The 72,089-nt window shown below is 45.8% G+C and overlaps 1 protein-coding gene across 1 annotated transcript; it reads right to left on the bottom strand.

The window, feature by feature from the left end:
• Positions 1-30,803: 30,803 nt before the first annotated feature.
• On the bottom strand, positions 30,804-66,394 carry LOC146194813 (monocarboxylate transporter 14-like). The gene is made up of 6 exons (XM_084596130.1): positions 66,320-66,394; positions 47,734-47,804; positions 44,875-45,109; positions 42,605-42,748; positions 37,036-38,028; positions 30,804-31,146 (listed from the first exon to the last, which is right to left on the bottom strand). Exons 3-6 carry the CDS (start codon positions 45,104-45,106, stop codon positions 30,998-31,000), a joined length of 1,518 nt encoding a protein of 505 aa, XP_084452256.1. The 5' UTR covers positions 45,107-45,109; positions 47,734-47,804; positions 66,320-66,394; the 3' UTR covers positions 30,804-30,997.
• Between the last annotated feature and the right edge of the window lie 5,695 nt (positions 66,395-72,089).

The following is a 72,089-nucleotide window of genomic DNA, read 5'->3' as shown; positions in this document are numbered from 1 at the left end:
ACCGTGGCATATACATTTACCTAAGTCAGCAAATATTGAAGGCGCTAGAAATGAAAAGCAAAGAATTTGACGTATTCTCAGCTCTGGCCCGCCATTTCATTATTGCTTGCACTAATGACACATTGTAACTGACGAATTTATCCGGCTATTATATAGAACTTCCAGGGCGATTAAGGAAAACGCTTAGCTGGCTCTGTTTAAAAAGTGAACTATTATGCAACCATGAATAAGCACCGAAGCCGTTCAATCTTGCTTTCAAACAGGAAGGCCCTGATGAAGAGCGACATGTGGTGCGACGACAGAATTGGGAATGCGACATCAGCCACGCCAAGGGCAGCATAATCAGTTACTGGGACTTTGTGCGCGAGCACGAGTGACGATATAATCGTCACGTTTTATGAGCATCCTCGGACGCATTGTCGTCGCCCCTGTTGCAGGCCATATGTCATATCGATATGGCCGGAAACCGGTAATTATGGTCGCGGGGAGCGCTACAACGCTCTCCACAGCCGACTTCTTTGCTGCCACAAAACAGTCGTTCGCGCTTTTTCTCGTGGCTCGATTCTTCGTCGCAGGGTCTGCCAGCATAAAAACCCTGATGCTGTTTGCCTCGTTTTCGAGGTAGCTGGTAACGACTGGCGCCCCCAGTACTGCATGTAGGCAGCACAAATCGGAACTATTGTGCCGCTACCGTTTCTGGAGCTAGTGAACTTCTTCCCTGCCATCACGGGAGCTGGGGCAGGCAGTGCTATTGCTGCCAACCGGGCTGCTGCTCATCTGGTCAAACCTGCTGGAAGAGTCGCCCGTCTGGTTTATAAACCGTCGTTCTTTCGCAGAGAGCCGCTAGTGGTCTTCAGCGCAGCAAACATAAACAGCAGGGAAGTAAGGCCAGGCAAGCATTTAAGCGACTAAAGAAGCACACCAGGGCGAATGAATCGAGACAGCCCAAGAAGCATTTCACCGTTTCCACTCATACTTCAGCGGAAGGGGCTCTACAGGAAGCCATGATCCACCGCCGGGCGCTCTCGGTCACCATCATCTGGCTCACCCTCAATTTCGTCTACTGCGCCGTACCTTGTTGGCAGTGAAGAGAACCGATACAACTAGGCAGTGCACTTCTGCATACAGATGCTCATCCTCCTAAGGCTGTTCTGGTTGACTACCAAAAGAGGCCAATGCGAAAAGCTAACTGCTGTTCTTTGCACCGTGTTTTTGGATTTCCGCACTTACACCACTGCCAATATCTACGCGATGTATACAACTGCTTATAGGTGTCCACAATATCGCCTTTTGTCTGTGCACAGTGCCATGGACTTGTCCTTCAGTTACATGGCTGAGGTGTTTCCCAATAGCATTCGCAGCACAGGAATCTGTCTTTCATTTAGTGCTGGACGCCTCGGAGGCCTGCTCATTACCCTCCTGTTCATATTCAAAAGCGTCACTGACTATGTCACCATCAAAGAAACTTTGGGCGTGCTCTTGGTTGATACGGCTGTTATGGTTCAGGTTTTGCCAGAAGTTTTATGATGAAAAAGGAACTAATTCTCTGTCCCCTGCTGCGCTTAGTCGAGAAGAACCAATACAAGCCCTGAAAGCATCCTTGGCAGCTACGCCTACATCACCAAACAGAGCCGCTGCCGTCATCAACACAAACAGTCCAAACCAGCGTCAAATTACGTTCCGTGAAAGGCCAAGTGGAGCAAAAACTGCCGATGGAACGGCCTGCAAGTGTTGCTGCATTATCTACCCAAAAGTAATTCATCGACACGTTTTTGACCGATTTTGACCATCCTTAGAAGACCGAGAAACGCCGTTCTGAGAACATATACCAAACTTGTATTATTTAACTTTAAACTGATTGCTTGAACTGTAAGTTTTTTACAGCTTAGTGATAGTTTTCTACACAAAATACATTGTATTCGAAGCACGACTTAGTGAGTGGATCCAGCATTCGTGATGAATTCCTCATTGTGTAGTCAGGCACGCGACTACTCGTAAACGAAGCTGCAATCTGCGCTAGAAGGTGTAACTATCGTGATTTAGTAGTTCTGCCGGAAAATTACTTCGCAACACGTTTTCCTTCTTGCCACAAAGATAATGAGAGGCTGCAGGATTTTGATGACTCTCTGAACGTATCCATGCTGAATGCGCTGCAAAGATTGAAATTATTTCCACCTGATAATTTGTATATAAGAAAGGATTTCCTTGTTTGGTACACTTTTTGTATAGTACGTGCGTTATTTTCTTTATTCAGAGAAAACTGGCGCCCGTTCTCAATTTTTTGATATATCGGTTGAGCACTCATTAAAAACACTCAGTGCACGTGGACCTTGACGTCTGTGGCTATATTAACGCTTCATAACGGGAACAGCGCATAGGCTGCCAGCGGATCGAGTATAATAGGAGCGTTCACATGACAACGCCCACAACTTAGTCGGCGTGTCGGGCATATGGCTCATACGCTTTAAAGCCGGAATGCAGTTATCGCGCATTCCTGCGTGGCAGATGCCGCAATAGCGGACCGATCCAGCTTCCACCTGCTTTTAACCATCCCCACCATCACAGATATGTTTTTGCAGACGTAAAGATCCTTGTACTAAAAGCTTCAGTTCACAGCGCTGCTATATGCCCCGCCACTTCTTACCTTGGCTTTATTAAACATTATAATGTGATCGGTGAAGTCGAAAGATCTAGAACGTATGCGAAGCCTTCGTAATTTTGAGGGCACACCCCATGCCTGCGGAAGCAATGTCAGTACCGTTCATAGGTCTTGAAGAGATCGGCTGGACACATTGGTGGTTTTTATATGAAGGGCAATTAGCACTACGGAGGTAGCTATAAACGACGTAGAATCACTTACGGCCGGCAATCATTTAGTAGCCCTTGCAGAGAAGACGATCAACAAGAGCACAGTGATTGACTAAAATCGCCTGACTAAAATCTAAGCTCACCTGATGTGCCGAAGCGTGCGGCCATTTGGATAAAGGACCGATGACTCATGCCAGCCATGTGTGTTTGCCTTGTTCGGAAGTTATGTGTCTGAGACTATAAAAATTTTTGCGGAACTCCTATCCGGCTGCATCAGCACACCACTTGTCACCGGCGAGCGGGATAAAACGTCAGTTACTTGCACTCAGAAATTATTCATTTAGATGGCGTGGATTCGAAATGACTAAATGGCAAGCTGTGCTGAGGAGTCTTTCATTGCAGACAGCCAGCAAAGAGTGTGCTGGCCCTTAGCAATATTTAATGAGCGCCCATGCTAGTCTAAACACAATGACGAATGCCAAATATTCATTTCGGTGAACGATTAATTTAAGCCTTGGTTAAAATTCCCACTTCCGCAAGTAATTGTCTATTCTGATTGTTGTTGATAATTGCATCGTGGTTTTTACAATTGCATCGTTCCCCCCCCCCCCTCCTTTGCAGGGCCTTTAGGTGTAACCTGAATAAATAAATTACGTATTCTTCAACGTCGGATTTTGTTGGGTCTAGAACAACAGCGACGTCGGCATCCCAGGTGCCTCTGCGAACATTCTTCGGCGCAGCATTGTCAAAGTGGCATAATACTGCACACGACGTAAGTATGTTTTCAATGTTGTAAACGAAGTGTCGAAATCTGGAGGTCAGGCAGAAAGGTTAGTCATGCGTCCTAGGCATGAATAGCCGAAGGGGCTTTGATGCTCGAAGGGGCTTTGATGCTCCAAAAATTCCGAATGAAGCGCCAGAGATACGTACATTTAGGCAACATAGTTTTTTTCTTTAGAAACCAATTCCGGGAGTGCATCCAAAACTAGGAGTTTTATCGAGTCATGAAGGATGCCTTCTTTTTACAGAGAATTCCTAAAATTTTCTCTTCTCCGTCGATCCTAAATGAACGGTTGCATTCACGCGCCGAGCAGCATTGGTAAGACTTTATGACCATCTCCAGCTTAATGAGGTCAGTAGAGAAGCTTGAGGAAAACTCCACAATGTTATTCAAGAAGCACTGACGAGTGGGTCATTGCAAAATCAATGTTCATGATACGTTCAAGGCTGCCGGATGATTATGCAGGCCATGACCACTATTCGTGGAAAGGAAGGGAGCGGAACGTAGACAAGCCGACTACCACCACAGCTTTTTCCAGCCCCGCCGCAAAGGAAGTAGATCTGGAGTAAAAGGTTGACTGCATTAAGAACAAAAGCCTTATGTTAAAACAGCGCTAGAGCAAGGACAGAGATAAAGAGACAAATACACATGGCGTTGTCTCTTTCTATTTGTCTGTCTGCTAGCGCTCTTTCAACCTAAGGCTCAGCAAACTCGCCCAACAAGCCATTTTACCAGGTAACAGGCACGCTACTTTAATTTACAAAATACGGTAATTAACTTTTCTATTTTTATTTTCAAGGGTATGTTGTGTTTTCTGAATTGGAGTTGGTTGTCCAATTAGTATTGTTGACAAAGAAATTCCTAAAGAAAAATCTAGCTGACGTTACTACGCGTACAAATGTCATCCTGATAGGTGACAAAATTGTTATCATGCTATCATTTGTTATCAGAGACCGCATTTGGTGGGAAAACACGATGTCTCATGCAGCTTAGGTGCCTGCTTCCTTGCTTCAGCCCGGGGAACCAAATCTAGTTGTCTAGTTGTTCTCTTTAGATCTTGCCGCGCCTGTGCTGTGGTGAATGACACATGCCTGAACCTCTAATAAACCTGTTACAGTGGCTAGAGGAGCACCTCAAGCGCCACCCATGCGGAAAAACAGTTGCAGAGCAAGCAGCCGCGCGAAGCAACCGTAGACTCGTCTTACGCGCCCGTGCTTTTAAAGGTGGATTCACACGGCGGACCAAATCGCGAATCGCTCTCACGATTCGCTGTGACGTGGCCCTACGTCAGTGATTTCCGCTGCTTCGCTTCAGTCCGCGAGCAGCAATTCGCGACAAGGTCGAGAGTCCTTTTCACAATTCGGATCCTTCACGGACAAGACATTTTTTTATTTATTTATTTCTCTCGCGGAACGCTTTTCAGCTATGCTCCCGGTGCCCAAGCATAGACAACATAACATACATTGCACTAAAACGCTGTAGGAAAGCGAGAAGCGGCTTCTGACGACTGACGGCAGTCGTTTCTATTTTGGAGTCGAACTAGCCTGTTTTTGCCTTCATTCGCAGTACATGGTTTTCACAGAATTTACAGTGACAGGCTCTTGCACTGCGCGATACCGAATGCGTGAGTTTTGTGACTGCACAGAGCAGTCGCTTGAATGTATTCATCGCTTTCCTCAAGCGTTTTGGCATTTGGCACGTACCGGGAGCATAGGGGCAGTCCGAATGGTCGTCTTCCAAGGGTTGAAAGCAGTATTTTCATGCAGCTCTCATAGAGTAAGCGCGATCGTTTGCACTGCAGAGAACTGCCTGCGTAGTATACCACATCGAGCGAAACAGTCACCACAATACTTTGGCAAAACGGCGCAGCAGCAGTAGCTGTAGGCCGCCGCAACCCGCGCATTCACCCACCGTCCATGCATCGTCCATGGTAGGCTACCCTCGATAACAGCGCGCCAGAACAAGGCTCTCCTCTCGCGCAGTGCCTGGGAGAAAGAGTAAGTCCGCTCTGTCGTCTGCTATTCTCTCCCACCGTGTGAATGCTCGCCGCGGACGGACGGACCTCGGATCAGAGGTCACGTGACCGATCGCTTCGCTATTCGGTCCGTCGTGTGAATCCACCTTAAGATTCATTTATGCGCCCGTCCGTTTAAGATGAATCTATCAGCACATGCAACATTCAGAACAAGAGCCTGCAGTGCGTCCTTGCGCGATGAATGGAGGCTTACAATTATAGCCACCACCGAATGAAATTGTTCGCCGCAACGTTGGTCGCACTCCCTCGAACTCACCACGGTCCAGCAGGCAAGCAGACGTCCGCGCAAAAATGTCGTCTCGGCGGTCGCAAAATAATACGACGCTACGGTACAACTCCTGCGCCTCCTGTTCCGTTATTTTTAGCAAGTGCCCCTCTTGGCATATATGACGGTTTTTTTTTCTGTAAGAATATTGGTTGAGACGAGCGTCTTTGATATAATGCACTAGATATCGCCTCAGTAACAAGATCTACAAGAATAGTCGCTCTCACGGAACTGCTTATCCGAACGCACTTTATTTGATTGGAAACACTTTATCGTGCGACAAACGGTCTAAGATAATATCTTCAAGGACACAGGCGCTAATGCCAAACAATACAAAGCACTACCACTTTTTAGAGTGATGTTAGCTCTGTTGACACTCATTGCACGCCCACAGCGCTTGAAAAATACAGAACAATAGACTTTGAACGCTCGCTCATTTACTTCGGAAATGTTTCGGGCTTTTTTGTCCCGACATCGCAGAGGCCGACAAAGACCAGATTTTTCTCTTCGCTAACTCCTGCTTTTTGCATGGACGCCGCAACTTCGCATTACACTCTTTCGACAGGTGATTGCTCTGCAGTTTTAGACATAATAAAACAGATAACTTTAAATATGTGATCAGAGTTAGGGTCTTCAGTGCCCTAGCATTTTTAAAAATATCAAAATCTCCTGTGTTATCCTTCATCAACGCGCTAATAAAGAAAAACGAAAATAGCGATGAAAACTTTATGTGTTTATGCATTTCCTCTTCTTTGTGTATCGGCACGGCTATGCCAACAAGGGTTATAATATGATCGCAGGTTCCTGTAGTCGACCCCCTATCTTCACCTCAAGGAAAACGACACGGGCTCACATTTATAGCCTTGTGCAGGTTTTTTTACCCAGTTCTGCCGCATCAACGACTGCAGTAAATGGATCAGCAATCGCCACGTGTTTTCTGGCTGCACCATCGCCTTCGGAGCCTCTTCTTTTTGATTGTCCATTCCCGCGTGACATCAAGCCTGGAACGCTACCTAGCCACCACGTGACCTTGTCCGAATCGCCTTTAAAAGAACGTCAACAGGAATTTGTCTTCAGTGGGCACGGCGGAACCAGCGTAGGCACGTGGTCTCACAAGCTTCTCTTCTGCCTTGTGCAGGTTTTTTTACCCAGTTCTGCCGCATCAACGACTGCAGTAAATGGATCAGCAATCGAGACGTGTTTTCTGGCTGCACCGTCACCTTCGGAGCCTCTTCTTTTTGATTGTCCATTCCCGCGTGACATCAAGCCTGGAACGCCACCTAGCCACCACGTGACTTTGTCCGAATCACCTTTAAAAGAACGTCAACAGGAATTTGTCTTCAGTGGGCACGGCGGAACCAGCGTAGGCATGTGGTCTCACAAGCTTCTCTTCTGCCTTGTGCAGGTTAGTACCGGTTACTGTTTTGTTAAAACTGATTGCCGCTGTCTTCTGGTCCTGCCGTGCCCACAGCAGTTCGTTGAAATTGCCTACAATGCTTTCTGTATGTGCAAAGTGCTCCTATGTGGAGACGTTGAAACTAATCCCGGTCCGGAGACTAACGAAATGCTGAAAGAATTACTTGAAGGGCAAAAAGGCCTAACCACTGAAGGGACTGCTTTGAGAGAGCAACAGAGCAATATGGAAAAACTCATGAATGATATGAGACTAAGGTTTACAGCCTTGGAGAAGCAGAGAAACAGGATTGACACTCTAGAAGAAACAATATATGAACTCCAGGCGAAAATAACTGATTTAGAAGACAGGAGCCCCCGCTCAAACCTTATTGTTTTTGGAGTAAAAGGGGAACGCGGGGAATCTGAGGCTGACTTGAAAAAGGTTCCAACTGAAGTTTTTGTAGAAAAGCTTAAAGTATCTTGCAGTTCTGTGGGCAGAATACACAGGCTGGGCAAAAAGGCAACAAACCGCCCTGTAATTGTGTTCTTCCAGGACTGCAATAAACTAAAAGGCAGTAATATTTCAATACAGAACGATTATTCACGAAACACACTTAGGAAGCGTAAATTACTGTGGGACAGCGCAAAAACAGAAAGGGATTGTTATAGCGGCGTGTGCCGCAGATGTACATGGACTTCCAAGCAACCAAGAAAATCCCTTTTATTTCAACATGCAGTCACTTATATACACAGAGCGACCCTGGTGCCTCTGGCGGCCGGTGATCACAAACTCGAACCGAAACTAAATATACAACATATTCCCTTCCTTATAAAAACGGCTACATTGGTTAGTAATTTAGTAGTGGTAGTACGTTAGTGCTCGTTTACCGAATTATATTTACAATAACGACAACGTGCTTGTCCTAGCACTTAATACAAAAGTATATAGAAAACAAAACAAACAAACAAACAAAACAGGATACACTTCAATAATGTCCACATCTTTCAAACTCAACAACATTTGTGCGGAGAGTGACAAATTTATGTTCACTGCAGCACAACGAGTCCTTCTGCACTTAGTGTCCATAGCGGTCTGGGGGTCGCCTGTTCCTTGGTGGCTGTACCCTACGCTGTGGTCCCGATGCTTCAGAGAACCCACTGGCTGCAGGCGAAGTCTCTTCCGGTTCACAGCAGATCACTGGTGGCATAGGGTGCTGCTTAGCAGCAGCCACAGCTGAAGACCCGGTTGGCGCTTCTGAAACGGGTCCGTCCATGGTAGGCGGTGAGCTGCTTTCCGTAGCGGTATCATTTGTACCATTCCTTTCACCCCACCCACAAAGGGATGCACAAGCTTGTGGCATCCTCGACAATTTTGAAGCGTTCCACGTTTTTCCATCATCAAGGTGAAAAGACGATTGCCCCTGCTTTCTTATCACTTTCCTTGGGCTGCTAAAAGCGAAGTCACCTTTAAATGCATTTGTAGGTCTCCGTACCCGTACAAGGTCACCAACATCCACTTTCGTTTCCCTTGCGGCCCTGCGAGCGTCTGTGTAGAGTTTACTGGATTGTTGCTTTTGCTTCACCCGTTCGCGTAGGCGGTGGAGCTCTGCACTAGGGTCAGTCGAAAATATGGCTGACGGGTACCCAACCACATCAAGCCGAGTTCTTGGCAAACGTCCATGCAGGAGAAGTGCTGGGGCAACTGCAGTTGTGGCATGTGGCGTGCAACGATAAACGCCCAAGTATTCTGTTACCGTCTGGCGTAAGGGACGCTGCTCGAGTGTAGCTACTTGAACAAAACTTTTAAAAACTCTGTTAAACCGTTCTACTTGACCGTTTGCTTGGGGGTAGTATACGGACGAATGCCGCAAGCGGATGCCGCGATCCTGCAGAAAAGCTTGGAACTCTCGAGATGAAAACTGTGGCCCGTTATCGCAAACGATTTCTTCTGGGTAACCTTCACGTGCGAACACTGACACCAAGAAGCTTGTGACTGTGCGTGCTGTGGCTTGGTTGCAAAGATATACCTCGGGCCACTTAGAAAAGTAGTCGACCAGCGTGATTGCATATTGGCAATCGTGTGGCGCTCTCTCAAATGGGCCAACAATATCCATTCCCAGCTTTAGCCACGGTTCCTTTGGTAAGGGGACCGGGTTCAATGGTGCAGCCCTAACCTTCGAGCTTTTGTCCGCTGCCTGACATATACTACATGTTTGGATATCGACTTGCCTGTCCATGGCTGGCCACCAAAACTTTTCTCGCAGACGTGCTTTGGTTCGTACAATTCCAGGGTGAGCTTCATGAGCAGCGGTAATTATCCGCGGTGTAAGTGATGCGGGGACCACAAGGCGTTCGCCACGCAAAATCAAATTGTCCACCACTGAAAGCTCATCGCGAAGTTTGAAGAAAGGTTGAAGCTCACCCGGCAAGGATTTGTGCGTAGGCCACGACGATTCACGGTGTACGACGGGTGTAAAATATGCGCTGACCTTCTATCCCGAGACTGTGAAGAAGTAGTGCCTTGCGACGATCCGGTGTGCAGTCGGAGGCACCCGAAGCAAGGAGGTAGTTCTCGAAGATGCGGAACCATTGCGGCCACGCAACAGCAGGTTGGCCAGTCGCGGGCAGGAACGGGGGCGGTGGCGCGAGTCCCGAAACACTCATGGCGCCGAAGAGTAAGCGGCGAATGTCACGCCCCCCGAAATCATCCCATCCTCGTCGCCAATGTTGTAGCGGCGTGTGCCGCAGATGTACACGGACTGCCAAGCAACCAAGAAAATCCCCTTTATTTCAACATGCAGTCACTTATATACACAGAGCGACCCTGGTGCCTCTGGCGGCCGGTGATCACAAACTCGAACCGAAACTAAATATACAACAGGGATGAAGGGAAAAAAGTTAGCTTGAGAAATGACAAGCTGCGAATCGAAAAAACTCTTTACAGGTGGGATGACAGCGATAGCAGCAGAGTTCACCTCGGTGATAAAAACACTTATCAAAGCAGACTGACTTTCATAACCTCGTGTTAAGGAACTTCGCTTACTTAATATTAATGCATTTAGTGTTGTAAATAAATCGGAGGCTTTGGAAGCTATCTTGTTGATTCACAATCCACACGCCGTAGTTATAACCGAGACATGGCTGCGAGTTGATATTGATGATGAAACTGCTTTCCCCCGCTCTTATCAAGTTTTTCGCCGTGATAGAGCAACACGTGGAGGGGGAGTTGCCTGTCGAAACATAGTCAAAATACATCAGGCTAACTTCACAAGCGCTTTGCTGCAGGCTAAACAAAATTACTTTCAGTATAGCCTGCCAAACTTCCTTCGTGACTCACCACATAAGTTCTGGAAATTTTTATCGAAAAAGAAAAAAGCAATTACGCGCATTTCATGTCAAGGTGTGCAGCTTGCTGATAAATCGCAAATCTCTTAGGAATTCAATAAGTATTTTCAGAGTGCGTTTTCCCATCATGGTTTATTTGTTCAACCCAGTACCGTGTCTCCCAACTCGACCGCCGACATTGTTTCTTCATCTGGCGTATTCTCCATGCTACTCAACCTCAAAACTAAAGCGTCCGCTGGACCTGACGGGATACCAAATATTTTTTTTTGCGTCGTTATGCAGAAGCCATTACAGAGTTCCTGGTTGTTATTTTCCGCAAATCATTTGAAACAGGAGACATTCCTTCCGACTGGAGGAAAGCGCGGATTGTGTCCGTGCTGAAAAAGGGTGATCCTGCCTTGATTGCTAATTATCGTCCCATATCAATAACTTCCACATGTTGCAAACTTGCTGAGCATATCATAGCTAACTACATAACTACATTTCGAAACGATAACAAGGAGCTTACCCCCATCAGCACGGGTTTCGAAAAGGCTTTTCCTCTGTCACTCAGCTAACTTCTGTCATTCATACTTTTGCAAGTGTACTAAATAGCGCTGGTCAAATGGATGTTATTTTTTTAGACTTCACCAAAGCCTTTGATGTTATTTCTCATGCCAAACTAGTTTACAAACTTGAACTTATTGGTCTTCCTAATTTCACAATTCGTTGGATTTCCTCATACCTTTCTCACCGCACACAATTTGTTTGTATTGATGATTGCTATTCAAACCACCTGCCGGTCAATTCAGGCGTCCCATAGGGAAGCGTCCTCGGACCTCTGCTCTTTTTGATATATATCAATGGCATTACTGACGTTATAACTACCCCTGTTCAAATTAGATTATTTGCAGATGACTGCGTTTTATTTCACCATATTACTTGCCAAGATGATCAAGTTTTACTAAACTCCAATCATCAGAACATACATACATGATGTAATAAATGGGACATGAAGCTAAATTTACAGAAAACAGTATACATGAAGATAACTAACAAAAAGGCTTCCTTCTCATTTCCTTACAATATTTCATCTCACCTTCTGACCGAAGTCAGCGAGTACAAGTATCTAGGAGTTACAATAACGAAAAACCTTAGCGGGAATAAACATGTATCAAACGTACACTCAGCCTTTCGTAAACTCTGCTTTCTTAGACATAAACTAAAACTTGCCCCACCTGAACTTAATAAAATAACCTACTTTTCAATAATAAGGCATCACTACAATATGCGTGCACCGTCTGGGATCCCTACACTCAACGTAACATCGAGGCCCTTTGAAATGATTCAGCGCAAAGCCGTCCGTTTTATTTTTTCAAAGTATCATGTAACTGACTCACCAACGACCCTCATGAGAACTCACGGTATTGAAACATTACAGCTGCGCCGGAAAATTCAAAGACTGAAACTAGTTTTCTTACTAAAAACCCATAAACTGTTTATGAATGCAGACCCCTTCCTTAAACCTAACACTACGCGCCAAACACGAAATCATCATGCACAATCATTAACCCCTTACAGTGCTAGGATTAACGCCTTTAAATACTCATTTTTTCACGCACCATTGAGGAGGGGAACAGGTGTCCGCCAGATCTTTTAACCAGAGCTGATTCTTTTGACTCAATGTTTTCTTAACAGCATTTAATTTGAGAGCCATTTATTTTTACGTTTATTTTTTGTATTTTCATCTGAGCCTTGTATTTATTGTTGTATTTTGTGTTACAACTTGTATTTAACATTTTTCAATTTTGTTAATCCTGTTCTTTTTGCATATATTATGTATTCGCCCCTCCTGCTTGGGCCTACTGTAGGCCTGCAGTATGTTCTAAATAAATCCCAAAAGGCTTCGGTGAAACAACAATGGCGGCAGCAGAAGCCACTGGGATCCCATACTAATGCCTCCACCTAGTGTCTGTGAGGGAAAGGGCACTAAGCCGACCCCAGAGCAACCTCCATGTAACTCTCTATTATTGCGAAAGCAATACTACTTTCACTTTCAGCTCCTCGCGTTGCCAGGCCGCGGTAGCTACCATTGACCTTTAGCTTGATCTCTACTGTGATGTGATACCATCTGCCGCAAAAACCAGGGGCCCAACTTGTGCAGTCGCGAGGCGAGGCCGCGCATGGTGGCTGCTGCCTAACTCCTGCGCCCGCCGCGCGCGGCGCACCTAGTGGTGTGACGTCACGTCATCTGCTATAATCAGATTGAATAAAGTTGAGTCAAAGTACATACAATGTGTCTTTCATTTGCAAAACCAAAAATGGCCGAATCTTCAAATTGCCCCTTAAACGTACATTAGAAGCACCGGTTCGAGTACAGCCTTACACACCTAGAGTAAGGCCGACCTCGCTTAGTGTTCAGCCGAGCGCACTTGGAACTGCAGGTTTGACACATCCTCATGCACGTAGTAGAGGTGGGTTGAACAAGATTGTCGGCACTTCGGTTGCTACTTCTGTAGACGGTGTAGCCTTGCCTTCTATAGGAGGTGAACCCACCAGGGGCAGTAGAGTTACTAAAATGTTTCTATCGTGCTCTCTACTGGTGTAAAAAATGCCGTTGCAGCCGGTGGCCGAGCAGCAGTTATGCATTCTGCATTAACCTCGCCTACAACCAAGTATATCATTGCAGCCATGGCGGGGCTTGTGATTGGACTTGTGGTTATTTAGCCTGCATTATACCAACTCCAACCTGCCTAACAAACTAGAATGCAACACAAAAATTGGGCATGAAAATTATAAGCAATGGTCTCAGAATGTAACAACCAGTTTGAAGCTCTCCAAAGGGATGATGACGAGTGGCGGGAACTATGAGAGCCGCATGAAATCGCTGAGCAGCAGACATAGCGACCAAGTGCGTAAAAAACACCGATGCCAGCAGCTTAAAAAACAGCGTAGCATATCGCAATCTTCAATCGACGACAAGACAGATGTGACAATAGGATTACCTGCCTCTTGGCAGAGGTTGCAAAACTTCGGCCGCATCGTGTACTGCTTGCACACCGAAGGCTTGCTGGAGAATCTAGCGCGGCAAATGGAAATGCTGCATCACCACCGACTATGTCCATCCAAGCTTCTTCACTCAGTGCTACCAGAGTGTCTTCTGCAATCTCAGATACTTCTACAGCATCCTTGCTCCGTTTCATGATGACAGAGATGTCCAACCCGGGCCCACATCGGATCTTTTGCAATGCTTGGGCCTCTAACAAAGAACGGTTTCTACAAGCTTTTCTGGTGTGTTCCAATGCAACTGCAGAGGCATCTCCACTAAATTGGGGGAGCTCAAAATCCGCCTTCACTTGCACAAGCTTAAGGTGGGGGCCCTGTTACTTCAGGAGCCCAACGCCTTGAAAACAATTCCTAGCTTTTGTGGTTACGCGTCCCCATTGATGATTGGCCGTCGCATGCGCAGGGCTTCCCCTCGAGGAAAGGCGGCGGTGTATGTTCAGACATGTTTCTTTCACGTGTGCCTCCCTCTGAAAAACTGGTGCAACTCGTACAAGGATGTTGTTCTAGTTGCTGTTAAATTGACAACGGCGACCGTTGTGGTAATCATCCTCATCATCCTCCCACCTAACTTTCTCTAGTTGCTGTTAAATTGACAATGGCAACCGTTGTGGTAATCATCCTCATCATCCTCCCACCTAAATTTCTGCCGCCCCCTGCTACGCTTTCCATCCCTTGGAATCCAGTTTGTTACCTTAAGCAAGCATCGGTACCCTCTCTTTGCACTACATGTCCTGCCCATGCCCATTTCTTCTTCTTCGTTTCCACTGGAATGTCTGTAACTTGAGTTATTGCTCTCACTCAGTCTGCACGCTTCCTATCTCTTAAAGTTATCCCCTACCTTTTTTTCGTTCCATAGCCCTCTGCGTTGTCCTCAACTTAAATAGAACCCTCTTGGTTAGCCTCCACGTTTCAGCCGCATAGATGAGTACAGGTAGGAATCAAGTGTTGTATACTTTCCTCTTGAGCGATACCGGTAAGCTGCTGATCAAATTCTGCGAGTACTCGCCAAATGCGCTCCATCCAAATCTTATTCTTCTTGTTATTTCCTTTTCATGGTCCGGATCTGCGGTTACTAGCTTTCCTAAGTGGACATATTCGCCTACTACTTCCAGTGCTTCGCTACATTACGTAAACTGCTGTTCGTTCCCGAGGCTGTTGAGCAATACCTTAGTCTTCTGCATATTAATTTGCAAGCCTACATTTTTATTTTTCTATCTAGGTCTTCAATCATTATTTGCAGTTCATCCCCGAGTTAGTAAGGCAAAGTCATCAGCAAATCGCAGATTACTGAGATATTCTCCATTTCCCCTTATCCCTAACTGCTCCCATATCTCTCTGAATACTCTCTGAATACTTCCCCAAGAAAGCTGTGAATACTACTGGGGAGATCGTGTCTCCTTGCCTAACACCTTATATGAATTTTGTTACTTTCTTTACGCAGAACTATATATACCTTCCAGCACTTTCACGTACGACTCGTCTATCCCCTGATTTCGCAATGCCTGCCTCACCGCCGACATTTCTACTTAGTCAAATGCTTTTTCGTAATCGATAAATGCTATGTATAAGGGCTGGTTATATTCCGATCATTTTTCCATCACTTGCATGATGGTATGGATATGATGGATAGTAGAGTACCGTTTCCTAAAACCTGCTTGATCCTTTGCTTGATTGCAGTCTAAGGTTGTCCTGATTCTATTAGCGATTTCCTTAGTAAATACCTTATATGTAACAGACACTAAGCTGATCAGTTCGTAATTTTTAAGGTCCTCAGCATCCTTTTTCTTATGAATGAGGATAATGTTTGCATTCTTCCATGGTTCCGGTACCGTCGATGACACCAAGCACTGTGTATACAGTGTGTCCCTTTTTTCTAGCACTATGTCTCCCCCCCCCCCCCCGGCCTTCAATAAATTTGTAGTTATCTGATCGTCTCCAGCTGATTTTCCCCTTTTCATAGTTTCTAATGCTTTCTTGGCCTCCTTCTTCGTCACTAGTGGAACGTCTGACCATTTTTGCCTACCGTCCATCTCATTATGGTCCTGACTACTTTGGGTACTGTAGAGATCTGTGTAGAACTCCTCGGCTACTTTGACTATCTTGTTCATATAGACAAGATAGTCACTACCAACGTTGTGGTAGTGTCGTGTTACGTCAGGCCAGCAGGTGGTTCTCCCTCGCGTATTAATCTAGGCTGGCTGTTGAATGCGCATAGGAAATACCCAAGTTGCCAGATCCTAGTCGGAGGCGATTTCAATGCTCCATACCAAGATTGGGGGTATCCTTCTTCAATTCCTCGTAGTAGGCGTGTGCGGGACGCCTTCGTTAATGCGGTATTTAGTCTTCTAAACAATCCCGGCGCAGCAACGCGGACTGTTTGCAACCACCGCACTGCCACATGTGCTCTTTATCTGACGTGGTGGTCTGGCTCTGGGTACTCCCTCGTGGCTACGTGAACCTGCTTGCTGGAAGAGTGACCATCACCCAATTATTATTTATGTTCATTCATCACAGCCCGACGGTTACGCCGTAAATGCACGGTGGTCAACTGGGATGGTTTCCACACTATTCTGCAAGATCTACCTGTGGATGCGTCAAGAGTGCACGTTGATCGCATAAAATGCGCGTTAGACAAGGCTACAACTAATAACATGGACAGATGTTGATCGACCGGTTCCTGACTTTGGCCGGCTAAACTTGTGGGCTGTTCGTCGACAAGCCGAGCTGCCACCTTCACTAGACTCTACATCAGCTCAGGCACGTACGAGGGTGAGCCCTATTACAGCTAAGGCTCGCAAATATGATCGGGATCTAGCACGACGGCAGTGGTATACTTGGTGCGAGCAGTACCATTTCATAAAATGCACCTCTTTGGCTAACTTTCAGCGCAATGGAACAAGGTCGCCGTCATCTCGACGCAGCTACTACCGCATGCTTCGCAGATAACTTTTACCGGAGAACTTAGCCACAGAAACGGCCCGGAAGGTTTTTCCGAAGTATGATGTGTCGTCTCCCTCAACTACCATTTCTAAATTCGTAGGGATTGCAGCCCACAAAGGCAGACTGCCAACAGCAGACGACATCGATGGTATTGCCAGTCCTTTCGCCATGCCTGAGTTGCTTGCAGCAATAGATGAGGCCAAACGGAGGACATCACCCGGTCCGGAGGCCATTCCATACGAAGTGTGCAAGAACCTTAGTAATGCTGTTCTTCCTCAACTTCTGGACAGAATTAAAAAGGTATGGCAAGACGGCTTTGTACCCGGGACCTGGAAATCAGGAATTCAGCTCTTAATTCCAAAACAAAGGAAGCCATCGACGCACCTCGGCAACTTTCGGCCAATTTCTCTAACATAAACACAGTGCAAGCTAACAGAAAAAATGTTAGCCACACGATTGTCCTGATAGCTGGAGCACCACGGCTTTTATCACCCCGTACAAATTGGCTTCCACCCATGCTTAGGTACTGAAGATGGGCTGGCTGTTTTGGCCTCGCAAGTTCTGTCATAAGCCCGCAGCAGCAATGTGCGTACCATCCTCGCGATGGATGTCAAAAAGGCGTATGATAACATTAGCCACGCCTCCACTTTGAATTGTATTGACACGCTGAATTTCCCTCTTATGGCACGCAGTTTCGTAAAATTCTTCATTGAAAACTGATTTTCACTACGGCTTAATGGCGATTCCATCGGATCATTTAACCTTGTTCGCGATGTACCCCCCAGGGCTTGGTACTGTCACCAATGCCGTTTAACATTGCCTTCAATCCTCTTGCACGGCGCTGACATGTCCCTGAAGTCAACGTTTTGCTATCAGCTGATGATATTACGCTGTGGAGTACACATCATGACCTGTTTACACAAGCGGCAGTATTGCAGTAAGCATTGGATAATATTGCTAACTATGTTAAATCTGTCGGCCTAGAGCTTTCCACGAGCAAAACTATGTTCACGTCGGTTGCCAACCGCTGGGATAACCGCAAACTTGCAGTGACACCGATCCGTCTCCAACTATCTGGAATTCCCTTTCATGAAAGTAAGACATCGAAAATTTTGGGACTGTCGATTCATCAGTCGGGAACGGGAACCGCCTGGCTTTCTCGGGCTAAAAGCAGGAGATGCAGATCTTAGGCCATAATAAGACGTATTGCTCCTAAATCCGGTGGCGCTCGCTCCCACGTTGCACGGCATTTGGTGACAGCGGTTCTGCAGCCTCGCCTCATTTATCAAGCACAGTTTCAGCACTTCACAAGAGCTTAATGGGATTCTCTAGAAGCAGTAAATAGAGAGGCTCTTCATCTTTTTCTTTCGTCTTCTTCGTTCCACTTCTTGTTCTTCTTTGCCTTCCCCTTAATATTATCGTTCTCCTCCTTCGTGTTCTTTGTCTTCATCTTCTTCGCGGCTGTTCAAGGTCATATTTGGCCGCGGCCACGGCTTATGCGCCGAGCTGAAACCTTGCGTAACCTTACTTTCAAAGCAAAATTACGCGATGCCGTCATCCTGAACGGCTTGAAATTTTGTAACCTTAATGAGTATGCTCCTGACAGGTTCTGCTCAAGTTAATAAAAACACCGGGACCCTTGCACCCAGTTTGAATCCTCGGAGTATCAAAATATCCCGTGCATGCCTATGAAAGGTGGTAGTTTAATTGCAGGTGTCGTTTCCGGGAACTAAATGGAGGTGGTTCAATCGCGCGCCGGCACTGATTACTCTGCCATATAGAAGTCACCGGAGCTGAAACTAGATGCCAGGATTCGTGATATCAGGAGACACTAAAGCTCTCTATGGATTCGCAGTGAAGGCTTAATTTGAAATGAAAGGAGACAGGATTGTGTCCTTTCATGGGGTGCGTTTTTTTATGAGCAGGGTGAAGTGGGGGGGGGGGGGGGAGGGTGAAGAAGGAAGTAACGGAGATGGCACGCGATCGCCGTAGGACTGCCCATCCTCCATTGAACGGGAAAGAAAGCTCGGCACCTTTTATTTCCTGCCTTGCCTTTGCTGTAGATGCAAAGAAAATGGTCCATGAGCACAGATGGCATCATTGAGCCGGAAAATTTTGCTTACTCAGCCACCTTCTTCGTCTGAAATCTCGCAGCCGGATAACATAATTAGTACGCAGTGGCTAGGGTCTTCCTACTTTTTTCACACTTTGCTCAGATTTTTCAGTTGAGCTTGCATCCTGCATCCCAAAGAAATATAGACGGCTACAGGGCGGCTACGGCAGTTCAGCTCAGCTAAAAGGAAGTTTCAGCGGCAGAGATAATGCTTTAGAAGAGAGCAATAATATATCTATAACTTTTTATAAAAGCAACGACATAATCATGTATATGTTGTCCGAGAAATAATGCTCAGGCACATATGGCTCATGGAGCCCATTTATTAGCTGTGAAATGTTTTTTTTTATCCGTGCCCTATCCGAGGAAGGTATTTAACACGATGTAGATTACGAAGGCATGGTATTTTTTTATTACGGGAAGTGTATTACGCTGAGTGTGTACTTGTCTTAAACGCTGATGGCAGCACGTGTAGTTGAACGTGTTGGAACTTTTCGGTTCAGTTCGATGATTTTATCGTTATGTGAAGAGGATAGGATACATAAAGAAGAAAACGACTTCATGCTTCAAAATTTTATGTTTATTCGCGAGTGAAAGAATATCCTAAGTGCGGTGCCCCGCCTAACGTTAGCCAAGAGATATCAAATAAAATTTGGTTCCTCCGCGCCTTGAGCTGATAAGAAAAATCCGTAGTCGTAAAAACGAGGAGCCGCGTGAAACGAAGGCCCTAAAGAGAGAGCTGTTCGAAGAGAGGAAAAATAGGGACAATCGGGGGTAAATCACAAAAACTTTCCATCGCAGTCCGGAATTTCAGAGCTAAAAATGTAAAAACAAAAAATTTTAGACGAGAAGGACACCCAGTAGGTGTTACGTAAAATTATTTAGTAAAATGCTGCTGCAATAGGTTCCATAACAGAAATAAACATCAGATAAAAAGTAGCAATTTCATAATTGCCATTCAAAAGCCACATTCGAGCAATACAACATATTGCATTAGACAAGCAGGGGGTCTGTTAATTTCTGACTGGAGGCGCCGGGGTTATATAAGCACTGGTTATCACATTCAGAATCATCGATGAGCGGCTTCGCGCTCTATTCGTAGCGAATGTAGTTTTGGAGAAAATTTAGAACGTGACCTCACTTGTGTGTGATAACCTTTTTTTAAACGTTTAGTTGGTTTTATACCTTTCCATTCCTTGGCGATTTTCTGAACATGGCAAGAGTCGCAAATGAAATTACGTTAAGCGTGCCCTGAAGTATATTCCCGGCTGCTATGGTGACAATGTCGACTTTGCATTTCAGACGCACCCTTGAAAAGCATTACATAAAGGCGCTTTGAATGCTTCCACACGTCACCAATGTTTGCAGAGAAACCGTGGCATATACATTTATGTAAGTCAGCAAATATTGAAGGCGCTAGAAATGAAAAGCAACGAATTTTACGTATTCTCAAGTTTGGCCCGCATTTCAGAATTCCTTTCACTAATGATACATTGTAAACCACGAATTTATCCGGCTATATATAGAACCTCCAGGGCGATTAAGGAAAACGCTAAGCTGGCTTTGTTTAAAAGGTGAACCATTATTCAACCATGAATAAGTACCGAAGCCGTTCAATCTTGCTTTCAAACAGGAAGGCCCTGATGAAGAGCGACCTGTGGCGCCATGTCACAATTGGGAATGCGACATCAGCCACGCCAAGGGCAGCATAATCAGTTACAGGAACTTTGTGCGCGAGCACCAGTGGCTATACAATCGTCACGTGTTATGAGCATCCTCGGAGCCATGGTCGTCGCCCCTGTTGTCGGCCCTATGTCATATCGATATGGCCGGAAAGCAGTAATTATGGTTGCGGGGAGCGCTACAACGCGCTCCACATCAGACTTCTTTGCTGCCGCAAGACGGTCGTTCGCGCTTTTTCTCGTGGCTCAATTCTTTGTCGCAGGGTCTGCCAGAATAACAACCCTGATGCTCTTCGCTTCGTTTTCCAGGTAGCTGGTAACGACTGGCGCCCCCAGTACTGCATGTAGGCAGCATAAATCGGAGCTATTGTGCCGCTACCGTTTCTAGAGCTAGTGAACTTCTTCCTGCCATCACGGGAGCTGGGGCAGGCAGTGCTATGGCTACCAACCAGGCTGCTGCTCGTCTGATGCAACCTGCTGGAAGAGCCGCCCGTCTGGTTTATAACCACGTCGTTGTTTCTCAGAGAGCCGCTAGTGGTCTTCAGCGCAGCATGAACAGCAGTGAAGCATGGCCAGGCAAGCATTTAGGCGACTAAAGCAGCTCATCAGGACGAAGAAATCGAGACAGCCCAAGAAGCCTTCCACCGTTTCCACTCATATTTCAGCGGAAGGGGCTCTACAGGAAGCCATGTTCTACCGCCGGGCGCTCTCAGTCACCCTGATCTGGCTCACCCTTCATTTCGTCTACTGGAGCCGTACCTTGTTGGCAGTGAAGAGAAGCGATACAACTAGGCAGTGCACTTCTGCATACGGATGCTCATCATCTTAGGGCACTTCTGGTTGATTACCAAAAGAGGCCAATGCGAAACGCTAACTGCTGTTCTTTGCGCCGTGTCTTTGGATTCCGGCGCTTACACCATTGCCAATATCTACGCTATGTATACAACTGCTTCCAGGTCTCCACAGTATTGCCTTCTGTCTGTGTACAGCGCCATGGACTTGACCCTCAGTTACATGGCTGAGGTGTTTCCCGATAGCATTCGCAGCACAGGAATCTGTCTTTCATTTAGTGCTGGACGCCTCGGAGGCCTGCTCATTACCCTCCTGTCCACATTCAAAAGCGTCACTGACTGTCACCATCAAAGCAATTTTGGGCGTGCTCTTGCTTGATACTGCTGTTATGGTTCAGGCTCTGTCAAAAGGCTTTTGATCAAAAAGGAACCAATTCTCTGTCCCCTGCTGCGCTTAGTCGATGAGAACAAATACAAGCCGTGAAGGCATCCTTGTCGGCTACGCCTACATCACCAAAACAGAGCCGCTGCCGTCATCAACAGAAACAGTCCAAAACAGCGTCAAATTACGTTCCGTGAAAGGCCAAGTGGAGCAAAAACTGCCGATGCAACAAACTACAAGTGTTGCTGCTTTTCCTACCCAAAGTAATTAATCGAGACGTTTTTAACCGATTATGACCATCCTTAGAAGACCGAGAAACGCCGTTCTGAGAACATATACCAAACTTGTATTATTTAACTTTAAACTGATTGCTTGAACTGTAAGTTTTTTACAGCTTAGTGTTAGTTTTCTACACAAAATACATTGTATTCGAAGCAAGACTTAGTGAGTGGATCCAGCATTCGTGATGAATTCCTCATTGTGTAGTCAGGCACGCGACTACTCGTAAACGAAGTTGCAATCTGCGCTGGAAGGTGTAACTATCGTGATTTAGTAGTTTGCCGTAGAATTACTTCGGTACACTTTTTCCTTCTAGCCAGAACGATAATGATAAATTGCAGCATTTTGATGACTCTCTGAACGTATTCATGCTGAATGCGCTCCAAATATTGAAATTATTTCTACCTGATAATGTGTATATAAGAAAGCATTTCCTTGTTTGGTACACTTTTGGTATAGTACGTGCGTTATTTACTTTATTCAGACAAAACTGGCGACCGTTCTCAATTTTTTTATAATTCGTATGAGCACTCATTAAAAACACTCAGCGCACGTGGACCTCGACGTCTGTGGCTATATTAACGCTTCATAACGGGAACAGCGCATAGGCAGCCAGCGCATCGAGTATAATAGGAGCGCTCAGATGACAACGCCCACAACCTAGTCCGCGTATCTGGCATATGGCTCATACTTTTTAAAGCAGGAATGCAGCTATCGCGCATTCCTGCGTGGCAGATGCCGCAATAGCGGACCGATCCAGCCTCCACCTGCTTCTAACCATCCTCACCATCACAGATATAAGTTTTTGCAAACGTAAAGATCCTTGTACTAAAAGCTTCAGTTCAAAGCGCTGCTATATGTCGCAATTTAATTTTTGCCCCTCACTTCTTCCGTTGGCTTTACTAAACATTATAATGTGATCGGTGAAGTCGAAAGAGCTAGAAAGTATGCGAAGCCTTCGTAATTTTCAGGGCACACCCCATTCCTGCGGAAGCAATGTTAGCACCGTTCATAGGTCTTGAAGAGATCTGCTGGCCACATTGGTTGTTTTAATAAGAAGGGCAATTAGCACTACGGAGGTAGCTATAAACGACGTAGAATCACTTACGGGCGGCAACCATACAGTAGCCCCTCCAGAGAAGACGATCAAAAAGAGCGCAGTGGTGGACTAAAATCGCCTTAATAAAAACTAAGGTCGCCTTACGTGCCGAAGCGTGCGGCCATTTAGATAAAGGACCGATGACTCATGCCAGCCATGTGTGTTTGCCTGGTTCTGAAGTTATGTTTCTGAGACTATAGAAATTATTGCGGAGCTGCTGTCCGGCTGCATCAGCACACCACTTGTCACCGGCGAGCGGGATAAGGTGGGAGTTTCTTGCACTCAGAAATTATTCCCTTTGATGACTCGGATTCTAAATGACTAAATGGCAAGCTGTGCTGAGGAGTCTCATTGCAGACAGCGAGCAAAGAGTGTGCTGGCCCTTAGCAATATTTAATGAGTGCCCATGCCAGTCTAGACATAATTTATACACACAATGACGAATGCCAAATATTCTTTCTCGGTGAACGATTAATTTAAGCGTTGGTTAAAAATCCCACTTCCGCAAGTGTCTATTTTAATCGTTGTTGATAATTTAATCGTGATTTTTACAACTGTATCGACCCCCCCCCCCCCCTCTGTAATACCCTCCTTTGCAGGGCCTTCAGAGGTAACCTGAATAAGTAAATGACGTATTCTTCAACGTCGGATTTTATTGGCTCTAGAACAACAGCCACGTCAGCGTCACATATGGAGCACGAGCTTCAATTTTATATATATAGAATACACAGGAAACGTAAATATGCTAAATAAGGTATAAAGACACTTTGCCGTTTAAGTGGTGCCACCATGGCCTGTGATATAGCCGCAGGGATAAAATAGATTTAATAGAAGTTACCTGCTATCATTGTGGACATTTAAAAAACACCCCGTGCAACGAAGTTTTTGATAGAAATGGACTGGACACGGGTCCTGACCGGCACAGATGGCTGCTTTTTCAGTCGTAGCACATTCAGCGAACATGGGATGCATTCTCTCGGAACCCTTTCCCTTTTCTATACCGTTCACGTAGCTTCCAGAAATGGGTGAGCGGGTAAACGTCTGTTTTAAAACCCAACTTGTATGTCACCTGAATTCGCACCTGGTAGAAGTGTAGCGTTTTTGTACAGAAACTTAATTTCAGTTCAATTCTCACCTAATGGATGGATAAAACTTTTATTAAGTTTCAAAAGGCTATATTAGATACGTGATGGGTGGACCGCTTAGTCCTCGTTCAATTCTCACCCTTGTTCCTCCCCAAAGCAGGGAAGCTCTGTCGAATGTTATCATTTGTATAACAAGACTGTGACTCATAAAGAGGCCGCATTTCGTGGAAAAACAGGATGTCTCATGTAGCTTAGGTGCCTGCTTCCTTGCTTCAGCCCGGGGAACCAAATATAGTTGTTCTTTTCAGATGTAGCCGCGCCTGTGCTGTAGTGAATGACACATGCCTGAGCCTCTAATAAAGCTGTTACAGGGGCTAGATGAGCAACTCAATCGCCACCCATGTGGAAAAACACTTGCAGAGCAAGCAGCCGCGCGAAGCAACAGTGGACTCGTCTTATGCGCAGTTCATCCATTCAAGATTAATCTATTAGCACATGCAACATTCAGAACAAGAGCCTGTAGTGCGTCCTTGCGCGAATAACGAGGCTTGCAATTATAGCCACCACCGAATGAAATTGTTGGCCGCAACGTCAGTTGCACTTCTTCCAACTCACCACGGTCACCACAGCAGGCAAGCAGACGTCCGCGCAAAAATGTCGTCTTGGCGGTCCCATAATAATACGACGCTGCGGTACACTCCTGTGCCTTCTGTTTCGTTATTTTTAGCAAACGCCCTTCTTGGCATATATGACGTTTTTTTTTTCTGCAAGGATATCGGTGGAGACGGGCGTCTTTGATATAATGCACTAGAGATCGCCTCAGTAACAAGGTCTACAACAACTGTCGCTCTCACGGGACTGCTTATCAGAACGCACTTTATTTGATCGCTCTATTTTTATCAGCAACTCCCTGCACTGGAAACACTTTACCGTGCGACAAACAGTCTAAGATTTATGTCTTCGAGGATACAGGTGCTAATGCCAAACGATACAAAGCTGTACCACTTTTTAGAGTGATGTTAGATCTGTTGACACTCCTTGCACGCCAGAGACAGAACAACGCGCGTTAAACGCTCGCTCATGTACTTCAGAAATGTTTCGAGCATTTTTGTCCCGACATCACAGAAGCCGACAAGGACGAGATTTTTCTCTTCGTTATCTCCTGGTTTTTGCATGGACGCCGGAACTTCGCATGACACTCTTTCAACAGGTGATTGCTCTGCAGTTTTATACATAAAAAAACAAATGGCTTTAAATATGTGATCAAAGTTAAGGTTCTTCAGTGCCCTAGGATTTTCAAAAATCAAAATCTCCTGTGTTTTCCTTCATCAACGCACTAATAAAAAGAAAGAAAATAGTGATGCAAAATTCATGTGCTTATGCATTCCCTCTTCTTTGTGTACCGGCACGGCTATGCCAGTAAGGTTTATAATATGATATACGCTTCTCTTATATCAGCGAGGAATAATATGTTCAAGAGTTCTAACGGTTGGGATCAAAATATATATGTAAATGTAACATCACTATTGCGCACAACACGGAAGTTACACATACATAGTTTCGTTATTAAGTCCTAAACAGCAATTAAAACATTTCGAATTAAAAATTTATTTCTTGGTAGTACGTGAACACCACAATGTGAACAATGTATAACAATATTCATAGGATAATCCGCAAGATGCAAAACAAGCACCAGACTATTCTATTTCGCACTTAGCTTTGACGTAAGAAGATACTCTGAGTCACAAATAGAACGAAATGAGGAAGATGGTTACACGGTATGAAAGAGCACTGAGCAAGGGTTGAGAGGGGAAGCCTCAGTTCGCAGGTCGAGCCAACGTTTGGACAAGTAGACTTGTCTTCGTCTGGGGAAAGCAATCATCACTAGCAAGGTTTAAGTACGATTTTGCTTTCAAAGACGAAAAGCTGGGGAAGGGAGGATGGGTGAAAAGAAAGTAAGTCGAGGATTAGTGTACGGGAGGGAGGGTGAGAAAAAAGTAGGTCTAGGAGTGGTGTAGAGGAGGTTGGGTGAGGATAAAGTAGGTAAAGTAGTGAAAAAAGCAAAAAAAAAATGTTTCTTCGGTATGTATTTTTCAGCCTCGAAGCGGTGATCCTGTGGCTTGAAAAAAAAAAATGCGGCAGTACCAGGAAAAACTACAATGCGGGGTGGGTTATTAGTCAGAACCGAAAGCAGATTGGTGTTGACACCTTTCTTGAAAAGGGGACAGGCATTCCAAAGCGTCCTGATAAGGACTATATCTAAAGTGGAACAATTCTTAAAAGCTTTTCGCAAAGGGAGGAGAAGGAAAAAGAAATAGAATAATAACAAGTAAGGTAACCACACCTGCCACGGAAAAAAAGTTGAAGGGCCAACTAAAGTAGGATAGGATAAGAAGGAAACGTGTTTGTAGAAACCCGTGCAGCATATCCTATTGGGCTGGCGGATAGAGCGTACAATTAGGGCTATATGGGATTATTAAGGGATTCTAATGTTCCTTCGGAGATATGTTTTTCTCATGGTTCTAACGTTCTAAATTTATGGATTAGTTATGCGTTTCCATATTCTCTGTCCCTAGGACTTAAAGCTTGTCTGGATAATATATAAGTTATATAATTTAATTTTTTCGAACTTATGATTTATCTAGTTGAAATGCTGCAAACCTTCTTTCGAAACGTTTTTGCCCGTATCTTCAATATGGCCAATAAGCTAAACGTGGACAACGTTTGAAGTTGTGTGAGTAAAGATTAAATTTATGTGGAAAGCGAAATCGTTTGCAATTCTTTTACCAGTGCTGTCTTTTTGTATATAATCGAACGTTAGAATCCCTTAAATATATTCCCTGTGTATCATAGCTAATCGGGAAAATAATCCAATATAACGTTAGTTCTACAGGTTATTCACAGAACGTGTACGTTCTATCCAAGCGTGTTTCTCTAAACACGATGCCTTCTTATCACTTCCTACTTTAGTTTACTAACTTTGTTTTTTTTTTTTGCATCGCCCCTTTGGTTCACTTGCCTGTTATTATACTGTTTCTTTTTCCTTCTCCCCTCTTTGCGGAAAGCTTTAGGGAATTGTTCCTCTGTAGATATACTTCTTATCAGGACCCTTAGAAATGCCGGTCCCCTTTTCGAGAAAGGTGTGTCTGCTTTCAGTGCTGAGTAATGAACCATCCTGCATTGCAGTTTTTCTGGGTAGTGCCACTTTTATTACTTCTTCAGGCTACAGGATCACCAGTACCAGGCTGAGAAATGCATACTAAAGAAACATTTTTTTTTTAATTTTTATTCACTCTTTACCTACTTTCTGTTCATCCAGCCTCCTCCACCCTACCTCTTGACCTACTTTATTCTCACCTTCCTCCTCTCCCCAGCTTTTATTCTTCGGAAGTAAAAGGCATATTTAAACAAATGGCAGTGATGATCGCTTTGCCCAGACCTAGACAAGTCCACTTCCCGAAACGTTGGCTCGACCTGCGTTGCTCCACCTGCGACCTGCGATAAAGTAAAATGCAACGCTTCCTCATCCACTCTTGCCTTGCCCTCCATCATTTCCTCATTGCTCTCTAATGGTTCCACGATCAGCCACTTCGCTAAAACCAGGAATGGCCGATTAGCAACTCTGCTACAGGTTGCACGAACATAGGCTAGCCATGCCTTAGAGTTTCTTACACTAACTAGAGGGAAAGCCAAGGTCGCTGCACTTCAGCCACCATGGGCTCACTAAGAACCATGGGCCGGTTGCTAATTGGTGCGAGACAGTCGGTTTTTCTCGGGTGCATAGAGTGGCATTACTATGACGTTTCTTTTTCACCATCATCATCATATCGAGGTGTGCACATAGACCGCAAAGCCATAGTAGCGAAGGAGCAAAAGGAGACGTCCCCAATAACAGATTTCCGTTTCCCAAAATGCCATTAAAAACTTAATCTTAAGTGATTGCACAGCAATAAATATTCCCAAAACGTTTTTTTTTCCAATTGTGTATATTAGGTGCAAAATAATGGTACTTGCTCTGCTCAAAACTAAGCCAATAAGAGAAAGAGCCATCGTTTATATTCGATAAATCTCACTCTGACATGCTGTTTCTCTCTCTTTTTGCAATTTATACTCCCAATATTGATTGTTAGGACGTTATTTACGTTAGAACAACGTTTATCGTCGCATTAGTTTTGTGCAAACGTTGTAGGTCTGCACTCGGTAGCTCTCCGGCTTATGATGCTTTGAGCTCCCATGGTGGCTGAACTGGTCGTCTGGAAACTCCATGTAAACTCCCATAGATAGCAGCAGAGTTTTTCCTCTAGGTAAGAGTAAGAAACTCTATGAATCATGCAGTCAGGAGCTGATGAGTTGATAATTTTGGCATTCATAAGCCTATATATGCCTGCTGCAGCGGCACATTTCAGATATTAATAAAATAGAATTTGAAGCCTTATCGAGGACAAATCTATCTTTAGTAAAATGATTGCATGGATAAAATTTGCGTCAGCCGGCCTGATTCGCTGAATTGCGGTCTCAAAACCCAAGTGACAGGTATACGTTTCCATGCATCTTCATTGTGTCCACTTTACCATTTCTAGGTGCCTTGAATAGAGGTGACGTCTAGATATTTTTGGGGAGTTGGCAAATATTTTATGGGCCGCCAATACAACCACGATCTAACGTGTCATACGTATTTAGGTGAATTGCTTGTCACAAGACTGTGATATGATATTGATAATATTTCTACCATCTCTGTTCTCTGAGTGTAGATTGCCATCTTTAGACATATGTATTTAAGGAAATATACAACCTCTAGCTTGATGACCAGTAGACATGCCTCAATGGGGAAAGGAATACGTTGAGTTCACCTCAGAGACAGCTAAGCAATATTCGCACAAAACTCGGTGTAAAAGCATGAATGGCTTTTACGATAATTGCATTCCTGCAACACACTATTTAGGGGCAACATGAATTTCATTCACTGTGGGAGGCGGGAATAAGCTCTTCTTATGACTGTAACAACCAGCCTACCAACTAAGTGTGGTCCTGTAATTCAAGTTATCTTGGCCCATATCTGCAATTTGCATAATCTGTCATAATCTGAAGCAAAGAGTTTCAAGCGTCTAAATTTGGGACCACACCATCTAGCTAATAGGGTTTCTTTGTCCATATTTTACCACCCGAGAAATTGGACGTCGCAAAAGCATAAGGGAAAAGTTTATTCCTCACAACAAAAACGCTACAATGGGTTTCACAGCATTTGAGAGAAAGACTAAGCAAAACATTTTATGTGGTAGACCATAGAATATGGGTAACATCGCGGCACTTAGAAATAAAAACTCTTTCCTAACCCTACTGCAGCGCAGCACAATGGCGGGCCTGCGGAAACTGCACTTACTACGGCTGAGTGCGACATCCGGCTCCCTATCAGTGCTGGCCGCCGGTGGACCTTTGCTGCTGGGAATAAGAACTTCATTTCAAAGGCACCGTCCCACTAGGTTTCGGAGGCCGCGAAGGGCTATCACAATCAAGATTCCCACTATCAGTTTCACGAGAGCCTCCTACAAACTTACCCCGTCGGCGGCTGGCCAGTCCTTATCAAGTGTAGTCAACTCGATCCCAAGTGCGTTCCCATCGCTTGCTATGCACAACTCGAGCAAGCGTGCAGAGGAATAAAACAAAATGAGGTGTGCTGCAAAGCTCCCGTGTCAGTTTTGTTTACTCAGCCGTCAATGGCCGTGAATCCAACATGTTTGGAGACTCCTCATGCACCTCATATATCAAAATTTGGCGGTCTCACTGGGCTACAATTGCGTGCCTATAGCACCCTGCCTAGCCACGTCTGACACCCACAGCTGGTAAGCACTGTTTCATACACAAGTTTAGCGGAGGAATAGAAATCTCTGTGCGCCATCAACCCCTGACTGCAAACTCATCAGTGGCGCTAGCATGCGTGACATGCGTGGATTCGCAAACCGTTTCGATGAGCGGACTTGTCTTGACCTGGGCACCGTGATCTCAGTGACTGAGATTATGCGCCTTTGCTTCTAGAGAAGAAAAGCGAGGGGGGAGTGGTAAGAGGGGCAGTTGAAGGAAAAGGAATATTATCTCCTTGATTACGAATCTCTGTCAACCTGGAACCGATGGTCCCGTTACTGCAAAATGTAAAAGACGCAGACATCAAGGAAAAGTATGTGAGGTAGAAGATGAGTGACCATCAGAAGCAGGTGTTTCTTGGAGGGAGACATAATAATATTCCAAATCATGTTCCTTTCAATTAGTTGCTCGCTTCTAAGAAATACCTGCCAGCATCACACCTGCTACTGATGCTGACTCGACACCTTAGGTCCATTGTACATTTCCTTGCTGCCGTTCTATTTTATTTCCGGTCGATGAACACCAGTTTCACGTGCATAAAAATTCAGAAATGTTTTTTTTGCTTGGCCTGCTCCACTCCTCACCGCCCCCTCCATTCCGCAACCCTTGTATTTTCTTATCTTCTTCGCAAGCGAAGACGTATTTACATCCTGCCGATGATCCCACTACCCAGACGAGGAAAACTTCCAATGTTGAAACTTCGACTTTGCTTGCTCACTGAGTTTCCCCATCAGCCTTTGCTTTTTTCCCATCCATACTGTTCAAAGTCGCCACAGAAAACATTCTGGTTTGCAAGCAGTAGTCCTCCCTGTTATGGTACAAAATCTCTGCAGCGCGGGAAGATGGATGCAAGTATTTTATTTGAGAAATTACCGGTTTTTTGCCGTACTTCTCCCTCATACAGCTGCTTATTCCTCCACTTGAGTTTAGAAATGCTAAGTATACGATTCAATCGCACAATTCTTGTCAATGTACACTTCGATTAGATGAGAAGTATGAGCCTCACCGGTGAGATTATTGGGAAGTAACGGAAATTTTGATTGCAAGAACATTTTGACCTGCATAAAATAATTTACTTTCAAAGTTCTCCTATTTATTTTGTACAAGATATATTCAGTGGGCTCCTCCTTTTCCTCGCATCAAAACATGCCTGCGCCGATAGCAAGATGGCGGCGAAGAGGTTGATGGCTCCGCATAGACGGTACAGGTTGTCGTATGAGCCCATCTTGTCGCGAAACGCACCTGTGTGAAACAAATACAGTTACGGTATAGCACTAAGCTATTGTAGTGCATAAATGCAAGCAGGGCTCAAAAGAAATTAAAAAATAAAAGTGGAATTGAGACACGACTCGTAGGTAGGAGACTGCCCGCGCAATTATGTTGCGCGCAGACGTGTCTCGAAAAAGCTCAGGTATTTTCGGCTATCATAACGAAGTTTATCTCTAGCCCTAGCCCTTCAAGAGAGCATAGAGCTCTCTTCATGTTTGCAATTGCGCAATCGTATTGATTATCGAGCTATTATATTGTGACGCCCAAACTAGAGATCAGAGAAAATGAGGTCGATGAAGAAGCGGCTCGTGCTGGAACAAAAGAAGATGAGGTCGACGAAGAAGCGCCTCGTGCTGGGACTCGCACTTGGACACAGCTGGGTCTTCGACGCTCGTCTTGCGTCAACTGAAGCCTCGCTTGTAACTTTTTAATACTTGTAACGTTGACTACCGTCGTCTAAATGCAGTCACTAGGAGAGACGTGTACCCTCTTCCCCGTATAAATGAGGCCATTGAATGTCTTTTTTATGTCTCCTACTTTTCCACTGTTGACCTAGATCTGGCTATTGGCAAATACCTGTCCACCCGGCGGACAGAGAGAAAACTGCATTTATCACACCCGATGGCCTTTACAATTTCGATGTGATGCCATCCGGCCTCTGTAATGCACCCGCCACCTTCCAACGATTCATGGACACGATACTTCGCGATTTAAAATGGGAGGTGTGTATGTGTTATTTGGACGATGTCGTGATTTTCGGGAAGACGTTCAGCAGCACAATGAACGTTTAGCTCTTGTGCTCGACTGTATGTGCAAATCTGGCCTCGTGCTGCTGAATAAGTGTAGTTTGGAGCACGCCAAGCGCTAGTTCTCGGACATCTCGTCGATAAAGACGGCGTTGGACCTGATCCCGTAAAGACAGCAGCGGTTGTGTCTTCAAGCCACCCCAGCCTGCCAAACAACTACGGAGTTTTTTGGGTTTATGTTCGTATTTTCGCCGTTTTATTAACCGTTTTGCTGATATCCCACACCCCTGACAAGGCTCTTTCATAAAGATGTAGCTTTCGAGCGGACACCTGAATGCGATTCCGCATTCCGCCGCTTGAAATTTCTTCTTACGTCGCAAGCTGTGCTCCGCCACTTCGCTCCTTCAGCGCCCACACAAGTGCATACTAATGCAAGTGGTGTTACAATTGGTGTGGTTCTTGTCCAGAGCTGCGAAAGCAAGGGGCACGTCGTGGCGTACGCGAGTCGCTGCCTTAGTAAGCCGGAGCGCAATTATGCTGTCACGAAACAGGAATGCCTCGCTGTCGTTTTTACCCTACAACGCTTTCGCTCGTGTCTTTATAGACTCCCGTTTACCATTGTCCCAGATCACCATGCCCTCTGCTGGTTAGTTAATCTCAAGAATCTGTGTGGCCGACTTGCACGATGGGCCCTGCGGTTACAAGAGTATGACTTTACAGTCACATACAAAACTGGCCGTAAGCACGCTGACGCAGACTGTCTTTCTTGCCTTCCTCTTCCTACGACGGAGTCTGACGCCGATGATTTCGAGAACTGCGTCGCGTCGGTATCAAAGGCTTTTCCTGACATCTCCACTTTTATAGAAGAACAACAAGGGGTCCCACCTTGAAACTTCTCTTTGCAGCGGCTCAAGATCGGTCAGGTGGACACCGATTTTGTGTGCGTGGTCGCCTGCTCTGGAAGTAAAACTATTCTTCAACAGGTGCCCGCTTCCTTCTTTTTGTTCCGAGGAGCCTATGCCATCCTATATTACAGGCCATACAAGACGACCCTAGTTCCGGTCATCTTGGAACTGCAAGAACGCTCCACCGCACTCAGGAGTGCTTCTATTCGCCAAAAATGCGAACAATTACTGAGCGGTACGTCGCCAGCTGCATGTAGTGTCAGCGCTACAAACGTCCCACAAGCGTCGCAGCGGGGCAACTTCACCCCATCACATCACCCCGTGCACCATTTGAGCAAATGGGCGTTGATCTCCTTGCCCCTTTCCGGTATCCCATAGTGGGAACCGTTGGATCATCGTTTGCGTGTACTACCTCACTCGATGCTGTGAGACGGCAGCCATATCCGCGGCTAACGTGTATCAAGTCTTCCGCTTTATGTTGCACGCGAAGTTGTTTGTCACGAACCACCCCGAGTTATTATCAGCGACCGTGGTCGCCAATTTACGGCCGACGTCGTGGAGGAGATGCTCCGTTTATGTGCCTGTCATCTTCGCCATTCATCGCCTTATCATCCCCAAACCAACGGTCTAACTGAACGCACCAACCGTATGATAACTAACATGCTGTCCATGTATATACGTCAACGCAGAACATAAAAACTGGGATTGTGTACTACCGTTCATTACCTACGCTTTCAACACCGCCCGTCATTAGGCCACTGGCCCTAGTCCATTCTTTCTTCGCTATGCTCGCCGCCACGATATACCCTCGACATCATCCTCCCACTTTCAGCCACTAGTGAGGAAGATACCTCGGTAGCCGAGACAATCTGCTTTGCCGAAGAAGTCCGCCGGCTTGCCCGCCTTCGCATCTTAGCGTCCCAGAATCGCTCGAAAGCACGGTACGATGGACACCACCGTAACGTTATTTACCAGCCTGGAGATTTGGTCTTGCTGTGCGACCTATCAGGAAGCGGGGTCTGTCACATAAGCTGCTGTGCCACTACTACGGACCATTTGTCGTTCTTGCCCAACATAGTGACCTCAATTATCGCATCGCTCGCCTCACCAAAACCGGCCGTCCCTCTGCAAAAAAGTGAAGTCGCGCACGTCGCTCGTTTGAAGTCGTATCGATCACGCGATACTTTTTAAGTCGCCCAGCGGGCTTGAGCTGCATCGGGTAAAGTGTGATGCCCAGAAATGGAGACGAGAGAAGATGAGGTCGATGAAGAAGCGGCTTGTGGTGGGAAAAGAGAAGATGAAGTCGACGAAGAAGCGGCTCGTACTGGGACTCGCAAGTGGACACAGCTGGGTCTTCGACGCTCGTTTTGCGTCAACTGAAACCTCGCTTGTAACAATATTAGTACGTGGACACAAATTTGCCATATGCAATTTAGCAAAGACTTATTAGCCCTTCCAAGCTGTCAATGCAATATTTCTGCTCACTGGATGATTCTCACCGGAACGTTTGTGTGTGTGTGTGTGTGTGTGTGTGTGTGTGTGTGTGTGTGTGTGTGTGTGTGTGTGTGTGTGTGTGTGTGTGTGTGTGTGTGTGTGTGTGTGTGTGTGTGTGTGTGTGTGTGTGTGTGTGTGTGTGTGTGTGTGTGTGTGTGTGTGTGTGTGTGTGTGTGTGTGTGTGTGTGTGTGTGTGTGTGTGTGTGTGTGTGTGTGTGTGTGTGTGTGTGTGTGTGTGTGTGTGTGTGTGTGTGTGTGTGTGTGTGTGTGTGTGTGTGTGTGTGTGTGTGTGTGTGTGTGTGTGTGTGTGTGTGTGTGTGTGTGTGTGTGTGTGTGTGTGTGTGTGTGTGTGTGTGTGTGTGTGTGTGTGTGTGTGTGTGTGTGTGTGTGTGTGTGTGTGTGTGTGTGTGTGTGTGTGTGTGTGTGTGTGTGTGTGTGTGTGTGTGTGTGTGTGTGTGTGTGTGTGTGTGTGTGTGTGTGTGTGTGTGTGTGTGTGTGTGTGTGTGTGTGTGTGTGTGTGTGTGTGTGTGTGTGTGTGTGTGTGTGTGTGTGTGTGTGTGTGTGTGTGTGTGTGTGTGTGTGTGTGTGTGTGTGTGTGTGTGTGTGTGTGTGTGTGTGTGTGTGTGTGTGTGTGTGTGTGTGTGTGTGTGTGTGTGTGTGTGTGTGTGTGTGTGTGTGTGTGTGTGTGTGTGTGTGTGTGTGTGTGTGTGTGTGTGTGTGTGTGTGTGTGTGTGTGTGTGTGTGTGTGTGTGTGTGTGTGTGTGTGTGTGTGTGTGTGTGTGTGTGTGTGTGTGTGTGTGTGTGTGTGTGTGTGTGTGTGTGTGTGTGTGTGTGTGTGTGTGTGTGTGTGTGTGTGTGTGTGTGTGTGTGTGTGTGTGTGTGTGTGTGTGTGTGTGTGTGTGTGTGTGTGTGTGTGTGTGTGTGTGTGTGTGTGTGTGTGTGTGTGTGTGTGTGTGTGTGTGTGTGTGTGTGTGTGTGTGTGTGAAAGCCAAAGGTTTTCTGTTTTATTTGCCATCTAAAATGAGACCCATGATTTTCCTGAGAGTCGGACGTAATTTCGTGCTCTATTCTTTCACGGGTCCCTTCAACCGCTGCTGCAGGCAATTACTAGTTCTGATCATTTTCTCATTTCTTCATATTTTGTTTTCACTTTACAAATTCAAGACTATCGGCATTAGTGCGCTTCCATTATTGGCGCACTTGATTTTTACGGCACGGTGTCGTTATGCGCAATTGAAGCGGGCTGCGCCCTTTACAGTGCCTTTTTATTCTCTTAATGCCGTCACAAAATTGGGACAAATGCATTCATCGAGAGCAGCAGTGCGATACTCCCAACTGAAGTTACGATTAGCAACGCGCTGCATGCCTATACAATTTCAAAATGCACTCCCAGTGTCGCGAACTGCGAATAGCGGCTATAACGACACCAGATTGATATTGTCAGGTAACTCTCCTGCTAACGACGCCTGATACGAAGCATTGAGAGAGGGCTGCCTCAATTTTGCTTATGGTGCAATATCGCGTCGTGCTTATGTCGGAAATTGACCTGCAAAACACAATCAGAAGCCCCTAAAAATGTGTCGAGAGGAAAAGGTATTTGCAATTGTTTTACTAAAACACACTAAATTGATCAAAAAATAGCGCCTACGTGTTTGTTTGTTTTTTCTGCTTAAACTTCCTAGAAAATGAATTCCCTTTCTCTTACTTCACTTGCTACCACTCATGTCCTGCTGCTGCCAAAATGTAAGCTGAACTTTGGTCGTGCAGCAACGTTGTGCGGAAAGTCAATTTTTGTGTCCGCGGTGACACAGTATCCGTACATGTTTTGATGGCGCCTTAGGATAGTGGTGACAAACCTCGCAGAAAGAGTAATGGTGTTGGGAACATCGTCGAAATACATAGAATATAGCAAGGAATGCAATTCTGGCTAATAACAAAGCGTTTCGTGTAAATACTCGCATTTTTTAAAGTTGCAAGTCTATGACAAGCGCCCCTTGTTGTCCAAGTTATTAGCCAGGCTGCCTGCAGAGCTTCAGCTTCCATGCAGTGAACAGTCATGAGGATGACTTTAAACGATATGCTACCTGGTGCTCACAACAGCAACTTCTAGCTTTATTCATGCATTGAGAGTTCAGAATCAGATCAACATCATTTCAAATATCACAAATCGGCATGCTTCACTGTAAACACGAATAAGCCTATGCATCAAAGAGTTAAAGTGGAGTACCATGTCATGTAGCACACTCCCTTGTAGGGCCACGGTATTCTCTCAGAGCCACCAGGTAGATTTTCATTTTCACCACTAATTGTACGGAATGATAGTACGAGAAGCCCATTATTTTTCAAAGGGACAGATATTTTGTCCAATAATAAACTCAGACTTTTACCTACTACGCCATACGGTTTGTAGCTAGCAGCTGCAGAGCATAAAAGCTTCATTAAAAATTTTGTAATTGCTAGACAAACATATTTTGAAGTTATAAATGGTTTCTACACTTCTCGCGATGAAATGTTCTCGCTTGGCTCGGGCACCATGCAATAAATTTAATAGAGAGTGCGTTAGAAGACAACCTTCTCTCTCTTTAATTCCTTATAGGCTTATTCGGGATTAGGGCTTTTATCAAAAATTCACCTAAATATTTTGCACTGGACTAGTTATAATTGGCGACAAAACAGAGTAGAGTAAGATGTAATAGAAGCCTCTGAGGATGACTCACCAACGATTGAAGGTTCACAGAAAAGCAGCGGAAGAGTGGCAAAGCCCATGAGACCCCATGTGGCTGCGACGTTTTCTACTCCTAGAGTGTCCGCTGCAAGCACCGGCTTGAAGGCATTTAGATAACCTTGCTGGATGCCAGCCAGAAAGGTGACCGCGCCGACAGCCCAAAAGCCCGCAAAGTGCGGCATGAGCCAGAAAGAGAGGGAGAGAAAAGCGAGACTTAGCCCCGCAATGGGACTTCGGCTATGTTCCACCTTGTCCGCTATAACGGGGATCACAAGACGCCCGAGGAATCCACCCAGGCACTGAAATGTCACAAGCTGAGCTGCGGCGGTGAGTGGAACACCCTTATCCCTGGCGTAGTCGACCATGGTAGAGGTGTATATTGGCATTGTGAAATCAGCAGCAACCATCGCCACTAAGAGTACATAAAAACAAGGTGTTCTCAGCACTCTTGCAATTTGTGAAATAATGCCAGGAGTTGTAACATTTTGTTTTTCAGCGCCCGGTGGCTCTTTCAGACACATCGGAGGCTTCAGTTGACGATCTGCAGTCACTACGATTCCAAAGACGTCGATACTCGTGCTTTTTTCAAATACCTGTTGAGTCACGCACTGAGGTGGTTTGATGGCATCGCGATAACCGTTAGATGTGTCAGTTCGCTCTGTAGTTCCATAATCGCTGATGCCACCTTCCTTTGCCATATGTCCATCAGCTTTCTGAAGTCTGCGCGAAAGACATCTGCACTTGGTGGGACGAGCGTACCGTAGCAGCAAAGACAAGGGAATCAGGTTGAGGGCGAGGCCTCCTGTTAGAAAGAGGGTGCCTTCCAGACCGTACTCGAACGCCAAGTACGACAGCAGCGATGGGCCGACGATGCCTGACAACGAGACTCCAAGAAACTTCAGGCCTGAAGCGACACCTCTGTATTGGTCAAAGTACGCCACCATGAACACCGAGGTTCCGATCACAATGGTACCGAATGATGCCCCTGTTAGAGAAAATAAAAGCAAAGAAAGCTTAACAGCTGGCTGCTTATGTTTGCTTATGTTACACTCAAACACGTCATCGCCCTACTGCTTTCTAAACCTGCAATTTGCAGTCCGGATTTCATTCTTTTTTTTCTTTGTGGATCATTAATTTTAACCGTGCGCTGTTTTCAGATGCACTGAGCTGGTATACATGCAGTGGGCTCGAATGGTTATGTCTAGTGAAGGAAGTGTTTCACTAGAAACACTAACTAAAACACCATACAACCAAATTGTGCGTGGCTTCACTTTCAAATCTGACATGTTCTTTGATACCTGATATTAAATGTACGTTTATCACTTAGTCTTATATTGAGCTCCTATATGCTAGACTGAATCCATTTAGCCCACTCGGGTTTCAACTCTATTTATGAGAGGAAATATATTGGTCAATAGCTGCTTTGTAGGATACAAGAGCCATTTTCTTCTTTGTCTTCGCCGAAAACGCACAGGTGAAGCTTGCTTACATGAAATATATGTGCTAGTAAAGTTTCTGCAGGCACCTGATAAATATAAAAAAACACATGACACTTATCTCGCACACTACGATCTCAACGGCGGTTTGAATAACGGCGCAAATGCATGCTCTCGCTGTGCATTGCTGATGTATAATCGAGAAAGCGTCGAATGATAATAATGGCAAATAGAAAAAGGCTTTTTATATACTGCTTCAAAGATGGAACGCTAAGCCACCAGCAGCTTTTATTTGCGCTGTTATGCTACAAGAGCACGAGGCCCCGATAGATCCAGTATCTGAAGCGGCGTAATGCCCTGTCGGTCCCCCAGTCACAGAGTCACATAGCAAACAACAGGAAACACTGCGGCCCTTTCGCAGCCGATCACGAGGCTGCACGTCTTCGCCAGAAGGAGTCGCACATACAAAGAAACATTACAGCTTAAGGATTCTGAAGGAACAACAGCCTATATGTAGACATAAAGAGATACAGATTTGTTCTTCGCTACAGACGAGGTGAAATTAAGTTCAGTATTTTAGCAGCTAGGCGGGATGCGCAGCCGCTACCCTATTTATTCATTACCAAAGAAGTGGCCGTGTTGGCGCGGTTTCGGTGGTTGCGTAATTTTTTGATTCCCGGTTACTTTCCAAGGCGTAAATGCAGACTAAGCGCATGTGCCTGCATGAAACTACGTTACGCACGCGCTAGAAATGTAACCAAAAGCAATATGTCGGCCTCCAAGATTCGGCCATTTGAAGCGCCCCTCTTCGAGGCTGGCGCGATTCGCCGACCCCGATAGGTACGTTGAAGCAAATCGGCCGCTTAGGCCTGATGAGTTTGTCCCCTGTTGTCTTTTAGCTTACTTTATGCCTCATTGGCCCAGCTGAATACCAACTAGAAAGACCAGGCCTGCTCCCGTTCTTCCCTGCGCATAGTTCGCGCGACAGATGCGGTCTGCATTTCCACTGCGGTGGCTGTGGCTCAAGTGTGAGCCGTACTTGCAAATGATCACCTTTGTTCTTAGGCATCGCGTCTCAGAGACTAAACTTACGGCTAGCACCTCGTCGAAGCTGATCGCTTCGTTGCTTTGTCGCTTGCAATGAGACAATGCGCACCGAAATATGTGACCAGGTGAACAAAAGGACGCACTGGACACACGTCTGTTCCTGATAACAGCGCAGTTTAGACTGAAAACGTTTTCCGGCGCGATAAAGAGCTGGAGAAGGGCGTACGGGCGCCAAACGACACGGCGGGCCACGTGAGAAAGTAATCTAGGTCGTTAGTCCTTTCCTCGATCACACTGATTTCATCACTGAAATCAGTAGCATTCGAATGCGGCTCATCGCGTGGTGTTATATTTATGTGAAGCGGGCTTTCTCAAGCGCTTCGAGAAGGTTCTCTACAACTTTGCTAATCACAAAGTGATTACTAACCAATATTTAAAAAGCTGAATAATAAATGTGGTTAGCCAGTTAAGAGCAAAATTTCAAAAAGAATGACCCGAGTTAATGTATGCTAGCGGAAATATTATGCACGCGGCACAATTTGCGGTTAAAGAGCCTTTCATTGTTCGAATATTGACTCAAGCTAAGGCCAGAAGCAGTGCATGCATACAGTGGGGCCCGCCGGGCGATCGTCGCCTTCGTTATTCATTGCTTGCGTCTCAAAGTTTCTCAGATTTCTTCACAACCACGTTGCAACCTTCACCACCGTGAGACATACAAAGCTCCTTGCCTACTTGCCCTCATCTTGCTTTCTGTCCTGCGTAACTTATGTGAAAAACCGCCGCCTTGTTAGACGTTCCCCTACTATGTCTTCAGGCATCATATGAACACAGCCTACAGATTCACGCAGTTGCATCACAAATCACCATCCACTGCACCAAATACTCAGATTATACATGTTTCAAGTCTTATTATACATGTTATACATATTACAAGTTACATTATACGCGTTACAAGTCTTATGTTACCTTAAGGAAACATGAAGCCCCTATATTTGGTGCTCTCGGGTACTCCCCACAACAAAACGTCAAGAGCGCCATTATAGTATCTTTAATGGTCACCACTTTTAATCAAATGTTTGATATGAGGACAGGAGCAGCCACCGAGGGCTGCTCCTTTTCTTGTTCCCAATCTGTAGGTGTCATGTTCTGTGAACATCGCAGCAGCGACGTGGTTGGCGCTGTACGGCAGTCGTTGGAATGGAAAATGTGTTTAAAATATACTCACGAACATTGATAGCGTCTACCGAATGATGCTACTATAAAAGGATTTCGGGTAATATTACCAATTACAATTTGACTTCAAATCAGGCCTAGGGGTGAGAATTTCGATGGCAACAAAATACAGAGGTAACGAAGGTGGGAGTGAAAGCGGAAAGAGAAAAAGAGGTGCAGTAGTACAGGACTACGGAGTAATTTGGACTTCCTGGGGTTCTGTATTGTGCACTTATCTAATGTCCCCCTTATGTAATGCCCTCGGGCCTTTAAAGGAACAAATAAATGAAATGAAATGAAACTGATATCGCACAACACATGGAAGCCTCTCCTTAACATTTCTTTCCCTTTGTTTCAACCCGTGTGCGACATTTGAGGGCAGTGACTGAATTGAAAATGAGTGTATGTTTCCTAAGAACTGCAAAAATATGCTGAAGTAATTTTTGGAGGTATTCCCATAGCATATTACGAGCATTCGCACAACGTTAGTGATGTCTTCGTGGCATTAGGTAAAGTGGCTGAGGGAACATTATCGTGCTCTTTGCGATGGCGGCCATTTCGCCATCTTTCTTCCTGAATATCAACGTATTTTTATATTAAGATGAATCACCATTCACGATACAATTGAAATTAAAAGATTCCTGGGCTGTTCTCTTCCCGACTTGCTGAAGGACGCACTTCTCCATATCCCTACCCCCTGCCATAATTGCTAAAGATTTCAGAAGCCCGACTATAACTACTACATGCATTCGTCAAAGGTTTGCCTCTTTAACACTCCTTATTTCCATAGTGATCCCTCATTGGCTTTGTAAAAAGTTAATAAAAAACAAATATTCCTTCACCTTCAAGTTAATTCAAAATTGTGCAGCAAGACCAATTCGTTCTAGTCGCTCCTTTCTGTACCAGCAAAAGTGGTCAGACATTAAAGTCGTAGCCCTTCTATTGTAAAATCGACAAAATGTACCTTTTCATAAATCTTTGTAATCAGCCTTTTCGAATTGTGTTTTCCTGCGTGCGCAAAATTTTTAATCTGGACAAAATTGCCCTGAAGCAGGTTACTCTCCATTTGGACGTACCATTTCACATCGTAACTGAATCTAGGTGCAAACTGTAGATGTATAGGCTAAGTTCTCTGCCGAAGCTGTTCACCGCAGTCAAGCACACCTTAAAGCGTTCATTAACAAAACGAAACTCTGACAAGCCGCGACTGTTCATTTCTCGCGTAATTCACGAGTGGACAGATTTGACGTATAGCGCAAAAAAAAAAAAAAAACCTGGGGACAGTGAAGCTTCGTCGAAAACTGCGTCATGCTGCATGATTAATAATTCCGTTTTGTGTGTGTGTTTAAAACACACTAACTCGTCACATGTAGTGATTCTGCTTTCCTCTTGCAGGCGGATGCAGGATCGGGGTTCAGTGCCCGAACCAAATAACTAATGCGAAATTAACGGAGGTCCAATTAAAGCCTAAATACTTATGAACTGTGTCTCCGTGTTGAAAGTTGCGGCAGGGTTGACATTATCATTCACACAAATTCTTGTTTCCAACGAATGTTGAGAACATATAAGCAAAATGACGATGCGGTTTTTATCTTCCTCGGCATAAGTACTCAACAGCGCCAGCTTCTTGACCAAACCCATAAACGCAATTTCAATTAAATCTGTGACCTATTGCCGGCATGTGGCCATTGGGCTCTTTTTGAAGTTGAAATGTTACATTACCTCAGTTCAATTTCATTTGCAAGAAGTATATAAAAATATTTATTCGCTGAAAGTTGACTTGTGTAGCGTTCAGCACACAGAATTTCAAAACATTTTTAACATTACGCTTCTTCTTTGTTGTAATCACACGATAAAATTACTTGCCGTATAGGAGTCCCAATGTGACGGACATCCAGGTCATATTTGGGACAAAGGCAGATGCGACAACAGCCAGAGGGCATATGAAGGAACCAGCCAGGATGGTGTTGTGAATGGACACTTTGTGCTGAATGGCTCCGAGTGCGAAACCTACACAAGAAAAAGTTGAGGTTGCTGGTTACGGATAGGACGAAGTCGCGTAAGAATTTGCTCCAATGGTTAAGCTTCTAGCGGCACACATCTTTTACTTCTTGACGATCTCATATAAAGCTCGAATTAGGAGTCGGATGCTTTGCGCAGTAAGCGATTCAGAAAGGATGCCATATTTAGTTGCATGTCTTCATTCATGAATGCTATATAGAAAGCGTTTCAGTAAATGAGATAACATCCTCGTAAAACAAGCATGTAACCGGATATGACTGACAAGGGTGGAAATATGGGCTAGTGACTATTGTTCCATGATGCTAAAAAGACAGTGCGAAACCAGTACAACATACAACTGAAAAAACAAACCACAAGCGCTCTTGGTGTGTTGCTTCATTTGTCCGTTGTTCTTTACTTCATTTAAAAAAAGCAGCATAGAACATGGACAGATAGAAAGAGACACAGACTTTGGTGCAATGTGTGTTTGTCTCTTTCTATCTGTCCGTATTCTACCGCTATTTTGAAATAATATTCAACCAGCTCGAACAACAAGCTACTCCGTTTTCTTTATTTTGTGATTTAGCGAAGGTGCTGAGAAACCTACCAAATTAACAGAAATATTTTAGTAAAGCGCGAAAAACAAGGACCGCGAATAAATACGCACAAACAAAGAGCTCAATATCAGCTGAATTTTCTTTACGGCGAACTCGTGTTAAAAAAGGCTTCAAAAGTAGCCAGGCGCAAGCACATAAAGGATGAACAACAACAAAAATAAATCGAAAGTGGCACGAGCCAAACCACACCTCCACATTACTTTATTTTAGTGGTAGATTATCTTGGGGTATTGTACTAGTGCAATGAGGTAATGCGCACGGCTTTTTAGGCTTGTTCTAATTCCTTTTTTGTTGTTATTGTTTACGTCCGTTGTGTGACTGCTCGAGTCTCCTTTGAATCCTTTTTAAATATGAGTTCTTCATAATAAAAAATTTGTTGATAAAAATCGCTTTTTTTATCCGTGCGTATTTGTTTCCTGTCCTGTTTTCGGCGCTCATGCAATATTCAATTCCGTTGATTAACACCCGATTGGCGTGTCTGTCAGACTGGCTCTATAACGCATGCATAACAACTCTTTCCTGGAAGTTTCATTACGGTATAGCTCAAGAGTGTCAGCGATCCAAGCCATGTCTACTGTTCCGCTCAGATACCTCTCCACCTGTTTGAGGTGCCTGAATAAAGGCTCTCCGGACCTGTTAAACAAGCGAGCATCTCTAAATGTGCATAATTAAAAACCGGAATTCGTTGCCTAATAGAGCGTAGGGGTTGGCCAGTTGTCGGAGTTCACAGGGAACAAAACTGCAGAAACGATAGCACGGATGCGTATGTTAGTCGGAAATGAGCATTTTTCACTCAGATGATTTTTATGCATTCAACACCTAATCAATTTTTTCCAATTAAAATGGTTTGGTGATCATACCTGCAATGGGTGCCACTTCCGCCACGCGGCTCCATTGTTGTATACATACCTTCAAGAATGATCAGGCCCTGCAGTTCTAAAGTGTAACCGTTCCTATTTAGTAACCGCACAAAAAGAAATCATATCTCTTTCTTGCTCTAGAAGCAACACATTTATTTTAATCGATTACATATAATCGCTGGTACTGCCCTTTATAACTTCTTGTAGTCGCAGACGGTGCTTAATGTCAATAAATATTTCAATAATAGCGACCTAACTGAGCGATCACAACGCGTTTCTAGATGTCCTAAAATCATCTAAGGCAATAGCCGCACATCCATAGCCTTTTTGAGTAGGTCGCGGAGGCAAGGCTATACAGATCCAGATAGCCGCTTCAAATTTTGTTGCAAGGGAGACATTTCAGCACACCAGTAGCGAGGCGTCCAGAACCTATAAATATTTCAGAAAGTAAGTCATCACTCTCATGCTACCTTTAAAATGCTCTCGGATTTGGTCCAGGTCACTTGTCTCGCTAATCGCAGGAAGATCCTAATCAACTGGATAGAATATATTACGGGAACGAATGGTTTACCCAGCGCACAATCTAGCGCTACCGACTGGGCGCAGAATGTCGGACACAGATTGTAAGGTACACCTTTAAGAAGTACCGCATAGTTACCCATTAAATTGGTGGTCGCCATATCGACCGTCTTGGGCCACGAGGCTGTGCTTCTGGGAATTCCGAACTGTTCCATGAAGAGGACGAAAAACAGACCGCTGTTCGTTTGTGGGATGGACACAAGGAGGCTCATAATTGCTGCAATAAACGGAACCGTCCAGCAGCTGTCGACAAATCCATCGGAAGGGTATAGGCCAGATTTCGATGACGAGACCACAGGTGTAACCATCATTCACTTCACACCATGAAAAAGAAAAAAAGACATTGTCTTGCATTCTGGAATTCAACACAACAATATACGGAAATATCTTCAAACCTATTATGCCGTTCTCGTTAAATAAGTACAGATATTTCCCTCCATTCATTCGTATCATTATTCATTATCATCAGCCGAAATATAAACCCTGCAGGGAGAAGGCCTATCCCATACTCCTCCACTTAACTCGGTCCTGTGCATCTGCATCCACTTGACCTCAGCCGCCCACATGACTTTCTGCCGTCTCCTGCTACGTTCTCCTTGCCTTGAAATCAAATTTGTTAGGTACCCTAAGTGACCAGCGGTTGTCCTCTCTACTCAATATATGCCCTACCCATGCCCATTTCTACGTCTTGATTGCCACTAGAATATCGCTAATTAGAGTTATTTCTCTGACCCACTCTGCACGAAGTTACACCTACCATGTTTCTTTCCGAAGCCCTCTGCGTTGTCCTCAACTTAAGTAGAACCCATTTCGCTTGCCTCCAGGCAAACGAAATGGGTTAGTACAGTGAGTACATTAGTGAGTACAGGTAAAAGCAACTGTTGTATACTTTCCTTTTGAGTGATACCGAAAAGCTGCTAGACATAGTCTGCGAATACTAGTCAAATGCACCCCATCCCAATCTTATCCTCCTTGTCATTTCCCTTTCGCGGTCTGGATCTGCGGTTACTACCTCTCCTAATAGTCTTAATATAATACCTCTCCATATTAGCCTGCCACTTCCAGTGCTTCGCTACCTATTGTGAACCGCTGTTCCTCCCGAGGCTGTTGAACATTACCTTACTCTTTTCCACATTGACCTTCAAGCCTTCCTTTCTGCTATTTATGTCTAGGTCATCAATAATTCTTTGCAGTACATCCCCTGAGTTGCTTAGCTAGGCATTGTCATCAGTGAATCCTAGATTACTGGGGTATTTTCCATCAACCCTTATTCCCCACTGCTCCCATTCCAAGTCCCTGAATACTTCCCCTAAGCAAGCTGTGAATAGTACGGGGGAGATAGAGTTTCCTTACCTAACGCCGATCTCTATGAGAATCTTGTTACTTTTTTCATTCAGAACTATGGTCACTGGGCGGTACTTTCGCATACGGCTCGTCTACAATGCGACTTCGGAATGCCTGTATTATTGCCGAGGTTTCTGCTGAGTCAAATGTTTTTCGTAATGAGTCAATGCTGTTACAAGGGCTGGTTATATTCCGAGCATATTTACTATCACTTGGTTGATGGTATGGTATGATGCCGAGTACTACCCTTTCTGAAAACAGTGCTTGATATTTCGCTTGATTGAAGTCTAAGAACATCCTGGTAATGTTAGCGAATAGGTTAGTAAACACCCTATACATAGCTTATTGGCTTGTAATTTTCAAGTTCTTAGCGTTTCCTTTCTTATTAATTAAGATGATGTTAACGTTATTCCGTGATTGTAGTACCATCAATGACACAAGGCATTTCGTATACAGGGTAGACAGGTTTACTCGCGTGATAACCCCCTGTCCTTCATTTTACTGGGGCTTAAATGAAAGCACATCCTGAAATTCAGGGGGTTGTGGTAAAAGAAGAGTAATGTCCTTTAAAGCAATAAATTACTAACGTTCATAAAAATAGCAGACCGCTAATGTCTCTCGCTTTACCTTTAGCCATTTTATATATTACAACTCATGCTACAGCAGAAATTTGCAGCAAGTGCCTTCGGGGAACCAATTCTCACGTCAGTGTTCAGCATCCAAACATTTCATTGCTTTTATACGTCAGGTTAAAATGTCATGCCGCAAGGGTGAAAGGAATGAAGCCGATGGTGTGTTTTGACCTGTTTATTGGCGCGTCTTCTGCCCACAACATAACTGAACGCGGCGGTGGCTATGCCCCATACTTCATTCAACGACCATCCTGCTCATGTGAGAAAAAGTATGGCAGACACTTAATCTCTATTTGTTGAGACTTTGACGCGATAGTGGTAATTTCCCCCGTCTGAGTTATCCGTTGATGATGCTGTTTCGCGAAGAAATTCTTTTCTACACAATAATTAGGCGCAAGCCTTACTAGGCTGTTGGCATGAAACGTGTTGGGAGAATGTGAAAGCAAAACGTAACACCTTGTGATATGAATTCATCAGATGGCGGAAATAGTAGACACGTCTGATTGAATATTACATGCGCATAAATAAACAGTATATCATGCTATTATCATGTTTATGTGAGTCACTATAGTTCATGCCATAAGTGGCAGTCTTGAGTCATGATCTAAGAGTTATGAATGCAGGCATATTTAAATGTCTGTTGTCATCCAAATGTCATAAGTTCTAGTCATCACATCTGGGAACAAGAGCTGTTGAGTAATAGGTCCCAAATTGGTCGCAAAGGTGCGTAGTCATGCTTAAAGAAATTGGCTCAAAAGAGGTGCTGAGTCATGGTCTCGAATATCGCGTTATTATCACAGTATCACTTAACAAGGTCATGTGACAATCAAGTTGCATGAAAACGTCACCTGGCTATGCAGTATCACGCGACAAGGTTTGTTCTCAGCAAATGTAACAAGAGTGCCACCTGCCTACGAGGACGCCCCGCCACGACAGGAGCGAAGTTACTTCCTATCACTCACTTGCAAGAGCACCGCAATGAACGCCGCCAAGGACTGATGGTGTACCGTCCAATCCAACACTAGCAGGAGCACTGCAACAAACGCGCGCTATTATTAAAAATAATTGGTTATCATGAAAGGGAAAGCACAATATCTGTCGCATATTCTCTTGAACACCTGGACCCCCCGGTAAGCAGAGAGATACGATGGGAGTGGAAGCGGAAGGAGAGACAGAGCTGCCATAGCAGGGTATTGTGGTATTATGGGAGACCTTGGATCCTTTCATGCGCTTATCATGCAGCACACAGACAGCTCTCCGTATCACCTCCATTGATGTGCAGCCCCCCGCGGTGAGGTTCGAAGACAGGTACTCCGGCCCAGTATCACAGCGGCGGGCTAAAGATTAAATTTTGTTTTTGAGGCATCGAGCCCTGCCGTTGCAGCGAAGCTGCACAAGGGGCGCACGGTATATTGTGTGCAAGAAATGTTAAAGTTTTTGAAGCTGTCTACTGCTGTCTCTGCAGTGGTGTCACAGTTTTCAAAAAACCTCTAAATTTCTGCTTGTTTTACCTCACAAATATTCATTAAAATAGATTGGTAAGCGGCCACAGTAAGTAAAACGCCTTCCGATTTCTCTCTCTCTCTCTTTCTCTCCCTCTCTCTCTCTATATATAGGAAGATTGAGGGTCTAGGTATTATAGAATGTTTAGAATTTATCAGCGCCTTTGAAAAAACAATGTATTGTGAAAGAAGGCTAGGTAGAGACGGCAAGGTCGTGACGCCAAGGCCAGCGATGCCGTGTCTAGTGTTTAATCCGATGACAAAACCCAGGCGCGTGCCGGAGCCGGCGCCGCTGGACAATGATGATGGTATGCACAAATGAAAGAGGAAGAGCATGGCATGTACAAATTAAAGAACATCCACGAAAGGCTATATATATATATATATATATATATATATATATATATATATATATATATATATTTGTAAGATGGAGATTTCCTGAGTAGATCAGCAGGGCTGCGCAGATCAGTCACGAGCACAGCGACAGCGAAGACAATCAGGTCTAACACGCACAGCGATCACGATGTCACTGACTGGAATGTTCCTCGTGCACTTCTTCCTCTTCACAATTACCCACGGGATGAATAGGAGACATCCTGGCGACTTATGGCGTGAGCAAGATGGCAGGGTCGTAATAGGGTTTAATGTGCTGGACGTGAACAATCTCGCGTTCGCGCCGGCCTAGATCATGAGACGGCGTAATAGGTTCCACCACATAATTAACCGGAGAGGTGCGATGCAGAACTCGCTATGGGCCATGGTATTTAGCAAGAAATTTTGAAGACAGTCCAGGAGCATTGGAAGGTATCCACAGCCAACAAGAGCCCCAGACGAGAAGTCCGGTGTCTAGTGTTGGTTGTCATGGTTCGATTTATGGCGGTACTGGGTGTTAGCCGTGAATGCGCGGGCGATTTGTCAACAGTCTTCCGCATGCTGGGCTGCTTGAGACGCAGGTGTATACTCTGATATGTCTGGCTGATACGGGAGTTTGGTGTCGATTGTAGTAGAGGGGTGACGGCCATAAAGGACAAAAAAGGAGAGAAGCCAGTAGTAGACTGCGTTGCGGTATTGTAAGCGTAAGTGACATGCACAAGGACGAGGTCCCGATTTGAGTGGTTGGAGGAGACGTACATAGAGAGCATGTCGCCAAGGGTACGATTGAAACGCTCAGTGAGGCCATTACTCTGGGGATGATAGGCGGAGGTGGTTCTATGAATAATGTTGCACTTGATGAGCAAGGCTTTCACAACGTCACTCAAGAAAACGCGTCCTCTGTCCCTGAGCAGGAGGTGCACCGTGGCGAAGAACAAATCGCTGCAAATTGATGGAAGCTACTTCTGACGATGTGGTAGATGAAAGTGCGGCGGTTTCTGCATACCTCGTCAGATGATCAACGGCTACGATAGCCAACCGGTTGCCGGCTGCAGTGTAGGGAAGCGGCCCGTACAAATCAATGCCGACGCGGTCGAAAGGGCGGGTAATGGCACCAACTCTCCAGCAGAACGTTGAGGAGATGGCTTGCGACTTTGACAGGTGAAGCGTGAGCGAACGTACTTGAGTACAAAGGTGTAGATGCCTCGGCAGTAGTAACGCAGCAGGAGACGAGTGTATGTCTTGAAGACGTCCGCGTGACCGGATTGTGGGTCAGCGTGGAAATAGTCACAGATTTGCGAATGTAGCTGCCGGGGAATAACTAGCAACCACTTTCGGCCATCTGCGCAGTAGTTGCGGCGGTAGAGGAGGTTATCACGAATTGCGAAGTGGGAAGCATGGCGGCGAAGAGCACGTGATGGAGAAGCGGCTGTAGGATTAGAGACAAAATTGAGGAGAGAATTCATTCAAGGATCTTGCCGTCGCGCTGACGGCATGTCATTGATGTGAAGCGATGGCGGGGAATCGTCGGAAAAGGAAAGGCTCGCGACCTCAGCTGTAAGGGGGCAGCGGAAAGTGCGTCGGCGTCGTGATTCTTGCGGCCGGAGCAGTAAACAACACAAGCATCATATTCCTGAAGGCGAAGAGCCCATCTTGCTAGTCTGCCGGACGGGCCTTTCAGTGAGGAAAGCCAGCAAAGCGCATGGTGGTCCGTTACTACGTCAAAAAGGCGGCCATAGAGAGTAAGGGCGGATTTTAGTAAGAGCCCAAATAATCGCTAAGCACCTTTTTCAGTGACAAAGTAATTGGATTCAGCCTTCCTGAATGTACGGCTAGCATAGGCGCCCACGTATTCAGTATAACCTGATTTGCGCTGAGCGAGCACAGCGCCGAGACCAATAATACTGACGTCCGTGTGGACTTCAGTAGGCGCTGTGGGGTCGATGTGACGTATGACAGGCGGTACCGTGAGGATGCGGCGTAAAGCATTGAAGGCACCGTCGCGCGCTGGCGACCACGACGAAAGATCGGAACTGCCGGACGGAAGGTTTGTCAAGGGATCAGCAATTGAAGCAAAATTTATAATAAAGCGGCGAAAGTAAGACCACAGCCCGAGGAAGCTACGCTGATCTTTGATGGAAGTCGGTTTTGGAAAGGCTGCTACGGCACGAAGTTTGGCAGGATCTGGGGATACACCTTCTTTGGAGACAACGTGGGCCGAGAATGGTGACCTGGCGGGCGGCTAAACGACATTTTTTTTTAAATTCAGCTCCAGTCCGGCATCAGATAGGCAGGTCAAAACGTGCTTCACACGGTAGAGATGTGTGTCAAAGTCAGGAGAAAAGACCATAATGTCGTCGAGGTAGCAGAGGCACATTAGAGGTCATGCAAAATGGTGTCCATCATCCGCTCAAATGTTGCCGGAGCATTACAAAGGCCGAACGGCATAACTGTAAATTCGTACAAGCCGTCGGGAGTTACAAAGGCAGTTTTGGGGCGATCAGCAGCTTCCAGGGGAACTTGCCAATACCCGGAACGTAAGTCTAGGAAAGAAAAGAGCTCGGCGCCTTGCAAACAATCGAGTGCATCGTCGATGCGTAGGAGAGGGCAGACGTCCTTTCGCGTATTCTTATTAAGGCGGTGATAATCGATACAGAAACGAATAGAACCATCTTTCTTTTTACGAGGACAACAGCTGACGCCCAAGGGCTGCTTGAGGGTTTAATCACGCCATTCTTAATCATTAGGTCGACTTTCTCTTCAATAGCATGGCGTTCGGTTGCAGACACAGGATAGGGGCGCTGTCGCAGTGGTGCGTGGGTGTCGGTGTCGATCCGATGAGTGACTGTAGAAGTTTGACCCAAAGAACTTTGATGAGAGTCGAAGGAGCGAAAATGATGTAGTAGGTTGAAAAGCTGAGTGCGCTGCGCTGGAGGAAAATCGGCGTCGATGGAACGGAGGAACAAGTCTGCAGAGGAGGAAGCAGGTGCAGGTGAAGGGGGCTGAGCGCATTCACGGCAGAGTGCGGCGCATCGTCAGGTTCCTCAGAGGTCAGAAGAGATGCGATTGGCTGGATACTGCCGAGGCATTCACCATGGCGCAATGCAGTAGGGGAGTTAAATGGGTTAGAGACCCATAACATTGAAAGGCCAGCGGAAATAGCGAGCACAGCGTAGGGCAATGGTAGGCTCTTGCGGCGCAGGAAAGTATGGGCTGGTGTGAAGAGAACGGTGTCATCGCTTACAGAGGGACAAGCGACGCGAACAAGCACAGAAGAGCAGGGAGGAAGTTCGATTTCTTCGGCGACGAGGGCTTTAGCACAGGAATTTGGTAGATCAGCGTCTGGTAAGGCATCGGGCAAAGTCGAGAACCCCACTTCAGCTCGAGCACAATCGATAATAGCAGCGTGACGCGATAGGAAATCTCAGCCTAAAAACAGCGTGTGAGCAACTTGGCAGCATGATGAACTCAATCGTATAAAGGCAATTCTGGATAACTACTCGAGCGGTGCACGCAGCTAAAGGCTTGATATGCTGAGCGCTGGCCGTTCGCAACGAAAGTCCCGCAATTGGCGTCTTCACTTTCTTTAAAGATCTTCATAGTTTTTCGTCCATAACCGAAATCGCAGCACCAGTGTCAATTAGAGCCATGACAGCAACACCCTCGACGAAAACTACAATAAGGTTTGCCGGCGACAGATGAGGACTTGGGAAGTTCCACGGGGTCGCAGTTCTCGCCTCAGGGACTGCGACCTCTAGTTTTCCTCAAGTGAAGCGTTCTGTCGACGTCGCATCGGAGAGATAGACCGGCGTCGCGGCGACGGTGAACGGCGGTCGGACATGGCTGAACGGTCTAGGGAGAAATGACGGCTGGCTTCAGGTTCAGTAGGCGCGGAATACTGAGGCGTCGAAGACCAGTACCCAGGGTCATGATTAGGTGGTGCCGACACTGGGAGACGGTTTCGACAATAACGAGAAATATGTCCAGCCAGCACGCAAGTGTAACAAATTGGCCCGTTATCTGTCGTGCGCCAGGGTTTGCGCGGTCTTGAAGCAGGTCGAATAAACTGCGCAGGTTCTCGAGCAGGAACAGAAGGCGGCTGAACGTAGGCAAGTTGCGGCGGAGCATATGTAGGTGGAGGTCGGGCAGCAACAGCCGCATATGTCAACAGGGCTGCGACAGGCATGGATTGAGGGACTAGAGGAAGATATTCAGCTACTTGTTCCTGAATACTCTGGCGCAATCTGGGAGCTAGGTGTGAGGAAGGCTCTTCATGGCAGGACATAAGGGTGAGCTGTCGAGCAACTTCTTCCCGAATGAATCTCTTGATTTGTGGCAGGAGCGCAGAATGTTCAGCTGCATCTGTCAGGCCAGTAAGCGACTCAGAATGCATGGTGTTCGCTCGAGTTATGGCTGTTTGTTTGCGCAGTTCATCATAACTTTGACACAGTGTGACCACTTCAGCAACGGTGCGGATATCTCGCGCAGTCAGCATCAGAAAGGCGTCGTCATCTATGCCTTGCAGAATGTGCTTGATTTTGTCGGCCTCTGACATCTGAGCGTTCACGCGCTTGCACAAGTCGATGACGTCCTCGATATAACTCGTGAAATTTTCGCCAACCTGCTGAGACCGCGCACGCAAGCGCTGTTCAGCGCGGAGTTTTCTCACAGCCGGACGGCCGAAAACTTCCGAGAAGCTGGCTTGGAACACGGACCGTGATGGAATGTCCGCTTCATGGTTCCGAAACCATAAATTGGCTGCGCCGGTGAGATAGAAAATCACGTTGCTTAATTTCGTTTCCGCGTCCCATTTGTTGTAAGCGCTCACTCTTTCGCAGGACGTAAGCCAGTCCTCAACGCCATGGTCGTCAGTGCCGCTGAAGATGGCGGGGTCTCGCATGCGGAGGGAGCCGGAACAGATGATGGCCGAGCCAACATTTACGGCTTGGTGGTTAACGTCCTCAGGCATCGCAGGAGGTGGTAATGTGCAGCTGCGGAGTTCCAGGGCGAGAGGATACATCTTATCCGGCACCTCCACTAAATGTAAGATGGGAGTTTATTGAGTAGATCAGCAGGACTCAATCAGCAGGACTGGGCAGGTCAGAGGCGAACACAGCGGCAGCGAACATAGTCAGGTGCAACACGCGCACCGATCACCATGCCACTGCCTGGAATGTTTCTCATGCACTACTTCCTCTTCGCAATATATATATATATATATATATATATATATATATATATATATATATATATTGTCACGTACAAGGTGATCGAGGATATCAAGAATACCAAGGGGTTAGCTCCAATACAACAGCGGTGAGCAGCACAGACGCAAAACCCACAAGCGACACTTCGTCGTCCTTCACTCAGTCATGCGCCACCTGGCAACGCTAGGTGGCATTACTCCCCCTTCCGAAAAAAAAGGAAAAAAAAGTGAAGACGGGCGGTCAGAACGGTGTGCAAAGTAAGAAAGTCGTCACAGGAGGTGCCTGTGCGTTATCGTTGGTAGTACGGCTTCAGCCGTACAATGTACACAATGTCCGAGCTGGGCTTTCGACGTTTTGAAAGTGCGGCGCCGTCTGAAATAACTTCATAACTGAGATCACTCACACGACGCAACACTTTGTACGGCCCGAAGTAGCGGGAAAGGAGTTTCTCTGACAAGCCTGGATGGCGAACTGGTGTCCACACCCAGACTTGGTCCCCAGGTTTGTAGTGAACCTGGCGGTGCCGAAGATTGTAGCGGTGTGCGTCAGAGGTCTGCTGCCGCCCGATGTGCACACGGGCAAGCTGGCGGGCTTCCTCAGCGCGGATGGCATACTGCTGGGCACCTGGCGGAAGCTGGTCATCATCTGGGCACGGAAGCATGGAATCGAGCATGCTCTGAACTTCACGCCCGTACACAAGTCGAAATGGTGTGAAGCGCGTTGTTTCCTATTGGGCTGTATTATACGCAAATGTGACGTACGGCAGCACCTCGTCCCAGGTCATGTGCTGCACATCGACGTACATTGACAACATGTCCGCAATCGTCTTATTTAACCTTTCGGTGAGACCATTGCTCTGCGGATGGTACGCTGTGGTCTTGCGATGCGTCGTGTAACTCAAATCAAATATGTGGTCGATGAGCTGCGAAATGAAAGCTGTCCCTCTGTCGGTAATGACGTAGGAAGGGGCGCCATGCCGCGAGACTATGTTATGCATTAAAAACTCGGCTACTTCAGAAGCTGTGGCATGAGGGATTGACTTTGTCTCAGCGTATCGGGTCAGGTAGTCAGTAGTGACTACTATCCATTTGTTTCCCGCCTGCGACAAAGGGAAAGGGCCAAGGAGGTCCATGCCGATTTGGTCGAACGGAATACGTGGTGCTCTAATGGGCTTAGAAATCCGGCAGGCTTCAGGGGCGGTGTTTTACGGCGCTGGCTTTCGCGACAGCTTCTTACATAGCGTTTCACAGTTGCGGAGAGTCCTGGCTAGTAATACATGTTGCGGACGCGAGCAAGCGTCCGTGAGTAACCCAAATGACCAGACGTCGGCTCGTCGTGGCAAGCAAGTAGAATATCCGCACGGAGCTCGCATGGTACTACCAGAAGGTAAGCTCTTTCTTTGCCTTGGGAGTTTCTTTTATACAAGATGCCTTGCTGCATACAGAATGAACCAATGTGCCGAGATAGGCGTCGAGGGAGCGATGTATCACGCCCTTCCAGATAATCGATGAATGGAAGGATGTCTGGATCAGCTCTTTGTTGATCCCTGAGCTCAGATGCACTGAGAGCTCCTAGAAAGCCGTTGTCGCCATCGGCTGCAGCATCGTCAGTGTCAACGGGGGCTCGTGACAGCGCGTCAGCGTCTTCGTGTTTGCGGCCTGACTTATAAACGATAGTTATGTCAAATTCCTGAAGTCGTAAACTCCAGCGTGCAAGTCGTCCCGATGGGTCTCGCAGATTTGCCAGCCAGCACAAACAATGAAGGTCCGTGACGACTTTAAATGGTCGGCCGTAAAGATAGGGGCGAAACTTCATAGTGGCCCACACGACCGCCAGGCATTCCTTTTCCGAGGTAGAGTAGTTCGTTTCGGCGCGAGAGAGTGTGCGGCTAGCATACACTATTACTCGCTCAATCCCGTCTTGGTGCTGAACAAGGACCGCGCCAAGAACGATACTACTGGCATCAGTGTACACCTCTGTGTCAGCCGCTTCATCGAAGTGCGCCAGAACAGGGGATGTTTGAAGGCGCTCGCGAAGCAAAGAGAAGGCCGTCTGCTGCTCAGAGTTCCACACAAAGGCGATGTCCTTCCTTGTGAGGCGCGTTAGAGGTTCCGCAATTTTAGAGAAGTCCGCAATGAACCGCCGATAATATGCGCACAGGCCGAGAAAGCGCTGAACAGCCCTCTTGTTAGCTGGAACGGGAAACCGTGCGACGGCAGCAGTCTTTTCGGGATCCGGGCGCACCCCATCGGCGCTCACAACATGGCCAAGGAACTTGAGTTCTGTATACCCGAAGTGGCATTTCTCGGGCTTCAGCGTGAGATCAGCAGAACTGAGCGCTTCCAGTACAGCTCGAAGGCGTTCGAGGTGTTGGTCAAGTGTTTCGGAAAAAACAACTACGTCGTCCAAGTACACAAGACAGATCTGCCACTTGAGGCCAGTGAAGACGGTGTCCATCATCCTTTCGAATGTAGCTGGGGCAGAGCACAATCCAAATGGAAGTACTTTGAATTCATATAGGCCATCTGGAGTGACAAATGCGGTTTTTTCTCGGTCTCTTTCGTCTACTTCGATTTGTCAATAGCCGCTTTTCAAATCAATAGATGAAAAATACTTCGCACGTCGCAATCTGTCCAGTGAGTCATCGATGAGCGGCAACGGGTATACGTCTTTCTTTGTCACATTATTCAATTTCCGATAGTCGACACAAAATCGAAGAGTGCCGTCTTTCTTCTTGACCAGGACTACTGGTGAAGACCACGGGCTTTGTGAAGGCTGCACAACACCATCATCCAGCATCTCCTGGACCTGCGTCTGGATCACTTCTCGTTCTTTGGCAGACACACGATAAGGCTGCTGTCCTATAGGGCGAGCGTCTTCATAAGTAATGATGCGATGTTGTGTGATGGGCGTTTGACGAACCTTCGAGGAAGAAGCAAAACAGTGCTTGAAGTCCAGCAACAGTAGCTCTAAGGCCCGCCGTTTCTCCTTCGACAAGTGGCAGTTAATGTCGATGTTGTCAAGAGATGGCTCATTAGTTTCGACTGCCGTTGATGTAAAACAGACCGGATCGTGCGTAACAGGGTCAGCGAAAGCGATAGCAGTTCCCGGAAACAAGTGCCGGTGCTCATTAGAAAAATTTGTGACAAGGAGTGCAGCCCGGCCATTGTGAAGCGACAATAAACTTCGTGCAGCGCAGATGCCTTGAGCAAGCAGGAGTGAATGGTTCGCTTCCGCTGCAGCATCGCCGGCACGGAAATAGTCACAGGTAACTTTCACAAGAACACTGCTTCGCGGCGGCAGCGAGACACTCTCGGCGGAAACGCGAAGTGCGGCATTGCAAGGACTGCTACTATCTCGTTCGGCAGATTGTCCCATCGAAAATGTGACGCGTCTATTTCGCAGGTCGATAACTGCTCCGTATTCTCGCAGAAAGTCAATGCCGAGGATAAGGTCACGGGAACAGTCACTCAAAACGACGCAACTAACGACGAACGTATATCTGTTAATCTGAATACGAGCCGTGCACATCCCCTTTGGGGTAACTATATGACCGCCGGCGGTTCGAAGGTACACACCTGGCCAAGCAGTGAGCACCTTCCTCAAAACAGTCGCCATGCGACCACTCAAAATCGAATAATCCGCACTGGTGTCCACTAATGCATTGACTAAAGTACGACCGTCTAAAATAACAGGAACGTCCAGAGAAATGCTTTTGGCTTCCCTAGGGGACGGTACCAGCAGTTCGCGGTCGGATAGAAGCTGCGACGACGGGAGGTCTTCAACGCAGCGACTACCAGCGGCCTCGCCCCCGAAGGTCGCTGTTTTCAGTTTTCCCGACCAGGGCTAGACGAGCGGCCTTGCCCCTCTCGCGAGGAACCTTGGGTGGACGTCAATGAGCGCCTTGGTGAAGGGGAGCGGGACTGACGCTGCGAACGAGATGAACGCTGTTCCGCCAGGTACTCTTCAATAACTCGGGGTCGTTGACCAAACCGGGGAGGAGGCGCGTCGATGCGGAAGCCGTGAAGACCGAGGCGTCGATAAGGACAATCCCGGTAAAGATGGCCTGGTTCACCGCAGTGGAAGCAGAGTGGACGGCGGTCAGGCGTGCGCCAAATGTCGGCTTTGCGTCGGGGCAGGGGACGTTCGTCGAAGTACTGCACTGGTTGCACCGAGGGCAGCGGAACTGTAGGCGGCGCGGGAATGGGTAGCGGTGAAGGGGGAGCCTGACTCTGCAGAACTTCCGCATATGTGGGACGGTTTTCGGTCCCTGACAGCAATGGTGGGCTCGTAACTATAGGCGAAAGAGGGCTCTTGAGCGCCTGTCGTACCTCCTCTCGCACTATAGCAGAAATGGAAGCTGGCGATTGCTGCATGGAGTTCCAGAACTTTCTCAGTTCTTCGCGCACGACACTGCAAATTAGTCCACGCAAAGCATCAGGATGCCGCTCGGAAGATGCAAATGACTCCGCAGTTGTTCCAGTATAGAGAGGTCGGTTATAAGCCGCGGCACGATGTTGGAGCACCCTTTCCATTGTGGTGGCCTCCGCAAGGAATCCATTTACAGTCGACGGTGGGTTGCGCACAAGGCCTGCGAACAGTTGCTCTTTCAAACCCTGCATCAAGTGCCTGACCTTTTTGTCCTCGGACATGGCGGGATCGGCTCGCCTGAAGAGGCGCATCATGTCCTCGACGTACGCTTGGACACTGATTCGGCATCTGGAGGCGGGAGTGAATGGCACGTTCTGCATGTTCGCGACGATCCGCGCTAGTGTAGACCTCGAGCAGTTGACGACGGAATTCCCGCCACGATGTTAACATTTGCTCTCGGTTGTCGGACCAGATCCGGGCGACATCCTCAAGGCGTAGACGTTCCTTAGTTTGGCAGTATCGTCCCACTGGTTAAAAGCAGCGACACGCTCAAACTGAAGGAACCAGTCCTCCACATCCTCAAAGAGGTCACCATGAAAAGACTTCGGTACCCGAGGGGCCTGCAAGGTGTAGTTACAGGCCGGTGTGACGCCCGTTACCTGCTGAGCAGGAGCACTAGATGTCATGGCGGCGGGTGATGGCTGAAACTCCGGAGGCAGTCCCTGGAGCCGTCGACTGCAGTGATGCACGGGGGTGTCCAATGGCACAGGGCTGGCGCGATGTCTTTCAGATGGAGACTCTTGCATAGGTAATCTTACCCAGCAGCTCCACCAGAATGTCACGTACAAGGATATCAAGAATATCAAGGGGTTAGCTCCGATACAACAGCGGTGAGCAGCACAGACGCAAAACCCACAAGCGACACTTCGTCGTCCCTCACTCAGTCATGCGCCACCTGGCAACGCTAGGTGGCAATATATATATATATATATATGTATATATATATATATATATATATATATATATATATATATATATATATATATATATATATATATATATATATATATATATACAATACCCATGCACACTGCAGATAAAGTAAAAAACAGCATTCTTAACACCAGACGGTATTTATGAATTCAACGCTACGCCGTCTGGCTTATCTTGTCACATTCTAGCGGTTAATGGATACAATCCTGTGTGGACTGAAGGGACAAATTAGTTTATGTTATCTGGACGACGTTGTAACTTTTAGCAGTACATTTAGTTAGCACCACAGCAGTCTGCATATTGTTCTTGATAGCATGAAACAATCTGAAGGGTCGATCTATGACTGAATTGAAAGAAATGTCATATTCGGGATTGTGAAATTATTGCTCTTGATCACTTACTTGACAAAGAAGGTGTTGGATCACATCTTAAGAAAATTGGAGCTGTCAAACGTTTTACGGTGCCGCAATCTAAAAGAGCTGCGGAGCTTCTTAGGGTTATGCCCGTACTTTCGACGCTTTATATCAAGGTTTGCTGGCATCGGTTACCCACTCACCTGTCTGCTGCATAAGGACGCACCAATCAATTCGAGCACAGAATCTGACCCAGTTTGCCGCAATCCCAAATTCCTTTTTAACTCGGGCCCCATCCTCCGCCACTTCTGCTCATCAGCTCAAACTGGAGTACACAATGGCATGGTTACAGAGCAATAATGTCTCGGGGATGTTTTCGCTGTGCAGAGCTTCCGCTCCTATCTATACTGGACTACTTTTACTGCCGTTACCGACCACCTTTCGCTTCGCTGGCTTGTGCGTCTTCGTGACCCCTGTGGACGGATTGCTCGATGGGCTTCGCGCCTACAAGAGTTTATTTTCACTGTGGTACATCAAATCGGTCATACGCACTTCGGTGCCGATTGCCTTTCGCATTTGCCGCTTCAGACAACTCATGACGATGCAGAAAACTTCAATGAATGCTTGGCCTCACTTTCACAAGCCTTCCCCTAACATCGAGTTTACCAAACTGAGCAATGCAAAGACCAAACATGAACCTCTTTGTTTGATTCCGCCAAAGATCCTATGAAGAACACGTTTTGCATTCGCGAAGGATTGCTTCACAAGGCAAATTTCGCCTCTGGGGGAGCACGCATGATCCTTGTCGTTCCAGAAAGCCTACGCATGACAGTTCTTGAAATGTTGAAAGACATCAAAGGCCGCAGTGGGCCTTTGATGTCTTTGTCGTAAATTTTTTTCGCATGTTTTGTAGAGTGTGTTTGTATCATGATATAAAAATCGCGAATATGTAACCACTGTACTGGTTTACCACTGTATTGCGTGTTGCGGTCTTACGTCTAGTCTCAAAATATCTTAACTTGATGTTTTGTGAGATAAAGTGTCGGCGTCAAAACCTTTGATAAGTATGCTCATCATATCTATTTGGAACACATGCTGGCTGCACCACTTCCTATGCCATATTCTTCGCAAGATAGAGATTTTTTTTTGTATTTTGGACGGGGAGCAAAAAGCAGGTTTCCAACACATTTAAGCAGAGTAGTTTGGTGAGGGCTGCAAGGCCAATTTTAAAAGGTGAGCTCTTAGTGACGGCAGTGGGGATCCAAAAAAGAGCCACTTTATAATCCACGCCATTACCGTACACAGGGGTGACGTCATTGAACGTCATAAAATCGTATGGCCGGCACCATCTCGAATCAGAGCAGCCTATGAAACACCAAGTATTGCACCGGTTCGGACAAAACTAAGCGGAGCACGCAATTTTGTTCTAAAATTTTCACGCGTTGCATAATTGAAAATGATTGTTGTGGTACGTGCGAACTGGTAGTTGACGCCAGTTGTCTTTCACTTGGAGAAATAGTGTTTTCTTATTTCAGTGCAGAAGGCGTGATTTTAACTTTAACCAAACATTATGCTCCGTTTACCTATGTTCTCACCTGTACATACCGGTGCCTGTGGAATTATCATCACCGGCGTGCGTCTACATAGGTCTCGGGGTTACTTGTTAACGGTGCTTGGTGGTGTGCAGACGTACCTCAGCAGCGCCATGAATATAGTTGGAACCAAATCATGTTCAATGCCTCATGTTTCTACTGCAACGGAATAATTTAGCAAATGCGCGGGAAGATCACCAGAAATTACTCGCTGATGAGTATCGCCGGCTGTACACGCTCAACGCGTGCGGCAAACTGTAACGATGAGGAGAAATCTAAGTGCCATGGAAAAAACTTTTTGTGCAATGAGGCTCCACTATATCTTTAATAGAACTGCATATATTCAGTCTCAACCTTTCACCACTTTCCTTTTAGTCTCCGTTATCATTCGAAACGAGTGCAATTTAGCAACGCCGGCGTTTGAGCCAACGTCACGAATGAGGGACGTTATTTTTCTGCTGTTAGCCTAAACTTACTGTCTAAAATGTATAACTGACCTTCATGCGCATTACAAAAATTGACCAATCTGACAAAGGACGTTAACTTAGCCAATAAAACAGCCTTAGTCATAAGCCATCCTTCAAAAAAAAAAAAACATTCCCTTCTTTCTTTACGACTAGCTCCTATATTACGCAGCAGACATGCGTTTCTATCATTTCCGGGAACAGACATTATTCGGCCGGCAGCATTTGCAATGTTTATAATTTTCTCCCACCGCAGAAATAATGCAGCCTTCTCTGGGCCGCGTGTATAATAAAAAAGTACAGAAAAAATAGAATGGAGGCAAATGCTCTCGTCTCTTGTTTCGCTCGAATATCACGGAAAGCCCGTAACGTCATTCACGAAATGAACTGTTTTGTACTGGATTAAAACTTTGCTTGCGTGTGCTCGTTTTGTAAATTCTATTGTACGATCAGCCAGGAAACAAATCTAAAAATTCAGCCCATTTATACCGGCCGTTACGAACGCCTTGCATTTGCGAACAAGGGTGAAACTACCATCGAAGTATTCACTAGTGCTAAGGCATTGTGTTGCAGGTAAAACGGACAACCACGGTCGCATAACTGGGTCGTTATGCCAAATGCGAAGAGAGCGTAAAATCCCTGAGCTGTCAAACTTATAGGTGTTCTGAAACCGGGTAACCTAAAATCTCCTCAAAACTCTAATAAATCCAACAAAAAAAAATATAGATTCTGCTTGAAATATAAAGAAAAACGGATTGAAACAACGGAGCATTTTAGACCAAGCACCCTTATACGTTCTAAATGGTAAGTCAGCGCGCTTGCGTACCGGCCGACCAAAGCGTGGAATCAACGGTTGCCCTAAAAAATGAAGCTAGGGGGAGGGTTCTAAATTTCTATAATTTCACGGATAGTAAAAAGGCAGAGGCAGTTAATTTTTCTCTTCATTTCTGTTGTTGATGTGTCTTGTAGGACTAGCAGTAATGAGAAAGACTGCGCGCAATGTCTTCACTTTGCCTAAATGCAAAATACGTATTTATGAACAAAAAATAAACAGAAAACAGTACGCAAAATTTGTTAATATTCTACGTGTCAGCTCAGGCTACTAGCAACAAACCTTATAAAAAAAAACTTGCTATTCATCAAAACTCGTGTGAAGCATACAGGGAAAACGCTGTAAATCATGCGCAACTTTGCACGAGATTATAAAAAAAGCTACACAGTAATTGAACACACAACAAAAATTCTAATCCATGCTCAACAGTGTACTACATTCGTAAGGTGTATAGTGAAGCTTTCAGATGCGCCAAAACGATATGAAAGAGACTGACACATATATATATCAATTTAGGTACTACGTGCGAGAATGGGTACTAACATGTGGAAGAAGTGGTTTCTGTCATCATGAGCAAGCTATGGGAAATATGTCCCTTTATGTAAATACCCGTCTTCTGGCACTATAAAAAAATACCTCTGGTGTGTAAATGCAAAATATTCGTTACACATTATGGGCAACTTTAGAAAATAAGGAGTATGCACACACTCCTCCCCCCCCCCCCTACCTTCCCTAGAGGGTGTGTGAGGAAATCACTTCGTGTAGAGTAGAGGAAATTCGAGGTAAGCGCGAAACAGGGGTGCCATTGAAAGAAAAACTACCGCTTGGAGCCGAGAACACAAAGTAAGCGAGACTTCAGATGTTTAAATATAAGTGACGGAGTGCGCATCACTGGCAAGCAGGACACATATTGTGCGTCGATTCCGAAGTCGGCTATCTCAACCTTGAGCGCTGATTCTCAGTAAGGCACAGCGAGAAGCCTGCACCACCCTTTTATAGCGCAGTTCACCAGTGCGCAGCATTCAGTGAAAAGAGATGTCGGACAGCTGAATGATTTCAGGTAAAATGCTAGTTCCTACCTGCCTAGAAGGCTTATTCGAAGGTTTCTTCAGGAACCTGGTCCTTGTGGCCAGGGGGTGCGTATATTCGGAATCCGATGCACTACACGAGCGCTTTACACAGGGGTGACGCATACTATATATTTTCCGTGCCCATGCGATTGCATTTATTCACCACCGCAACTCCTTCGAGTAAGAAAGACTAGGACATCAACCTACTGACATTTGTCTTGAGCGCCCTAAAGAAGCTAAATGTCGCCATCATATTTTGAGCTGACCGAACATGACCGCACTGAAAATAACGGCTTGAGGGGCTAGTTGGTGCTGCATAGTATTCAGAAATGTGGCGCAACAAACACAAACACAAGAGAAGAGACACAACACACGCGCACACTACCAACTGCAATAGGGATCCGAAAACACTTCCTCTTCACCACTCCTCTTCTTCTACGCTCAAGTACATCTTCTCATCTTCCTCTTCTTTGCCAAGGGGATATTGGCACTTTCTTCCTCGCAGAACATAAACATCGTCCAACGTAAGCATGGCAGTCACCAATTCTTCACTGTCTTGTTTCTCCACACCTCTGCTTTGCCCAGAAACTCATACCACGCTGGACAAGCAAACTTGCGCCACATTTCTGAATACTATGACCGCACTGGAAGGCATAAAATGTTGGTATCTGGGATCTAGCTTCAAAAAAGAGGTATTCAGAGAAAGTTGTACGCAAATAAAGGTATTTTTGCGTCTCCTTGCTTTTTTGTGTGCGATGCTGCAAGTTCTCTTGTTGAAAATTCGGATATTGTGACCGCAATCCGTCATATTAACGCAATTATTACTCCATCTCCTTGAGTTATTTTTAACTATAAGATCCCCTTCTGGGAGTGGCGACTAAAGATGTGAATCAATTGTTGGCCTTCAGATGGCCCCATCCTTTAAGTGACACCGTCTACAGACCCCGCTTTTGACGACAGTTTTCTTTTTCGCGGAAGCAAGAACCCTTCATATGTTAGCATCAAGACAGCAAGCGTATTTCGGGCAGAATACAGTCACATCTTTCTGATTTCTCTAAAAAGCCCCGAACACGGGATTTCAACAACAAAGGGAGACGCAGACGCACAACTAATTCATTGCGGACTCTGTATTTACGTCTATTTCTCCGTTTTATTTCAGTCATAGTTATTTCTAGACTGCGCTGATCATGGAATAGCCTGGAGGGTTGTTAAGTCACTGTCACTACAGTACAGTGAGCCTTGGAGTGCGAGCATTATTTTAGGCCTGCAGCTGGCTGTCAAAGTGCCTAATTTATGTTTAGCCATGGAACATTATTTCGCCCAATATCACTAATTACGTTGTTTTCATTTTGAAAAGATTAATTCTTTTTCACGGGATATAATTGATACCATTCCTAACAGTTCTGGCATGAAGCCTGGTGAAAATTAGAACTACAGCTGCCGAAAAAAAAACCTATACAGTATGGCGAAAGGAATTACAGTTTGAACAGCGTTAAAAATACATGCCTCTTAATAATAATGCAACAATTCCTGCGTTAGGCAAAGATAGCATACTTTGATTTTACTATGAAGTTTGCTTGTGGAAAGTTTTTGAGAAGCATTCCTTCACCCACTTGTTTAAATTCAGCGTTCCAAACAGAACACCAATAAAGACTGAGCATTTCTCAGTTCAGTTCAGTTCAGTCGTTCAGTCGTGTCCGACTCTTCGTGACCCTATTGACCATGTCACGCCCCGCTTTCCGGTCTCTCACTATCTTCCTAACATCACATAACTTCATCTGCAGTGCCTCGAGGATGCCATCTAACCATCGCGTTCGCTGCCTACCCCTTCTCCGGCGACCCTCAACCTTTCCCAACATCAAATCTTTCTCCAGCGACTCCTCTCTTCTCATCAGATGACCAAAGTAGCTGAGCTTTAACTTTAGAATTTGACCCTCCAATGAGCAGTCAGGGTTTATGGTCGACAATATTGACTGATTTGATCTTCTGGCAGTCCAAGGAACTCTCAAGAGTCTTCGCCAGCACCACAATTCAAACGCGTCAATTCTTCGGCGGTCAGCCTTTTCACAGTCCAACTCTCGCATCCATACATCACAACTGGAAAGACCATAGCACGAGTTATACGGATCTTGGTTGGCAGACTAATGTCTCTGCTCTTTACTAGGCGGTCAAGGCTAACCATTGCTCTCTTTCCCAGAAGCAGGCGTCTCCTAATTTCATGGCTGCAGTCTCCTTCCGAGGTAATCTTGGAGCCCAAGAAAAGAAAATCTGTCACAGCTTCCACTTCTTGTCCCTTGATGCTCTAGGACTTGATAGGGCAAGACGCCATGATCTTTGTCTTTTTAATGTTCAGTTTAAGCCCAAACTTCTCACTCTCTTCTTGTACGCGCATCAGAAGACATTCTGATGCGCGTACAAGCGTCTAGCCAGCACCAAAAGGTTTGCAACCGCTCACTTCCCAAAATATTTATCTTTTTGCTTAGGTTTCTAACTTTGCCCCGTTGCGACTAATCAGATAAGTTTCTAATTCTTATATCCCAGAAATGTCCCGATTGAAGCAGTTTTAATGTAGTTCCCACATTCCATTTTCTTTTACGCATGCAACCCGGAGAGCCTATCAGACACCAAAACCCTTCCAAATACCTTAGGATTTTTTTTCCCTTTACATGAACAAGAGCAATCACTTTTGCTTTACTTGTTGATCTAACCTGAGATTTAACTACAAATTTCAGGCTTTGCATTGTGCACTTGTAAGAGTCAAGAATGAATTTCGAATAATACAGCCTCACCTTGTGAGGTGTTTCGGATGTGCACGTCCAGGAAAATCACTTGCGGCTGGAAACAGCAGTGTTATCTTAACCCTGGTACGGACCGAAAATGTGGGATCTTGAATTAGCTCCACCGAAAAAATGTAATCACATCGTACAAAATTTGCCAGCTAGTTCAAAGGCTGAAAAGTATTTTCGCGGATCTAGTTTATTGCGATATGCACGCAATGATAATCAACACCTTTATAATAGAACACTTTTCCCCTCGCTTTTGCAGTCGCAGCAGTTCTTTTTATAACTGAATTCCTTTTACCGAGCACGTTAAGCTACTCAAGTGTAGTTTATATTTTTTGTTCCACATAACTGTACAGTTTGGTGTGAAAAGAAAGTGCTTAGACAGCACCCACTCAAGAAACGCCTTTAGTGACACATCGACTCCGTACGTAGCAACCTTACCAGTACTGTTTCAGTTTTCTTGAAACGTTCGTGCAATCGTATTTCTTTTCAGTTTCCTCCGCTGCATCCAGACCCTCCAGTGGTAACCTTTAGGCCACAACAATATTGAAATGGTTAAATGAATAAGAAAAATACAAACCGTAACGATGAAGTTTTACTGTTTTTCCAACTCCAGGCTTAATTTTTTTAATAGCAAGGATGAACGAACAAAGGTGTACGGAAGAGAAATACGCTCATTGTTTCCAATGAATATTATGTTTTGATGGACCTTACAGGAGTGCCTGCACATAGATTCCTAGTGAACAAACACTCATGAAGCTGTGGCATAGTTTCCCGGTGTCTGCAGAACAACAGCCCTGCTGATTTTTTTTTTCGAAAAAATATGAATATCTTTGCCACTCTGCACTAATTTATTTTGCAGCAAAATGCTCTAAACGCATGCTAGACAAAGCCTGGTGCGTCTTATTCTTTATATTGTCGAAATGGTAGTGATTAGCTCCTCTTTATTTCCCAGCCGTCTTCTAAATCCAGCTGTAACTTTACAATGCACTCAAGATGGTTTGGTTTGTAAAACCATGCGCGTAAAATATGAAGTAATAAGAGCATACGCAGAGTGAAATTAGTAAATATTTGGAGCAGTAAAACTACAATACACTTATTAATATAAATCAATGAACCGAAACAAAAAGCTATCTCTATCAGATTTCTTAGCCCTGAACATGCGATACAGTGAGTAGTTTCGTGACGAACCTACATAGAATCCGCTTTTTGGGATATAACCTGTAATTACACTGCACATATATTTTCGCTGCGTGCTGTACACCACAATCAAAAATGCAAAATGCTGATACCACACCAAAAAATACCACAATCGCTCATATCGCGGTAAAGCACTGCCTTACTCACGCTGTTCCTATCGGCGTCCACCCGCAGCTGAAGTACGGAACTTGCAGCCGGCCACTTTCAGTTGTTCGATCTCCGCCACGTTCCATTATCGCGCGAAAAAAGCAAACACTGTGATAGCCCCACCGTAGCTGCGACCCTGAGCTGCGCTCCGCTGTCGAGTCGCAAGTGTTTTGGCGCGACTCCAGCTCTTTATTAGTTTCCTGCCACGTGCCTCCCTTAGTCTCCGCAGTGTTCAATTCTGCCGGAAGGCACGTTCAGAGAGCAAATCATAGGCGTACATTTCCCAAATTCTTTTTAACCCTGGGTTCCACGTGCATACTTTTCCCATGTGAATGGATATTCTTTTCACGGGTAGTGAAACAATACACGTGAATTCCCGGCCGCATGCCGCAGTCAAAGCGCACGTCAAGCAAGAAGCTCTTTTGTAGCAAACGAAGCCTTTTCCCTGCATTTCAAGGCCATCTGGACTTGCAGGTGTTATGGCTTCATCCAGAGGACCAAACTAAGAGCCTCTGACCAGAAAGTAATTGATAAAAACTGTACATTCGTACTGGACATGTCTGCCCCTATCATATCCCCTATTTCTTCTCTCTTCTTCACCTGCTAGTACACAACAGAAGCTCACCTAAGAGGCAGAATGGTGGAGGCTAACGAAGAGTGTACAACATAAATTGAGGACCATGCACAGCGCCGCGGAACAAAAAATGATAGGCGTGGTATTAACACATGGGAAGCGTGTGGAACGACTATGGGAAAAAACGGCAGGTTAACAACTTCTTGAGAGATATCAATAAGTATATCTGGTGCGTGTAATGTGAAGGTGGTGGTCCATAAAGGTGATAAATTGGAAGAAACAAGCATGGGCCGGGCATCTCATAAAACGCAAAGGCAAGATAATAGCTGGTATCAGACGGTTAGACAAGGGACTCCATGGGAAGGCAAATGTAGGGGGGAAAAGCGCAAATTTAGGTAGACGGATGAGAATAGGATCTTTACGGGGACACTTCGATGTATTATGGACCGGGCTGGATAATTTGGAGGAATATAGGATATTTATTTGCCCTGCCGTGGCTGTAGTACGGCTGCTGGTGGTGGTGGTGGTGATGATGATGCTGATGATGAGCGTTATGCATAACAGGAGACCGCAGGCCACGCATGACTTAGACTGGACTCATCTTCTGTTCACATTTAGAAATTTCTCAGATTTCTCATTTGGAAGAACATTATAAACGTGGTTGTTTCGTGAGCACGTTTTTCTTTATTTTTACTGCATTCCGTCATCAACGACCAGGCCACTTGCAGGCTGGAATGTTGACGGTGTTCCTACGGTCATAAACAGTCTACTGGTTTCACTGAGGGCTTTTAAATTATATTTGTTTTACTGGTAGCGTTCTCAACAACACTACTTCCGAAAGATGCATCTAAATGTAGGCCACTCTGACGCAATAAAGAACTCATCATGAGCACAAATGTATACTTTTCTGTGCAAGTGGCTGAAGGACGCTCGTTGCAATCTTGATGTGAATGGAAACGAGGCCAAAAAGCTAACAAACCCAAAATATATGAAGGGAAAAGAGCGGCAACGGATAAGATTTCAAAAGAGGGCACTGTATCAGTCGATAAGAAAGAAAATAAGAGGCTTACAAAGAGCAGTCAGTACGCGAGACAAAGGTATTCGTGACACTCCACAGAGCAATATTAGCGAGTGATATCATCTCTATCATGCCCGCTTGCAGTGAGGGAAGAAAATAAGCCTCCCACTGCGCGTCGGCGATTACCTCTTCCAAGCACTAAATATAAAGCAATATATTTATTTAAAAAAGCTGCTAAACCATTTGCATTTTAACGGCATGCATGGTACCAGTCTGTTAACGTTCAAAAAATTGCCTAAATCGTCTTAGTCGTCTGTCGCCTACCAGAAAAGATTAGTATGGTTTATACGGATTACCGCTTCAAAAAACTACCTAATGAGCACAAGCTCCGGAATGTAGACAAATGATATTGAACAGCACACGGTCGGATATTTGTTTTGCCTTTATGGAAACGAGGACACCAGGGTCGACTTCGAGCTCGTTGTCTTGATTTCAGTAGCCGAGACTCCTGACCACTGAGCCACCGCGGCGGGATACAAGAAAGAATAAACTGTTCCGATGGTCACAATCAACTTCTTTTACTTTGGAGTGCCTTACGTTTTGGCGCTAAAGGGCAGATGACCAGATAATGGGATAAAAATAAGGAATAATGTTGCAGCTCATGATGAGCATTGCTGACAAGCAGAATTGTGGCGTCAGACTCAGTCATAAAATGACTTACTCAGGCTCACACAGAGTCACATTCAGATAGCTGCTACTTTATCACGCTGGTGCGATAACGAGCTTCTTGAAGGTGCCTGGGAAGCGTACACCAGGTTCACTGTGTAGGCACATAGGATACGGGGTCCCCTTTTTTACTTCTCTCACATGGCTCGCGTCAGTACCATGTTCCCATAAAAAAGAGTAGCAGCATTTTCTCTCTTGCAGGCTGGCACAAGCTACGCACACCTCGACGGCCAATAACGTCCACTCCTCTAAACAGGCTCGCGATGTTTACAAGTGCTCTAAGCCAATGATAAGCGCTCTCGAACCTGAAGGCGCAGCCACATGTGCGCACCTTTCCTCACAAAATGATCTTCCGCTTGAATTTTCCCTTGTCGGGAGGAATTGTTTTCTATGTATGCGTTTAGGTTGGTGTAATAGCTGCGGTCCTGGCGACATGATAATTAAACCGCGTCTTCTAAGAGTCCGTTCTGTCTCATTCAGTACAATTGCTTTCCTAGATCCTGTGTTGATGACAACTGAGACTTTATTGTTTCTTTTTTTTTCAATGAGAAAGCAGTAATCATTTCGAAATGGCCCGTCGCTCGAAATGTCATGTATTTCGAATAAGTAAAAAGGTGTACTGGTGTTCTTGCATAACTACACTTTATCTAGAACTGTTACTGCACTTTACCGCACTTTACCGCACTTGACTGCAATTACTGCACTTTACTGGGAATTTTAATCGAGAACCAGTACTTGCTTACGGGGCTGAAACATGGAGGCTAACAAAACGTGGTCTGCTTAAGGGAGGACTACAGAGAGCTGTGAGATACCAATTTATAGTGTAACGGTAATATACACGAAAAGTGCAGAGTGGGCGTGCGCTTCACGCAATTTTCATAAATTCTTCAAAAATTTACCAAATAAATCAACTCAACGTGGCAAAACAGCTGATAACAGGTATGCAGCTGCAGCGAAAAAGAAGTCCGGGAATGTTGGTGGTTATTCTTCATCACAGCTGCAGCAACACTATGCGCAAGACAACACATCTCTTTTGAAGGAAAATCAGTAGAAACCTGGGCCAGTTGGTACACAGTTGCGAGCAAAGCGAGTGAAAGAAACGAAACGTCCTTCGTTTCTTTCACTGGTTTTCCACGTAACTATACACCATCTGGCCCAGATTTCCACTCTTCTACAAGATACCGCTCTAGTTCTCAACCTAAGCTATGTGATAAGGCGATCACAGCAATGTGATAATGTGATCAACGAAAGGCATCAAAGCGGGACTACGGAAAAGGTCATCACATGCCTACAGATTCCGATGCTTTTCTGCCATCACGGCTATTGTGCCCGTCATATTCACGAGACCTCCCAGAAGTCGAAGCTCTCCTTTCAGTGGGGCCGTTTCAATGGGCTTCGTAGACTATATAGGGGCGTAGTATCACACTTCAGTAGCCACGGCTTCGGAAGGAACATTCAGTTTGACCACAGATGACCATCAACATCTTCAGCAAAACCACCATTTTCTGTGGAGCGCTCGGGGTTTGCCTCAGGGTTTGCCTTCCGGCAGTTCATTCGAACATTGTACTTCTTTTTCGTAGTCATTTCTAAACTGCGCATCGAAAAATTATTTGATACTGCATGGGTAATGCTTTCAACTTTAACAACAACCAGACTACGTAAGCTGATTGCTACAGGTTTCGCAGCGATAAGCCGCCCTCCTTAATCGGTATATCGCCTCACCGCAACAAAGAATATGTACAGTGGTTTTCAAAAATACACGGCCCACGGCTTCGGTACGCGGAGCGGCTGCCGGGCCGCACCGCGGCGCTGCTATCTTTGCGCGGCGCTCGGCGCGAGGGTGTCATATGTGACGATAGCTATCTCCCTCCCTCTCGCGCTGTGAAGTAACACGCCTTCTGAACACTATGTGCGGCGTTCGTCCGTTTGTTTCGCCGTTGCCGCTCGCTACGAAAGAGGGCGTCTGGACACTGGATGTTCATACGATGTTCGGGTCATCTGGAGGATTGTGTGGGCCGATCCACACCATGTGGTGCAGGTCTCCCTTCTCCCCACAATATTTGCATTTGGGGCCTCCAGATGACACAAATACAGTGCCAACAATTGATGGG

The sequence above is a fragment of the Amblyomma maculatum genome, chromosome 3, assembly GCF_055883805.1.
Source record: "Amblyomma maculatum isolate TAMU_Amacu chromosome 3, ASM5588380v1, whole genome shotgun sequence".
NCBI lineage: Eukaryota > Metazoa > Arthropoda > Arachnida > Ixodida > Ixodidae > Amblyomma > Amblyomma maculatum.
Note: the sequence above shows the minus strand (reverse complement) of the source record. Positions and strands in the feature narration are given on the sequence as shown.

What these genes read in the sequence shown, in the direction of transcription:
- LOC146194813 (XM_084596130.1), bottom strand. Translation starts at nt 45,106, where the DNA reads ATGATGGTTACACCTGTGGTCTCGTCATCGAAATCTGGCCTATACCCT. An exon ending in GGCGACCACCAATTTAATGG is followed by an intron (nt 42,749 to 44,874) that starts GTAACTATGCGG and finishes TTTCTTGTGTAG; the next exon opens with GTTTCGCACTCGGAGCCATT. An exon ending in CACATTGGGACTCCTATACG is followed by an intron (nt 38,029 to 42,604) that starts GCAAGTAATTTT and finishes TTTCTCTAACAG; the next exon opens with GGGCATCATTCGGTACCATT.